This window comes from Rhineura floridana, chromosome 4, assembly GCF_030035675.1.
Source record: "Rhineura floridana isolate rRhiFlo1 chromosome 4, rRhiFlo1.hap2, whole genome shotgun sequence".
NCBI classification, from domain to species: Eukaryota; Metazoa; Chordata; class Lepidosauria; order Squamata; family Rhineuridae; genus Rhineura; species Rhineura floridana.
Genome location: NC_084483.1, coordinates 10,316,449 through 10,388,537, shown reverse-complemented (window position 1 = coordinate 10,388,537; position 72,089 = coordinate 10,316,449). Strand labels below are relative to the sequence as shown.

Here is a 72,089-nt window from a genome sequence, read left to right as displayed (position 1 = left end):
GTAAGGGAGAAGGTGTCTGCTTGGTACCTGACTTCTTGCCTGTTAATTGTTAATTGTTTTGTTTCTTTAGCATTTCCTCCCCATAATATCACTATGATTCAAGCCAGGGTATCTGTCTCTCACAACAACCCTGGTGTTAGATTGAGAGACAGTGGGCTTGACAAAGGCTAACCAAGAGATCCTTCATAACTGATCTGGATTGAACTGGGCTATCCTGCATCAAAACATGCCCTTCTGCCACTTGCAGCACAATGACTTCTCTTGGCAGCCTTGCAATTGTGTCAGTCGTAATGGCTCATGTTAACCATACCAAAATCATTTTCCTGTCTTTGTTTTTGGGTCAACTAGCATACAGATCCTCCGTGGTGCAGAGTGGTAAGCGGCGGTAACGCAGCCGAAGCTCTGCTCACGGCTGGAGTTCGATTCCAACGGAAGGAGGAAGTCGAATCTCCGGTAAAAGGGGTCGAGGTCCACTCAGCCTTCCATCCAACCGTGGTCAGTAAAATGAGTACCCGGCATATGCTGGGGAGTAAAGAAAGGCCAGGGAAGGAACTGGCAATCCCACCCCATATATATGGTCTGCCTGGTAAACATCGCAAGACGTCACCCTAAGAGTCGGAAATGACTCGCACTATAAGTGTGGGGACACCTTTACCTTTAGTATACAGAAGGATCTTTGGGGCAGGTGATCCTAGGTGCAATCTTGTGGGGCATCTCCTGTCCATAGTCCACTGTCAGAGTTTGGGTAAGGACACATGTGGAGATCTCATTAATTTACATGGGACACGTACAGGAAACAGCACAGAAAACTGTGAGAGGCCTTCCATATGGGTAGAGCCATAACAGTGAGGGAGCATCAGCTTTGCATGCAGAAGGGCCCAGATCCAATCCCTGGCATCTCTGGGTAGGGCTGGGAGAGACTCCTGACTGAAACTTGGAGAGCTGCTGCCAGTCAGTGTAGACACTTCTGAGCGAGATGGACCAATGGCCTGACTCAATATGAGGTGGCTTCATCAGATCCTGGCATGTGTGTGTGTGTGTGTGTGTGTGTGTGTGTGTGTGTGTGATAATGAGAGCTCTGTGAACAAACTGACAGGCTCCCCACGCTGTGTCATTGCCCTGCTGTCTATAGTAACATCCAGACAATCAGAAACACTTTATATCAGCAGTGTATGGCAAGATGAGAGTTTTAAAGCACGAGGAGGCAGCGGACTTTTGGGAACAACCAGATGTTTAACTGGCCTTCCGTACGAGAAGCATCTGGAGCACAAGAAGCTGTATTCAGAGAAGAAATGAAAAGCCAGGTCCAGCCTTTGATGTGTGCCATTTTATTTATTGCTAATCGTTCAGAGTGGCTTACTGATTTTTCACTGATGTGAATAAATGGATGGGATTCTCCCCCTTCCCCGCCAAAATCAGCTATGCACCTGTACGGTGGAGCAGGGTGAACCTGAGCCTAGTACTCCGCAGGTGTGTGTGAGAAAGGGCAGTTTGCTGTTTGAATTCAGAGAGGAAGAGGCAGAGAAGGGGTAGAGAGCTTTAATCTGACTGATGGAGAAGCATTGTGAGGTATAGTTGCTCCCTTTGGAGAACTGATGCAGGATTAGTAGACCTGTTGCCTGCTGCAGGGGTGCTTGTTTGATACCACTGGCTCTGATTATATATCAGCAAATAAAATATAGACACCATACATCTCCAGTGTTCTTTCATGCAAAGGAAAATAAACCCTCTAGCACTGCCTGTGAAATTTTTCACTGCTCAGGAAAGCAAGGAACATGTAATCATTCTGATAAGTCATTACAGTTGTTGGGACAGGGAAATATGTCCACCTGATGGATTTCTCTCCTCTCTGAAATGCCATATTTGTATCTGACATTTCACCACCTAAAGACTGAATCAACTGAGGGAGCAAAGAGGTTTTAAGGTTATCTAGTCTTATTTTTAAAAGCAAGGTAGGGATTTTTTGATTTATTTTTTTTATATAGGGCTGAGGGGCTATGAGCAGCTGCTGTAATCCCCCAAAACTGTACCAATTTGACTGCCCGCCAAAATCTCCAAATACTCCACATACACTTTGGCAGGGAACAAATTGTGTTGCAAAAGTGGTGTGGATATTTTTTTTGCGGGAGGGAAGGATATTCAGTTGCACTTTAGTTTTCATATCCTGCAACTGGGTTCTGTTTTTAATACTAAGGTGCCTCTTTCCCCAAATACCGGCTACCCATCATCTCCTTATTCTTCTTTCCACTGGCTAGCCATATCGAGTCTCCAGTCGTCATGATTTCAAGGCTATAGAGATAGGATTCGGTAGAGAAGAAAAGACAGAGTGGCATCAGCAGCCTAATGAAACCTTTGTCTATTCCAATCTCTATTCAGCGACATGCTGAATGAGACTGTGGATACCAATTACTTTGAATTTAGCAGCAGTAGTCACAGGCCAAAATTGTCAGGTCTCCGAGCTAGGCCTGAAGTTCCAGGTTTGTAGACTCCTTCTCAGGGTCTCCAGGGAAAAGAGGAACATCTCAGCATGAGGGAGGACACAGAATCAAAGGGCCGAACATTTTATTGAGCATGTGTTTGCAATACACTCCACCCCACTATACCTATCAGGCCTAACTCTAAAGCACTGGGTACAGCCAGGTGTCATTCACTGTCTCCACTGGACAGCACTAGGCTCTGGTTCAATCCTGCCTAGCTCAACCTCCTGATCTGCAAGACCACTGTTCTTCGGTCTTGGGTCTTTCTAATGTTCTTGGACTACAGCGTCCACCATGCTCAGTCAGCTTTGCCAATTTTCAGAGATGATGGAAGTTGTAGTCCAACAACATATGGAGACCCAAGTTTGAGGAACACTGTGTTAGACCCACCTTCAGTTCCCAAGCAATACATGCTGCATGTCAGGGTAGAAACCTCAGAAGACCTGGGGACCTAGTTCAGAAGTAGACATGGGGGAGAAATTTGATTCAGTATGCATTTAATTGTGAGCCTACCTAATTCACACTTTCCAAAACAATATGTAAACAGAAACACAGCCGTCCTTTGAAATGCCCATGTCTCTGACTTTAGAAATGTAGTTCTACAACCAAGTAATGTGTACAAAAATACATATATTAGGGTACTGTGTGCACATGTTAGGCAAAATTGAATACAAACGTGGATATTAGGAGAAATTCACACTGAGATGCTGATGAATTTCATGAGGACCTTTTTTTAAAAAAAAAATGCGAAGTGATGTGGAAATGTAGAGAACTAACTCTAAAGCTGTGAGCACACTAGTCGCCTAAGAACAAAGTGTTTCCATTGGCCGCACCTGGAGGCGGAACGGGTTGATCTGCCAATCTGGTGCAAAATCTCTTTGAAGCAATTTTTTTAAAAGATGCACTCGAACTGATCCCACCAGGTTTTATAATAAAAGGGGATGGGGTTTGGCTAGTGCTGTGTGCCCTCCTTTTCAGAAGAGAGAGGTGGAGGGGCACTGGACCCAGCAGAACAGCAAGTGTGTTTCTGTCCTAAACTAGAAAACATGAGAAAGAGAGAAATTGAAATTGACAGATTCAGCCACCCTCCTCAGACAGCTTTTGAAGAATTTGATATTTGAAAATGTTGACACAGATTTTGACCTAATCCCCACCTCCCACGCTCATACACAGATCTGAATATAACTCTCCATCGGATTTCACATTTTATCCAAATATTGCAATGTTGTTCTCAACTCAAACACACATCCAAATGTATTTTCAAATGAGTGGGTTGCAGTCAACCAAATCCCACTCAGAGGAAACCCAATGAAATTAACGAACCCAAGTTAGTCGTGTCTATTAACTTCAGTAGATCTCCTGTCAGTAGGAGTAGCATTGAATACCACTCTGTATTTGGTAAGGAAAGAATATGTTCAAAGATATGAATTTAAATACATATTTAAATGGGCATCTTTGTGCATTTTTTTTTGGCGACTTTGAAGATTAATGCAGAAAGGGAACAGAACAGACTGACGAGTGAAGATATGCAAAAGCAACATGGATGGGAAGTAGAATGATTTATACATCCCTAGCTACGGGCATCACTAATGCCAACCTTTCAGCACCACATGTTGGAGAAGGAGGATGAAATATTTTATAAATAGACAGATACACGCATGCACGTTATCTTTCTCTTGTGTTTGTACACTAGTGTATACTGGCTTTGGGTGACGTTCATGCAAGGATCTATTTTGTGACTGTGCATGTGATTTTTCCAAAGGAAAATATATTATGTGAAGCAGCTTCACTTTGAAATAAAGGAGCATAGCTCAGCAGTAGAGCATCTGCCTTGCGTGCAGAAGGTGCACGGTTCAATCCCTGGTGTCTCTAAGTAGGACTAGATAAGCTGCTGCCTGTTAGAATAGACAATACAGAGCCAGCTTGGGCTGATGCGGTGACCCAGTATATGGCAGCTTCCTATGGTTATGTGTTTACTATGTTCTAAATGGTGTTATGGATCATGGTTTCACTGTAGGCCAGCAGCCTAATCTGACTAAGCTCCTGTTCAGGAGAGGAGACATTCATTCCACAATACGCTTGACCATCAAATCCCTCTTCTCTGTCCCCCATTTATAACATCTGATTCTGGACTCTAGAATTCAGTTGTTTAAGTATCAACAGCCACAGACTAGCACCTGTTCTTTCCCAGAGCTCTTTGCGGCGTTCTGTGTATCTGACAGCCCCCAGAGTAGACCGGCGAAACAGTTAAACCCATTAATGCCTCTGACATCCCCTCCGGCAAATGAATCACGGCTGCCTTTTTGTTGTTGTTGTTTTGCTTGCTGTGGGGTTTGGTTTTGTCGTTCTTTCTCCGCATGCAGAACTAGATCAATATTTAATTTGTCAACATTCTTCACTTTGGGTTGTTTTTGCTCCCCCTCCCCTTCCTCAGAGTCAGATCACTTTCTAGTTGGGGGAAAAAAAGAATATAGCAAACAATCAAGGCACAAGCAATGCTTGAAGATATTATGCAAGGAACGGCTCAGTTGCAGATTTGCACAGGCTTGCCTGACAGCACCTATTGTCTCAAACGGCTGAAATTTCATATGCTTAGAATGCATGAATGTGGAGATAGTATCAGTGAGGAACTGTTCCCTGGGATGCAGTGTAATCAAAGCTCCTGGAAGTTCCCAGTCTACATGGCTGTAGGAAGGGCCATAGCTCAGTGGCAGAGCATTCGCTTTGGATGTACGAAGGTGCCAGGTTCAATCCCTGGCATTTCCAGGTAGGGCTGGGAAATACTCTGTGCCAGAAATCCTGGAAAGATGCTGCCAGCAAAGACCATACATGCCTATGTCCCTATGGTGGGAAAACATGGCCGTCAATTGTGCAGAGTAGTTTATGGGCAACCAACCCTTTTGACTCTAAGCAGCCGTTGAAAAATCTTTCTCCATGTGATCCCATGTGGAAGCAGGCCGGTAGCCAGCCTTCCTTGTTAGGTGGGGCAGCCCCATTTCTAGGAGGGGCATTTGTGGGGGAGAGGCGCATAGCGTCAGCCGATCGCCCCCCCCTTACTGTGGAGAGGATGTAAGGACCAGGGAAGGGAGTCACCTTCCCCCTCCCTCCCCTTCCCTCCTCCTCCCTTCAGGGAGTGTGTTAACTTACATGAATGAAGTTTAATCTGATGAATTGTCTCACCCTTTTTTTGAGAGATCCCCAGGAACACCAGACTCAAAAGCTTGATTTTGCCTATAGATATAGGCCTCTTTCACCTGTGATCTCTTCCTGTATTCTGATCCTTCATGAACTCAACTACTTTAGTAATGACAGTGAGCTCCTGAGCTTGGCTTTGATGCTGCATTAGGTATCTCAGTTTTATATTCCACCAGAAAAACAAACTTGTCCATTCTATAAGCTTAAGGAAGGGCAGAGAGAAAATAAATACTTTAAGGTGTGTTTGGTAACTCCTCCTTGGGAGTCTCTTCTTCTAGTCTTGTTTCTGACCTTTAGATTTACCTTCCTGTTGTACAATCAAGGGAAAACTTTGTAACTGGTTGCTCTATAAAGGACTAACTAAGGATTTGGAAACTAATTGTGGAAAGCAACTGGATTTTTTTTACTAGTGGCTGGGTTGATTTTTCTGTCTCGAAACCCTGAAAAGGCTTCATGCTGAGCTGCACGTACTGGGAAAATCAGAAGTTAGGCCTGAGCTACAGCCTAGGTAGCCAGCCAGCCAACTAGCTAACTGTAGTGTAAATAGCAATAGTTCTGTTCCTCTAGGGCTGTTTTCGTCTTTTGCCATCAAGTATTCAAAAAGAAAAAGAAAAAAGAGCAACCATGATACTGAGTATAGTGAGAACTTTAAAAGAGTAAAGGGTAACTTAAGGTATATATTTGTTCACTTTGAGTTATCTCTTTATTTAACTCTTTAGCAATAAGCACCCAATCCTGCTCTACTCATTATAATAACTGCAAAATAAACAAACTCTTATTTCTTACTGCAGGCAAATAAACATGCTTCTTTATCACTGGCTGGGTAGAGAACACAACTGAAATTGAAAAGCAGAGCACATTAACATCCAAGGGATGGGGTCTAACTATAGCCCATAATACAAAGTTCTAATATTTAACTCTTTGAGGGTCACTTATTCACTCTTTGCAAATTTTTTCAGAGGGTCCTATTCTTAAATTGATTCTGTTATTAAAATAAGCTGTCATTCTTTTAATGGAGGCTGTCATAGTCTGTCATGTCACAAATTAAAAATAATACAATTTCCAAAAAAATCCCAGGGGGTAATGCAAAGCACAGCTCTGGGGGACAGCACTCCTGTTCCCCCTCCCCCATAAGAACATAAGAAGAGCCTGCTGGATCAGGCCAGTGGCCCATCTAGTCCAGCATCCTGTTCTCACAGTGGCCAACCAGGTGCCTTTGAGGGCTACAAGATCTTGTTCCATGTATTTCATGCCATCTCAGCGCTGTGCCAAGATGTTGGAGTTTCCTACCAAGGGTTCATCTTACCTCCTTCTGTTGCCAGGCAAGCCCCTTTTTTACTTAGACAGGCAATTGGCCTATGAGTTTATTTGTTTTTCTCTGGTGCTGTGTTCTAATCTGTATTTTTAAATTTTAATTATTTTTTAATATACACTGAAACTGAAAAGCAGCAATTTTATGCACTTTTTATCTGCTCTTACCAGTTTTTTTACCATGAAACTGCTTTATTTTAAAAAAAAACAAATTCCATATTTTCTATTGTGGATTTGATTATTAGCAACATAGGCATTTTTTTATGAAATGAGAGGTATAAAAGTAACAAAGAAATCAATATTAATTGAAGGTAACATAAGGGAACCATTATTCCCCCATCTTCCATTAAACACACACAACACACATAGCTGTCTTCTTTATTCAATCTCCTTTAGCAGAAGAAAGAGTCTCATCAAAATGTACTCCAAATGAGGATAACAGCTAGTGAAATCACTTCAGTGGAGGCCCTGCACAGATACATAGCTGATACTATTCCCACAAGCAGTGTACCATGCAGAAACAGTGCTTATAGTTTTCCTGTGTGAACAAGATCATTAAAAAATAATTCGCTGCCATGAATACTGGGCTATCACATCTCTCCATTTTAAAGCTCGCCTAGTTACATTTGCTGCCTCCCTTTAGAGATGTTCTGTTGAGGGGGTAGAGTTTCATTTGCATATATTTAAATATGTTAGTATTAGAATTTGCAAATATAGGAAGATCAGGTTTTTTTCTGGGACAGGTAGCTACAAGACACAGGCACTTACTATATGTGCTATGCAAGACTATGGCGGCTTTAGATTTGAATGATGTTGTTACAGAACAGGCACCTTCTACATCCAGAGGAGCATCTGTCCTTCTGGAAACAAAGTCTACCATTAAGGTCATTAAGGTACCATCACTGCTCAGACAAATAGTGAAATCTGAATGGGACTCACCAGTTCAGTCTACCAAGTCAATGACGTATGCTAAGAAACTATACTTATTGGAGCCAGAGTTTATGAAGCAGCTCAAAATTCCAGACATTGATTCTCCAATTTCTGCCTTAGTTTCTAGAAACTTCCTTTTAAGAGAAGGGGATGCTCAATTGAAAGATCTTACAGAACAAAAGTTAGATATGGCACTTAAAAAGGTCCATGAAGCGTCAGCCTTGTCGGTACGTGCATCTATAGCAGCATCTGTGTTTTCAAGGGCTGCATTATTGTGGTTAGATGAAGTTTTGGAAAATCCAGATCAAGACCAAGACAGACACAGGCTCATTTCTATGTAAACCATGTCAGTTAATCTGGAAAAATTAAGCTGGACTCAGATCTCTGCTGTTTTAACCCATTCCAGCACACTAGGATATCCAGCAACAAGATTGTTCATGTAGCCAAAAAGCCAGCAACCAAATGGATCCCGCTGGCATCTGAATGTCCATTCTCACAGCCTACTAATGTCGTACTGCCAACGAATTCAAACTCTTTGTATTGCAAAACGTTGCCTACTCCTTGCTTCAGATCAAGGATGGGCTTTAGAAAACCTGAGCAGGCTGATCTTAAAGCCTCACTGCACCAGTGTTGTAATGTTTGTTTGTAGGCAGTAGCGTAGTGGCAAATTCCGAAGTGCAGTGTCTCTTCATGAAAGTCACGGCCACACCCTCTCACAGCCATGCCTCCTTCTAAGATTATACAGGCATACCCCACTTAACGTCGCTTCACTTAACGTCGCCTCGCTATAACGTACATGCTCCATACGTCCCCATACCCCGCTTAACGTTCGCGCGCTTCGCAATAACGTACGCTTTATTGGCATGACGCCGCTGCCATCTAGTGGTGATTGCGTGCAGTACAAGTGAAGACAATTGCTTCACTTAACGTTTATTTTCGCTTAAAGTATACTCTCCGGTCCCATTGCGAACGTTAAAGCGGGGTATGCCTGTACAGCCTTCTAAGATTATAGAATCATAGACAGTAGTGTAGTGGCAAGTTCAAAAGTGCAGGGTCTCTTCGTATTAGTCACAGCCATCCCCTCCCCCCCCTTTTCGCTGCTGAGTTGAGAAGAATAACCTTGTTAATGCCTTCGCCCACAACAACAGACATCCCTGAAAGGGGAGAGTGCTAGCTACTGAGAAGTCTTCTCAGTGGCTGACTCACCTCCTTTCACTCTGATTGGCTACAATCCACAGGAAAGGACAAGGAAGCATGTTAGAAGACTCTTCTCAGTGGCTAACACTACCCTTTCATGCTGATTGGCTTGCAGGATATAGGAGACATAGGGACCCCGCTGGAACCCTGCTTGAAAAAAGTAAAGGGTCTAAGACCCCCTGAGACCCCAGATGATGACACCCCTGTTCATAGAACCGTAGAGTTGGGAGGAGCCTATATGGCCATCAATGCAACCCCCTGCTCAATGCAGGAAACCAACTTAAAGGATACCCAACAGGTAGCTGTCCAGCTGCCTCTTAAATGCTTCCAGTGTTGGAGAGCCTCCCACCTCCCTAGGTAAATGGTTCCACTGCTATAACAGTTAGGACGTTTTTCCTGATGTTTCGCTGAAATCTGGCTTCCTGTAACTTGAGCCCATTATTCCATGTCCTGGATTCTGGGATCATGTAGAAGAGATCCTCGCCCTCTTCTGTGTGACAACCTTTCAAGTACTTGAAGAGTGCTATCATATCTCCCCACAATATTTTTTTCTCAGGGCTAAACACGCCCAGTTTTCAGTCTCTGCTCATAGGGCTTTGTTTCCAGTCCCCTGATCACCCTTTTTGCTCTCCTCAGAACCTGTTCCAGTTTGTCTGCAAGTGTGGTGCCCAGAACTGGATGCATTACTCAAGACAAGGCCTAAGCAATGCCGCATAGAGGGGAACTGGTACTTGATGTGATTTGGAAACTTCTGTTGACGCAGCTTAAAACAGCATTTGCCTTTTCTGCAACCATATCATGCTGTTGGCTCATATGCAGTTTGTGATCAACAACGATTCCAAGAACCTTCTCACATGTCGTATTGCTGAGCCAAGTGCATTTGGTTTCGTTGTCCTAGGTGTAGAACTTTGCACTTATCCCTGTTAAATTTCATTCTGTTGTTTTTAGCCCAGTACTCCAGCCTATCAAGATCACTTTGAATTTTGTTTCTGTCTTCCATGGTATCAGCTATCTCTCCCAATTTTGTATCATCTGCAAATTTGATAAGCATTCCCTGCACCTCCTCACCAAAGCCATTAATAAAAATGTTGAAGAGAACTGGGCCCTGTCCATTCATTACCTCCCCCCAGTTTGAGAAGGAACCATTGATAAACACTCTTGAGTATGATTCTGTAGCCAACTCACATTTAGCTAACTTGCAAATCAGAATATCGTGGGGCACTTTGTCAGAAGATTTGCTGAAGAGATATATTATGTCCACAGCATTCCCACAGTCTATGAGGGTGGTTACCTGATCAAAATATGAGATAAGATTAGTCTGGCAGGATTTGTTCTTGACAAAAGCTGTTTGGATACCAGGCACTAAGAATCCCTGGGTTCCTAAAAAGCTGCTGTTTGCTCCTCCCATTTAGTGTGCTTTTCCTGCTTCTGTCACATTTTCTGCTCCTTGGAATCTAGGTAGTGTGCTTTTCCTTTTCCCCCCAGCATCTTTTCTGTTGGTGGGTTCATCGGAGATCAACTACTCCCTATAAGTTATTATCTGCAAATACTACTATACAAGAAGTATGGGTGGGTGTTAAAGACCTCCACCCCAAATGTCAAATAATGTGAAAACTTTGCAAAGAGGCTTAAGGAGCTAAAGATCAGAATCTCATTAAGAAGGCACAGTATAGTGAACTCAAAGTACTATGGTATACATGCCTACTTAGAAGTAAGTCTCTCTTGTTCTTAATGGGACTTAATTACAAGTAAGGGTGAGGAAGGAATTTGATTCGGCTTGGATTTGTCAGCGAACGTACCTAATTTGCACATTGAGAGACCATATGCAAACCAAAACATAGCCATCCTTCCAAATTTGCACATCTCTGGATTTTGCAATGCACTTCTTGTGTACAAAAATGCATACGCTAGGGTGAAGTGTACATAAAAATGCATATATTAGTGAAAATAGCCTCACAAAAGTGTATATTAGGCAAAACTGCATACAAAAATGTATATAAGTGTGCCCTAAAATGCTGAAGAATTTTTCATGAGGACTTTTTTTTTTTAAGCAAATTGACGTGGAAATATGGGAAAGTAGAGTTCAGATTGGAAAAATTGGAAATTAAGAGAAACTGAAATCGACCAATTCACCCATCCCCTCTCCCAAGTGAGTGTGTACAGGACTGCAGCCTAGGTTTTGAATTCGGGTTGCCATTGGAGGAAACAGAGTCCTTGGGCTTTTAACAGCAGTGTAGCAGACACAAATTGAACCGGTTAAGCTTTTCGTTGTATGGAAATACGACTATGCACAAAACTTTGGGGAAAGCTTTGCCTGTTTGCATTCTGTCTTAGACACTTTATTATGTGTGCGGCCACTGATTTATTTGGGGGCCTTCCGTTCCACCAACAGAAGAGAATACAAATATGCATATGACATAATGCATATGCAAATTTAATACCAATCTGTGTCCTCTTTTGAGAACAAGTCAGAGGACCCAGTTCACAGACTGTACTGTGTGCTGCCCCCCCAAAAAAAATTCTGTTGGCACTCCTGAAGAGGGCAGCAACTGACAGGTGTAGTGAATATATTTGAGGCTCCTCTTTGTAAAAATATTAATTAATTAATTAATTTTGTAAAAGACAAGGCTGCAAAATCATAAATCACAAACAAATGAGAGACATCCCCAGAATTACAAGAAAGGTAAGTAAACATAAATAAAATATAAAACAAGAGTCAGCACTTGGTCTGATTAGCCTGACGTTCTTCACAAGTTCCATTTTGGGCAGCAGGGAGTTCCCAAGATACTGGTCGCTGATCTTCCACATCAAGTCTTTTCGCTATGAAGCGTTTCAAATCCCTGCATGCCTTGCTGGTGTATTTGGGGCCTCTGTTCTCCCACTTACCTCATAAATACAGCCGGCAACAGCATGCAATTGCAAACAAGCCTTTTGACAGTTGAAAAGCCAGAGCCGAATACGAAGGAAGGGGCGTCACTCCACTCTCAGCAGCTAGCCAGCTCCCAACCTGCTGGTGAGAAATACGTATAGAACTTATAGGCCATGATGAGCCGGCGGGAAAAGGGTTCAAGACTCGCTAAGGTATCAAGAATGCAGAGTACAGCATGGGAAAGGGTTAGAGTACAAACATTTTGGAGTAAACCATCGTTTAAGGTGCAACATGCAAAACTTGCAGACACACTACACAACAGAAAGAGAGTGGCCACATCCTCTCTATACGCTTAAGGCAGTATTATACCACTTTAAATAGTCATTGCTACCTCCAAGGAATCCTGGGACGTGTAGTTTGTGGAGGGTGCTGAGAGTTGTTAGGAGACCCCTCTTCCCCTCACAGAGCTACAATTCCTACAATCCAGCTCTGTGAGGGGAATATGTAGATATTGCTGGACTGCAGCTCCCATCATCCCATACCATTCACCATGCTTCCCGGGGCTGGTGGGAGTTGTAGTTCAATATCATCTGGAGAGTACCACGTTGGCTCTCTCAAGCCAGAGCAGTGACATATATGAGTAACCCTTATGCCAAAAGCCAGAGAAACACCCAGGGACGCATGTGCTCAGATACTTTTGCCTGAGGAAAATCAGAGATGCGGAGACATCCTGGGGCAGCCTTCAGTGTCTGGTCCTGAACAATTTGGAATGGAAAATTGTTAGTAAATGCTCCTCAATATGAGTCAAGTTTTTTTAAAAAAAATATTGAGGATTGTGTGCATATTGCTATGTTTTTATCACTTGTTTTATGACTCTGTAACAAGATCTGTTTGTTTGTTCTAGAAACTCGTAGCAGCTTACAAGCTTTAAACAAAACAAACACAAAACAAAATAAAACACAAAAAACCAACGTAATGCCTAACAACCAGAGCTTGGAAAAGTTACTTTTTTGAACTACAGCTGGGGCTGATGGGAGTTATAGTTCAAAAAAGTAACTTTTCCAAGCTCTGCTAACAACAACCATACAAAAGCATTTTTAAAAAGAAAAACAGCAGCACTAGCTTAGCTCAGGGCATATGACATCATGGATGTTAGTTTTATCTGAAGGCCTGACGTTAGCATGGCCATCAGTGCCCTAGGAAAATTACATTTCTGGCATTTGACATTCTACAGTACCAGCATTCCAGGTGCTGGCAGGGAAGATGGAAACAGAGAGAGACAGAAGGAAGATGAGAGAGAGAGAGAGAGAGAGAGACCCTGACTTTCCTGCTGCTGAAGGTACCATAGAGGAGAAAGACTGGGAGGTAAAGTGGTTTGGACACTCATGGGGAAAGAGATCTGGGCAGCTGCAGGAGGTGGCAAGTACAAGTGAATTTTAAACTCTTAGGGAAAGAAACTTTTTTCTGAATATTCTCCATTTTTGCTCATAATTGCGATGTGAATTTTCCCTGGAGGATTCTTGTATCTTGTCAGCACAGGTGCTAGAGAACTCAGCTAATTGCCCTGCATAATGTTTGATTGCTCATATATTTAATTTTATTTAGCTTGAAATGTATATTGCCTCATACAATCAGTGAAAATGATGTAATATCATCCTATATTTTTGGCCCATTCTTCTTAGCAGATTTGTTTCAGGTCGTTCAGGTTGGTTGGATGTCGCTTGTGGACCGCAATTTTCAAGGAGTGCCACAGATTCTCAATGGAATCGAGATCAGGACTTTGACTGGGCCATTGTAGGACATTCACCTTTTTGTTCTTAAGCCACTCCAATGTTCCTTTGGCCTTGTGCTTGGGATCATCGTTATGCTGAAAAGTGAATCGCCTTCCAAGCTTCAGTTTTTTAGTGGACTGAAGCAAGTTCTCTTGCAGTATTTCCCTGTATTTTGTTCCATCCATTCTTTGTTTGATTTTAACAAGATGCCCAGTCCCTGCTGATGAGAAGCATCCCCATAGCATGATGCTGCCACCACCATACTTCACTGTAGGGATGATGTGTCTTCAGGCACAGGCAATGTTAGGTTTGCACCACACATAGCACTTTGAGTTTTGGCCAAAAGTCTGGAGGCATGGGCAGTGTTAGGTTTGCGCCACACATAGCACTTTGAGCTTTGGCCAAAAAGCTCTATCTTGGTGTCATCTGACCACAAAACCTTTTCCCACATCGCAGCTAAGGCACTCTCATGCTCTCTGGCAAACTCCAGATGTGCTTTCAGATGATCTTTTTTAAGTAACAGCTTCTTTCTTGCCAGCCTCCCATACAGGCCAGTGTTATGCAGAGCTCTTGATATGGCTGACTGGTGCATCATTATTCCACTCCCAGCCACTGAACTCTGTAGCTCCTTCAACGTGATTGTTGGCCTTTCTGTGGCTTCCCTCACAAGTCTCCTCCTTGTTCGAGCGCTGAGTTTTGAGGGATAGCCTTGTCTTGGCAGTGCCTGGGTGGTGTGATGCAGCTTCCACTTCCTGGTTATTGATCTAACTGTGCTCACTGGGATATCCAAACACTTGGATATTGTTTTGTACCCTTTTCCTAATCTATGCATTTGTATTACATTATCTCTCACTTCTGTAGATGCTCTTTGGTCTTCATTTTCCTTCGGATCCACAGTCTGACCAATGATCCTTCAACAGTGGGGGTTTTATACTGACAATGTGACAGCAACTTTAATGGTTCACAGGTGGAGGCCAATGGTAAGGTAATTGTGTCCTCAATAGGGCAATTTCTTTCATCAGTGTAAACTGGGAGCTTCCTCAGCACAGGGGTTGAAAACTTATGCAAGCAACATGTTTCAGTTTTTCATGTTTCTTACAAACATTTCCCAACATAAAACTAATGTCACCTTACAATAATTGTTTCTGCGTTTCAGTGTTTCAAAATAAAATATCATACGGAACGAAATTACAATGTACCATTTGTAATTCAGTAATATGAGAACATTGGTCATGGGTCTGATTACTTTTGCAAGGCACTGTATATATAGCATTTGAAAACAGCTTTGTAGAGAATCTCTTGAGTTGGTCCAGAAAAGCCCATCATCAAACTGACTCTATCACAGTGATGATCCTCTGTGAAATGATCAGCTATAGAAATCTCTTGCATTTTCTGCAGACTTTTTATTTTTATTACCACCAGTAAACACATATGGAGCAACACTGAAACACACTGAGACAATGGACAGGATTAAAGGAGAGTCAAGCCCAGCCTGCCAGGCCAGGCAGAAAGAATAGAATAGTTCCGGGCAAACTCAGGGAGGTCCACTAAAATAATGGATGGTTGACAACACAGATTTGCAGAATCAAGGAAGGCACATGAAAGGCCTCTAGTTGCCTATACCCACAAACCACTAAGGTATATTGCGAGTCTGAGATCTCTAAAGTTATATCCAGAAGAGGCTGGGTACAATGGAAAGATCTCTCCATTACTGAGAGCAGAAGATGAAGCCATTTGATGGGTACATTTAGAAAGGTCCAAGCTTTGTTGAGGCAGATGAATGATACAGCAGTTTTGCCCAAGGTTGCGAAGGTCATAGATGATTCTCAAAAGAAAGTGGGTTTCAGAGGAGCTCCAAGGAGCCTCTTGAGAAAGTAGAGATCTCCTTTCCATGTGCACCGCAGACAAAAGCCTTGCATTAAATAAGCAACTGCAAAAGAGAGGTAGCTCGTTGTGAGCTGCCACAGCTTCCCATGGATTCACCACCTTGGCAGGATTAATTTCAGCTATACCTTAAAACAGACAAGAGAACTTTTCCTGTTTCTGCTTCATGTGAAGACCCTGATAATTAGGACGAGGAGGAGACTTCATTCTGCAATTGTGGAGAAAGATCGCATCAGCAGGAAGCAGAAAAGTCAATGCACCGAGGGGAAAAAAAGAACAAATAAATGAAGTCACAAATCTGCAGGTACCTCAATGAAACCAGCCATGCATTTACCCTGGGCACACTGGAATCCCCAATTAAAGGGCTGCTTGAATTAATGAAAGATCGGGAGAAGTGGCTTTTTAATTGATTTGACCTATATAAAAAGTTATTTCCTTTGCTTTCTGTGATGACTTTCCACTGAATGGCAGGTATAAGAAAACAGAAGTCACGCTGGTGCTTTGAAGAGGAACAGGAAGTTCATGTGCAAAGGACACTGGCACGGAACTTTCTTCTAGATATTTTTATGCAGGTCACAAGCTACATTCATTACTCATGATGCCTCAATAGCATGAGAGGCAGAGTGGGCATGTGCTCCCTGGACCTGCAGCCACCATCATGTCCCCTGCTGGCACTCCCCTCCATCATCCATGGGAGGAGGAGATCCGAAAGAGGGAGCTACTGTACGCACGTCGGCTCCCTGCACAATCAGGGCTCTAAATCACACAATGAGCCAGCATGCATAGAGCAGGCTCTCCGCTTGAGGCCTTCCCCACTGATGGAAGGTGACAGTGACAAAATGGCGGAGGGCCCCCCAGAAAGCACAGCACGTCTCTTCACGCAATTCTAATTGTGTGAAGAATTGGATTGAAGACTGAACAGGGCTACAGACTACTATGTTGAGAATAACATTTTCAGAACAAAGAAAAAGGGAGCTGTAGGTCTGGAGTCTTGTGCATGCAGAAAAGCCGAATTGATCAAATTCGCAATTTCCAAATCAATAAGAGAAACGAAACACAGCCATCTGTTGAAATTTGCACTTATCCGAATTTTGGGATGCAAATTTTTTGTTTACAAAAACGCATATAAATGCATTATATGAATGGAAAAAGGAATATATTGGTGAAAACAGAAAAATCCATTATATCAGGAGGAATTGGTTGCAAAAATGTGTACATGTCAAAACTGCAATGAAAATGTGTTTATTAGGAGAGATTCACAGTAAGAATTTTTATGAGGACTTTTTTAAACACACACACAACATGACGCATTGCAGGAAGAGTAGCCCAAAAATAATCCTTCACTACTTTGCAATGTTAAGTAACGTAAGCAACAACCCTCTCCTGAAAATTTCAGAAAAGGTTTATTTCCCCAACCATTTTTGGGGGGGAGGCTTTCATTTTGCCCCCACCCACAACAAATGGTCAATCAAGTCATTTTCAAAATTTTCAGCACAGGCCAGTTAGTAGCCTGTATTATGGGAACATAGTTCAAACTGTAATGAGAATTAATATGCCTCTGCTTATTTTCTAATTCAAGTTTACTCTGTAATTATAAATGAATCCATCAACTGATCGATTTACAAAGTTTCCCCCCCATTTTTTGGACTTGTACAGGGGTCATCAATATTTTTTGGGCCAGTGGAATTCCATTTGGAGTTTTGAGAATGTGTTGTGGCACTAGTCACAGCATAGCTGCTGTTAGGGTGTGGCACATGCAGTGGGACATAGGACAAAATGGCTGTCATGCAGCCCTGTAACCAATGTGGGGCAAATGAGTGCACCCTCCCAGAGCTCTGTGTCCCTACCCCAGATTTTTTGTGGGGGAAATGTCTTTTTAATTTGTGACATGACAGACAATGATTGCTTCCATGTATAGAATGACAGCTTGTTTTAAGAACAGGAGCAATTTCAGAATAGGACCTTATAAATTCAGTGAATAAGACAGGGTAAGTGCACAACAAATCTCGAAGAGCCCCCCAAAAGCCTGCTCACTCAAGATTTTCCCTGACACAGCACAGGTTTTTTGTGATCATAATCATCCTATCATCATTTAAGTGTTCCTGAAACGAAAAAAAAGCCTATATAGTAATATGATCCTTGATGAGTTAAAGATTAGAACTTTGTATTATGGGCTAGAGTTAGACTCCACCCCTTGGACTTTCCTTTGCTCTGCTTTTCAGTTTCAGTTTCACTTTTGTCCTCTACCCAGCCAGCAATATTTGATTGTTTGCCTACACTAAGAAGTATTTATTCTGCAGTTATTATGAAGAATAGAGCAGGATTAGATGCTTATTGCTAACGGGTTAAACAAAATGATAAAGTGATTGGAAAAAGTTACCCTTTCCTCTTTTAAAGCACTCACTATACTCACTGTCATGGTGGCTGTTTTTCTTCCTTTTCTTGAGTGCTTGATAGGGCTGTCCACTGGATTTGACCGAGGCCCAAGCCAAATCCGACAGTGTAGGTGCAAAGGAAAGCCTTTTGCAAAACCGAATTACACAGGATAAATTGACCCTGCTCTCAGTCGGAAGAGGAGGAGGAGATGCAACATCTCCTTCCCTCACCCCCTCCCTGCCATATGTTTAATTAGGGTGTTTTACCCTAATTAAACATGAGCCCCACCCCTGAACTTATTTGAGAGTGGCTCCAAGCTAGGGTGGGTGGCCCCCAGGTCATGTGGGGTGGTCAGCCTGGTGACTCTCTCTGGATTGGAGCCACAGGGCAGAGAGGGGGTCTATGCATAGCCTTAGTACTTGATGGCAAAGGATGAAAACAGTCCTAGAGAATAGAAATGGTGCTGTGCACACTGTGCACATTACAGTTGGTTGGCTGGCTGGCCACTTAGGCTGTAACTGGGGCCTATTTTCTGATTTTCCCAATATGTGCAGCTCAACATGAGGCCTTTTCAGGGTTTCTGGGCAGAAAAATCAACCTAGCGACCAGTAAAAACACCAGTAAAAAAATTCAATTGCTTTCCACAATTAGCTTCTAATTATTTAGTTAGTCCTTTATATAGCAACCAGTTAAAAGTTTGCCCTTGATTGTCAAATAGAAAAGAAAATCTAAAGGTCAGGAACAAGACTACAAGACTGGAGGCATTCAAGAGGCAGCTGGACAGCCACCTGTCGGGAATGCTTTGATTTGGATTCCTGCATTGAGCAGGGGGTTGGACTTGATGGCCTTATAGGCCCTTCCAACTCTACTATTCTATGATTCTATGACTTGGATGTGTTCACTAGATGATCTGCATAGTCCCAACTGCCTCTGTGAAGGTGGCATAACTGCACATACAACACCTTTGCATGTAGCTTGCTTTGCATGCATGCACAGCTCCTGCTCTTTGTTACCACACACACATGTGTGTGAGAAGCACATGGCCACTAGGGAAAGGGCCTGCTCTGTGGTGGCACCCCCGCTGTGGAACAGTCTCCCCAGAAAGGCTCACCTGGCGCCTTCCTTGTGGTCTTTGAACTGCAGGCTTGTATACAAAGTGCACACTTCATAACAAGTAGCAGGTGAAGACCTTTTGATTCACCCATGATTTTTAAACAGCTCGTGCTTTAAACAAACAAAAACTGGGCTCTCCTTGTGTAAGCAGAGTTTAATTTGACTGAGCTGCTAAGTGATCGCATTTCTCTCTGCCCTCCCCAAAATAATGAAAGCTTTGTGCTGCATTTTATCGTTTTTGTTGATGCCTTTCATTACTACCTTGCATTTTAATATTGTATTTCATTCCTTGCCCTGTCAGCCTCCCAAGGAACATGTGTTGATGGATGACCATATAAATATGGTAATAACTAAATAAATAACAGATTGTCTAATGTAGCTTCCCCCTACCTGGTGCCCTCCAGATATTGTTGGACTCCAAATCTCATCAGCCCCAGCCAGAAGGGTCAGTGGTTAGGGATGATGAGAGTTGGAGTCCAACAACATCTGGAGGGCACCAGGTTGGGGGAGGCTGGTTTAATGAATATGTGTCAGCTGGGGAAGATGCTTCCATTGGAAAAAGTGCTGGACAAAATGGAGGGCTCACTAATCTGATCCAACCTGCCAATTCTCGTATTCTTATGAGCCTAGTTTGTTTCAAAAATGTAATTCACCGTGCTGACATAACTGGAAAAGCGGATCTTTGTAACATTACCAGGAGTTTTCCATTTTCAGTTGCAAGGCTTCTTATCACGATTTACACAGGGCTTCCATTCGCACCACCACAGACTGAAGCCACATCTGGTGGCAAGGCAGAAATTCAACAGGTGGGGGAACTGTTCCTGTTAAATTCCTTCTTGTTATGCCATTTTTAACAAGTACAGAACCTCTGTCAGGGGGCAAGGGGGAAGGCTTCATTCCTTCTGAGAACTTCAATCATTCAGTATTCTGCCCCACTGTTACCCTAATAATCCATTCTACTTTTCATCACACACACACACACACACACACACACACACACACACCCTGCTGCGGCTGTGCAATGTTTTGATTCATTTCACCGTGTTTATTTGTTTTTTCACAAAAGCGAAGGCGTGCATAATATTTTGTGGCCAGAAAATCTGACGCATGAAAACCTGCCCTTCTATAATACAAGCGCCATTTGGAGCACTGTAACAGCATGGTGGCATAATTTATTCCACCAGGGGAACTATTCAGGACTTATTTATTATGACAAAAGGTGGCGGGTTCTGCCCTGGATGCCCTGATTGTAAGAAATGCAGGAAGGATGGAGCCCAGCAATAGGGAAGAGGGAGAAATCCCCTCCCCCTGAGGTAGGGCAACCATGCGAAATTTAGCCACACATTAATAGCGACATTTTCAACATCATAATAAAACAATCTGCAATCATGTGGATGCCTCCAAAGAATAGCACAAGGCAAGGCTCGTCATCAGGTGGACTTTACTGCATTGCTGTGTCATGGAAATAGAGTCAAATAAAGAATCCTGAGAATGGCAGCCAGTGGGGAGAGTATAGTTATCGGGAGGGGGGGACCTCCAGCCTGGGGGGCCGAATGCAGTCTTCAGGGCCTCTCCGTATGGCCTATTTGTATCTTGTTCTTCTCGTCGTTGTCCCCGCCTCATTTCTCCCCTTCACAGCTGTTTCTTGCATCAGCCATGCATGGGCGGGGAGAGAAATCTAAGGGAGGTGAGTTTTCAGCTGATGGGAGGCAAACAGCTGGGGAGTGGAGAAAAAGGGGTGTGGCTGCACAGTTCAGCTTCAGGGCTGCAAATATGTCATAGCTGATGGTGAGTTGGCCAAAGGCTTGTCTATATCCCTGTTGTGGCTCACTGGCTTAGGTAGATGCCATGGTCTGTGGCAGCCAGTTCCCACCAAGCTCCCTTCATATGTTGTGGACATCTGTGACAATGGTCAGGGATGATGGGAGTTGTAGTCCAAAACATCTGGTAGCACCCCAGGCAGGGGGAGGCTAGCCTAAAGCTTGTCTTCTATTCACCTTCTGTTGGATCAATGTAGTTTCTCACCTCTGTGTGGCGCTATCGCATAGCCTCATTTGTATCCTCTTTTTGCCTGCTGAGCATGTCACTGGGTCTCAGAGGGTGTGGAACATATTATTGGAGCATTCAGTCAACGACACTCTCATTCTAAAGCCCAGCTCCTTGCCACCAAGACTTCTCTTTTCCCATAGTCCAGGCCTCCACCTGTCATTTGGCAAGGCCAAATACACCCTGACTAGGAACAGCGGAGAAATTCAGCTTGGTTCGGATTTTAATGCAAGCCTACCTCATTCACACTTTCCGAAGCAATATATTAACTGAAAGCGAAACACAGCTATCCTTTGAAATCTGCACTTCTTCACATTTTGAGATGCAGTTCTCCATCCTAAGAAATATGTATAAAAATACATAAATTGCAAAAAGTGTGCACAAAAATGCATTGTTTTTGTTATGTTCCTTCAAGGTGATTACGACTTATGGCGACCCTATGAATCAGTGGCCTCCAAGAGCTTCTGTCATGACCACCCTGTTCAGATTTTGTAAGTTCAGGTCTGTGGCTTCCTTTATGGAATCAATCCATCTCTTCTTTGGCCTTCCTCTTTTTCTACTTCTTTCTGTTTTTCCCAGCATTATTGTCTTTTCTAGTGAATCATGTCTTCTCATGATGTGTCTAAAGTATGATAACCTCAGTTTCATCATTTTAGCTTCTAATGATAGTCCTGGTTTAATTTGTTCTAACACCCAATTATTTGTCTTTTTCGTAGTTCATGGTATACGCAAAGCTCTCCTCCAACACCCCAGTTCAAATGAGTTTATTTTTCTCTTATCTGCTTTTTTCACTGTCCAACTTTCACATCCATACATAGAGATCGGGAATATCATGGTCTGAATGATCCTGACTTTAGTGTTCAGTGATACATCTTTGCATTTGAGGACCTTTTCTAGTTCTCTCATAGCTGCCCTCCCCATAAAATGCACTATATTTGGGAGAAATACTTGGGAAAACATGTATATCAGGCAAGATCGCATACAAAATATGCATATTAGGAAAAATGCTAAAATGCTGATGAATTTTCATGACATTTTTTAAAAAAAATCACACACGTGATGCAGAAATGAGGAGATGTGAACTTAAGATTGGAAAAAGGAGAAACTGAGACAAGCTGAAATTGACCGGATCGTCCATGCCTAACCCTGCCACATATACAGACCATTGCTGTGTCCTCAAGCCTTCCCTGAAATCAGTAAGTAAAGACTGAAAGAACATGAGAAGTAATCTCAGTAAGAGAGAGAGAATTTGCAACTAATTAAAAGTCACTATTCATGCTGCCCTTATCAGAGAAAGACTGATAACGTTAATCTCTATGAACAACATTTATCAAGCGGAAGAAACACAGAGGGGCATGAATTCTAAAGTCTGAAATGGGAGCTGACACAAAAGGGGGACAAATCTAGTTGCCAGGCTCAGTTCAAGATGCTTGTTTTAACTTTAAAGCATGAAATGGCGGAGGGTGCCTTCATTTCTTCCATAGGAGCCTTTCCTCAAAAAGATGTCCAGATGATACCTTGAGTTTTCCCATTCAGGATTCTAGCCAGTCAGAGGCATGCCCTCTTCCAGGATACTCCATTCCATTTCCCCTTCCCTATGTGAGGTCTGGACCATGGGCAGCAGTTTGGGGCAAGCAAGAAGCCAAGAATCAGGACCAAAGAGCAATCAGGGATTGGGGGCCAACTAGGAGGCAGGACTGAAGAGCAAGGCAGAAACACAAGGCACGCCAGAGCTCAGGTAGACTTTAAAGCACTACTGAGGCTCAAAGTCCTCTTATCCTTCCTGTGCAGGAGGAGCCAATGTCCAACTGGCACATAGAGCCAGTCCAGATCCCAGAAGGTTCTTCATTGAGAGGTTGGAGATGTACACTTTATCACATGAGGCAGTGGTCAACAGTTCTTGACACCTCGCTAAGAGACTGCAGTTATGTGTCTCACCACATGGAGCAGTTCCTGATAACCCGCCAGGGTTTTCCATTTTATCCCCAGCAGACACTCTGCATTCTGTGCCCACAGAGCATGCTTAGTCCTCAATGAGCTGTTTCTGAGTTTTTAAGGGGGTTCCCCCTATATTTGGGGGGTATTACTTCCAAGCTAAGGTTCCCCCAAACCTGCTGATACCACCCATGTGTGCATGGATGGTTCCATTTTGGCATAAGGTTGGTCCGGAAGCTGCAGCTAGTGCAAAATGCAGCAGCAAGACTGCTCACTGGGGCAGAGTATCGCCAACATGTCACCCTGCTGCTGAAAGAACTACACCGGCTGCCCATTTGCTACAGGGCCAAGTTCAAGGTTCTAGTTTTGGTGTACAAAGCCCTATACAGTTCAGGACCAAGATACCTGAAAGACCGTCTTAACCCTTATATGCCCAGTCGATCACTGCACTCTGCAGGTGAGGGCCTCCTGCAGATACCATCTTATCAGGAGGTTAGTTCTGTACAATATAGGAAACGGACCTTTAGTGTGGCAGCACCTACCCTGTGGAATTCCCTCCCCTTAAATATTAGGCAGGCACCATCTCTGTTATCTTTTCGGCGCCTTTTGAAGACTTTCCTCTTCCAACAAGCCTTTTAAGTTGAGACCTATCCCAGTCTGCGTCTGCGTTAGAATTGCTTTTAATATGTCTTTTAATATCTTTAACCCTTTTTTTAAAGATGTTTTTAAGGTTTTTTTTTTTAATGTTTTTGTTTTGTTTTAACGTATTTTAAGGTCTTTTTATGATGTTTTAAAATGTTTTTAGTGTTTCTCTTTGCTGCCCTGGGCTCCTGCTGGAAGGAAGGGAGGGGTATAAATAAAATAATAAATAAATAAAGGATCCACTCAAAAATGAGTTTGCTGTTAGTATATAGAGTATATATGTATGTTTTACACATATTTTGGACTTGTCCTAACATTATAAACACTTGGTAAGAGTGAATTATGAAATTCTTAGTTGCAGTATAATCTGAATGCCAAGATATGTTTTATTGGGATATTTGAAAAACATAGCAAATTAGGACAATTTGGAACTTGCAGCAGCTATGATCAATACAGCCAAACTAGTCACAGCAAGAAATTAGAAACTGGATAATCCAGTTGGCATCTTGCAATGGTATAGAAGCATATGGAATATAGTATTGTTGAAAAAGTTACAGATTACAAGAGATACTGAAGGATGTGCATCAAAAAATTGATTAAAAAATTGAGCCTTCTTGTTAATTACTGGAATGTAATTAACCAGCCTTATCTATCCAACCTTATATTTTATTTTCACTCTCATAATTTGACTTTCTGCTTAAAATAATAACCAAGGACACCTAATAAGTGTATATGATGCTCCTTAAACCATAATTGATTTTTGTATATGGATACATGATATTATGAAATTATATTTATATTCCATGTTTACTTATATGAATGATTTTATTTCTTTCCTAATGATTTTATGTTTTGCAATTTCTTAAAAGAATATGCACAGCACCACCTTTGAACACTGAAATATTAAAATGAAACTTGGCAGGCATGTTCAGGACACAGTTCTTTTACTCAAGTTCAGATATCAACTCAGCCTTCATGCCAGTTTTCCAGGGAGCTAGGAAAGATGTAAAATAAACCACAGCTAGGTCTGACCTGAATTCACACACACACACACCGCAATTCATGGGCTGCTGAAATAGGGGTATTTCTTTTGGCTGATGTTGAGGTGGGATGAAATTCAAGGTTGGGGGCCAAACCCAGCATTTCCTCTGGGGGCTGCATTTTTTTCTAAGAAGCCCGCATCAGAATAACTCATCATGTGGCATCACTTCCAGGGCAGGGAAAAGGAAAGTAGCCCCCAGCCATGAGCCATCAGAAAGCCTACCAGAGGCGGGCAATGAATTCACCCTCCCCTCCCCTCAAAAAAATTGCACCCACACCCTTGAAATTTTCTGGAGAGTCTCCTCTCCTCTCTTAGCTGTGCACTAAGAAATTACAGTGAAATGTGGTGCACACATTTATGTCATTATTCCCCATTTAATATTTAGCCTCACTTGTTTTCATAGGAAGAAAAGATGTACAGCACATAGCACTGTTTTCCTTTGAGTACTAAGATATCACAACGAAATTTAGCATGTTAACTCGCAATCTCATTCTCTCTTTGAAGTTCAAACAGCAATTTGGTCCTTACACCCATTTTCAAGGGAGAAAAGAAAGATGCAAAATACACTGTAGTGAAATTTTTGAAATGAGGCTTCTTAGACATTGTACTTGACTAGTACGTTAGACGTCAGTGAAGGCATAAAGAGTTAATAAGAAGCATCTCCAGGAAGGAACAGATCGATCTGTCGATTTCTGTTTTTCTCCATTTCTAATTTTTCCAGTCTTAAATTCAGATCAACCCATTTCCACAACGGTTTTCAATTTTTTGTAATAGTCTGCATGAAAATCCGTACACATTTTTGTTCCCATTTCTCCTGATATGCACATTTTATCAATTTTCCTAAGATGTGCCATTTTTGCAATTTCCCCTAAAGTAGTGCATCCATGTGTGTTATTCATGCCTATCTTTGTGTGCCCTTTCCCCTAAGATATGCATTTCTGTATGCACGTTTTGGCCACATAACAATGTTTGGAGGAATGTGAATGTTGAGTATTAGCTTCAATTCCGTTTGTGTATTAGTTCAGGAAGTGTGAATTAGGTAGAACGAATTTCTCCCCCATCCATAACCTCAAATGGCAAGAAATCAGAGCTGCTTCCCGTGTTGCAAAATTCCGGCATAGAAAAACATTCCATGTAAGAATGTCGCAGTGGCCTTCAGTGGGCTCACCAGGGAGGAAAAACAGTCATATCCTGTTGCACAAAAGACCAGGCCAGATAGCTGGTCCCTAAAAGAGAGAGGCAACTCCTGTGTCCCCAGTTGCCATCTCCTTGGCTGGTTCTGCTGCCTGTTACAGAAGTTGCTTCATTTTCCCCCTGTTGGCCTTTGTTTCTGTTGTGAACTGAAGTGTAATTTATGTATCGAGAGAGGTTCATCTCAGATGCACCAGCTGCTTTTAAAAGAATGCTGCCTTGCCATTCCCTCTGCGTACTCTGTGCATCCAAGGAAATGCACAAGCTGCCAACTTCAGTGCCTTGAAATGAAACGAGATTTTTCTAGCCCTTTCCTGACAATCTGTGCCACTGACGTGGTTTGCATTCAACTTGATTTCCCTCTGTAGTTAGAAAGACGTTCACTGGGAGATTATTAGGAACATACTGCCAGGCCTACTTAATTCACAAGAGTAGGACAAATTCCAGAGAGGTAGGTGGCCGTGATGGTCTGTTGCAGTAAAAACAAGACAGAGTTGTGTGGCACCTTGAAGAACCACAAGTATATTGTGGTGTGAGCTTGTGTGATCCAAAGCACACTTCATCAGATCCATGAACTGGTCACCTCAGTAGGTGGTTATGCATGCCTTGAGTATAAAGAAAGGATTTTTAAAAAGAAAAATGAAGCCAAAACGTCAAACAAGAAACAGCTGTAGGTACATGCAGAGCACAACTTTAAAAATCAATAAATCACAGGAGTACAAGATGCAATCAGTGGAGGGTGTGTGAGTGACCTATTTCTGACAACAAGTGGCACCTGATGCTGACTAACAATGCAAGGAAACACCTTTTTACAAGGACACTAACAGTGCAACTTGAAGCATGTCTACTCAGAAGGAAGACCCACTCAGTTCAATGGGACTTCCTCCCAGATAAGTGTGTGCGGGATTGCAGCCAGCAGAGGCTGATGCATTAGGGCAAATGGGGCACTGCCCCGTCAACTTCAGTCAGACCTCAGCTAGACCCCTCCTGCCTGCCTTCTTACTTATAACCAGTCCAGGGGTTGGTTCTGCCTGTCATTGGCTCTGGCTTCACCTCCTGTTGGTCTCCCTGCCTTCCGCCCCACCAGTCCTAGTGGGCAGAAGTCATCACTGATCGCAGCCTTACTTTGGTAGTGATCTACAGCCACTCCCAGGATTCATTTGGACCAAATTCCACAGTGTCACACTTTCTAATGAATTCCAATATGCCAGCTAGAAAATCAGCACTTGTGGGACATTTGTAACCCACACAGTTGTCATGTGCAGTCCCTGACAAGGCTTCTGAACCCTTACCTGGCATACAAGGGAGAACGTATGGGTTACCATACAAAGAATCACAGAATTCCCACGGGAAGTCCCTGCGGCCACTGCAAATAAAATCTTTTTATTAAGCATTTCAGAATTGCAATGGAAAGGGGGGGAAAGTTTGATTTTCAAGCAACAATAACAAACCAAGACATTTTAATAAGTATCAAAAGAGAGCTATACATAAAAGCATAGCGATTAACGCGATTCTCTCAAACGTGAAGGGAATGTCATGGGAAACTGAGCAAAACATTAGCATACAATATGAATGGGAACCAACACTCCATAAAGTGATCATTCCGTGTTATTCCATAAAGTACATGAAACTGCTGAGAACGTTTGCCCATGAAAGCAAGCCTCCACATTCTTTGATACCACTGAGAAAGAGATTGTGATTCCATTTTTTTCTCCCAGTGTTTAAGGGATTTATTTATTTATTATTATTTATTTATTAACGATATTTATTAGTCGCTTTTTCCCCAAAATGGAACTCAAAGCGACTTACACCAAAAAAAACTGTGCTCAGAGTGGCTTACAACACAAGCAAACAACAATTGCAAAAACAATTTCATAATAAAATAGCACAACACCAGTAATGAAACAATAACAAATGTCACAGCAAACACAAAACCCTTTTCAATACTGTAAGTATAACATTACATTCTTTGGCAGGCGACATTAAACCTTGTGGCAATATGGCAAAAATAAAAGAAAATTAAGGATTTCTTAGCTAGTTGCTAATAGGCAATAGATTACCAAGTCTTTATAACAATAGCAATCCTTTATAACATGGGGGGGTAAACTTATATGGGCCTGGGGGTTGCATCACCCTGTTTCAATCCCTCAAAGGGTCTTGTTGCAGCAGCGGGTGTCATCAAAAGTGGGGTTTGGCCATCCACCACTGGCCTACAGACAAACACACACAGCCAGAGCGTATGCACATATACCAGATCAGAGAGAGAGAGAGAGAGAGATTGAATTCGCTTTTCTCAGTTATTTGACATTACTAACTGCAGGGCAGAATTGCTTGTACAAATAGTTTCAGAAGAGGAAGATAGGGGAATGAACGATTGCGGTACAGAGAATGGCTGTAGCTCAGTGGTAGCGCATCAGCTTTGCACGAAGAAGGTCCCAAGTTCAATCTCCAGCATCTCCAGGTAGGGCTGGGAGAGACCCTTATTTGAAACCCTGGAGACCGTACTGAGCTAGATGGACCAATGGTCTGACTCAGTATAAACCATTGTCAGGAGATGATAGGCCAGCTATAACCAGGTGAGCAATGAAGGCAGTGACTAGGCCACGGCAATTAATGGGTTGCAACAGCTACAATAGGGTTGTGAAATCTCCCTCCTGACCTCATTTTAGCCTACTGCAAATGTCAAGCCTAGAACTGAAATGAATTGTAGGTCCCATTGTAAAAACATGTCCATGTGTTTACAGTGGGTTAGATCCAATGACGTTGTCCTGTTTGTGCTTGCGCTTGCACGATGGAACAATGGGTGGGGTGGTAAGTCCAGAGGGTTGGGGGGGAATCCAGAACAGATTGGGGGGGGCACACAGGGGGAGGAGAAGTTAGGGCCGTTTCATTGCACAAGCAGAAGTCCTTGCATGAATGGGATGACTTCACTGGATACAGATCCAAATAGTCACAGGTATATGCTGCGCCTGATTTGATTTTTCTTGCCAATTCATGGCTGCTAGAGTAAGGGATTTTAAAAGAAACAGGATATGGAAACCATCTGACAGGACTACAGCACTGCTTCTAACACATTCATCATCATCTGTAAAAACAAAAAAAACCTTTGAAATGTGACATTTAAAAACAAAACGTAAAATATTACACTTCAACAAACAGAGCTCTGAAATGATTGCTGCATACATTTCAAATCCGAGTGGGGGGTTGTTTCAACTCTAACCCAATCTCTTTGTCTACCCCAGAATTTGGTTTCCAGAAACCAGTTCCCCAAATAGCATCCTGGCAATATAACGTCTCTCTGCTGAATACTTCACAGAGGAAAGATCTTTTTCCCAATCTTTTTTAATTACCTTGTACATCGCACTTTTGACTGAAAAGCCATTTGGCAGTCTACTTCATCCATACCATCTCTCCTGTATACTTTCCTTCTGCATCACAGCAGAATAATAAAAAATCATATTTTATATTTGCTGGGATATATTTGTTTGCAGCTGACAAAATGGGAAGCTGTGACATCTGCTCTGTGAGCCTTGATCCTTAAGAGCGTGGAGACATGTGGGAATTGCTTAACGGAGAGGGGAATAGACAGAAGCACTCCTCTGTATTAAAGCTCCACATATTTTTAGAGGCCCAGCTCTGGCTCTGCCCTGGTAAGCGAGAAAAAAATAAGCAGAATCATAGAATAGTAGAGATGGAAGGGGCCTATAAAGCCCAACCCCCTCAATGCAGGAATCCAACTTAAAGCATATCCGACAGGTAGCTGTCCATCTGGCTCCTGAATGCCTCCAGTGATGGAGAGCCCACCACCTTCCTAGGTAATTAGTTCCATTGTCATAGTTCTCTAACAGTTAAGAAGTTTTTCCTGATGTTCAATTGAAATCTGGCTTCCTGTAACTTGAGCCCATTATCACGTTTTGAGAAGAGATCCTGGCCCTTCTGTGTGTGACAATCTTTCAAGTACTGGAAGAGTGCTATCATATCTCCATTCATTCTCAAGGCTAAACATGACCAATTCTTTCAGTCTCTCCTCATAGGACTTTATTTCCAATCCGCTGATCATCCTGCTGCCCTCCTCTGAACCTGCCAAACTAATCTTATCTCGATTTTTGTTCGGGTAACCTCCCTTGTAGACTGTGGGAATGCTGTGGACATAATATATCTCGACTTCAGCAAAGCTTTTGACAAAGTGCCCCATGATATTCTGATTAGCAAGCTAGATAAATGTGGGCTGGATGGAACAACTATCAGATGGATCCACAGTTGGCACCAGAATCGTACTCAAATAGTGCTTATCAATGGTTCCTTCTCAAACTGGGTGGAAGTAACGAATGGGGTACCACAGGGCTCGGTCCTGAGCCCAGTGCTCTTCAACATTTTTATTAACGACTTGGATGAGGAGGTACAGAGCATGCTTATCAAATTTGCAGATGATACAAAATTGGAGAGCACAGCTAATACTGTGGAAGACAGAAACAAAATTCAAAGGGACCTTGATATGCTGGAGCATTAGACTGAAAACAACAGAATGAAATTCAACAGGGATAAATGCAAAGTTCTACACTTAGGAAAAAGAAACCAAATGCACAGTTATAAGATGGGGGATACTTGGCTGAGTAATACGACATGTGAGAAGGATTTTGGAATTGTCGTTGAACACAAGCTGAATATGAGCCAACAGTGTAATTTGGCTGCAAAAAAGGCAAATGCTATATTAGGCTGCATTGACAGAAGTATAGTTTCCAAATCGTGTGAAGTATTAGTTCCCCTCTATTCAGCACTGGTTAGGCCTCATCTTGAATACTGCATCCAGTTCTGGTCTCCGCACTTCAAGAAGGATGCAGACAAACTGAAACAGTTTCAGAGGAAGGCAACAAGGATTATCAGAGGACTGGAAACAAAGCCCTATGAGGAGAGACTGAAAGAACTGGGCATGTTTAGCCTGGAGAAGAGAAGAATGAATGGAGATATGATAGCACTCTTCAAGTACATGAAAGGTTGTCACACAGAGGAGGGCCAGGATCTTTTCTCGATCATCCCAGAGTGCAGGACACGGAATAATGGGCTCAAGTTGCAGGAAGCCAGATTTTGACTGGACATCAGTAAAAACTTCCTAACTGTTAGAGCCATACGACAATGAAACCAATTACCTAGAGAGGTAGTGGGCTCTCCGACACTGGAGACATTCAAGAGGCAGCTGGACAGCCATCTGTCTGCATTGAGCAGGGGGTTGGACTTGATGGCCTTATAGGCCCCTTCCAACTCTACTATTCTATGATGCTAAGGTGCTTACAGATTGACCGCTTTATAATCTGCTCCAGAATTTTCCTAGGGATCAATGTCATGCTGACTGGTCTGTAGTCCGAGGCTTCTCCTTTTTGCCCTTTTTGAAGATAAGGACAGCTTTAGCTCTCCTCCAGTCATCCAGCACTTCACCCATCCTCCACAGTTTCGCAAACATAACAGACAATGCTTCCGAGAGTTCTTCAGCCAGTTCCTTCAATACTCTAGGATACAGTCCATCAGGCCCTGGAGATTTGGATTTATTCAACGTGATTAGGCATTCCTCAATCTCAAGCTGCAATCCTGCCCCTTCAGCTTGTAGATCACATTTGCCTAGAGGGTCATAGACCCTCTTTTGGGAGAAGACTGAGCCAAAGCAGGAACTGAGCACTTCTGCCTTTTCTTTGTCATATCTTATCATTTTGCCATCCTCATTGAGTAGCTGTGCCCCCATTTCTTTCCTCTGTTTTGTACTATGGATGTAAGCCCTCTATGTCTCCTTATCCAGCATAAATTTAAACAAGGGGCAGGAAAACCTTTTTTGTTTCTCCAGGGCCGGCACCAGCCTGCCCTGGGCCCTAGCACCCACACACATGCATGCACGCCCCTCCTACCTACCTACCAGGCGGGCAGAGAAACGGGAGGTCAGGCAGGCAGGCGAGCACGTGAGGGGGCAGGAGGAGGGGGGATGGCGGGCTAGCGAGTGAGCAAGCAAGCAGGGGGCAGGGGGAGGGGGAGCAAGTGGGGGAGAGGGGGAGCGAGTGAGAGGGCAAGCAGGCAGGGGGAGGGGGAGCGAGCAGGCACAGGCAGGATGGCGAGCGGGCGGGCAGCTCCCTGTGATCCGCAGCAGGGAGCTTGCTGCAGAAGGGGAACGCTACTCCTTCCCATAACGAGGGGCCCTTCAGGGGCCCTTTGGAGCCAGCCCTGTGTTTTTCAGACCAAGGGCCACATTCTCTTCTGGACAACTTCCCAAAAGCCACGTTCCTGTGGTGAGCAGAGCCAGAAGTGGGTGGAGCAATGAATTTGAATTTTACCTTTGCTACTGTAGGCTAGTTTTTATGCACCCTTGCAGACAAGAGGCTTTATCAGAGTTCAAGGGCCCATTCCAGCCAGACAAAAACACTTGGGGGGCAGAGAGTGAAGCAGGGCCAATGCTGAGTGAGGCCTGGGCCGGAGTTTCCCCAGCCCTATTTTATGGGATTGATGTGTACCCCAACTAAAAACATTTCATTCCACATTCCTTTTCACTCTACCCCTTTCAACACACTTTAGGACCAACATATTGTCAGCCCCTCCTCTCTCGTATGTTCACAGGCACACACAACACACTGACAGTCACATGCACACATCCTTACGTCACTGGGGCATTTATTTATTACATCACCACCACAGAGAACAGGATACGGGGCAATGCAACATCCAATCGCACCGCACCACAAGTATATAAACCCCACCTAGAGATGGGGAATAAATTTAATTCTGTTCACATTTGAAGCTGAATCTATCAAATTCGTCCTTTCCAAAATACTATGGGAACCAAACCACAGCCATCCTTTGAAGTTTGCACTCATTCAAATTTAGCAATGCAGGTCACCAATCAAACAATGTTTTAAAAATGTATATATTAGGGGAAAGTGTGCATAAAAATATATGGGTGAAAATAACATACAGAAATGCATTATATCACAAGAAACTACTTGCAAAAATGTACATCAATCAAAACTGCCTACAAAACTGTTTATTATGACAAATGTGCACTAAAATGCTGGAATTTTTATGAGGATTTTTTTTAAAAAAAGGAAATTGCTGCAGAAATGACTGAATTTAAGACTAGAAAAAATGAGAAACTGAGAGAGGCAAAATTGACAAAACTTCCATCCTAAGACCCTCCGTGGCGCAGAGTGGTAAGCGGCAGTAACGCAGCCGAAGCTCTGCTCACGGCCGGAGTTCGATTCCAACGAAAGGAGGAAGTCGAATCTCCGGTAAAAGGGGTCGAGGTCCACTCAGCCTTCCATCCATCCGTGGTTGGTAAAATGAGTACCCGGCATATGCTGGGGGGTACAGAAAGGCCGGGGAAGGAACTGGCAATCCCACCCCATATATATGGTCTGCCTAGTAAACGTCGCAAGACGTCACCCTGAGAGTCGGAAACGACTCGCACTACAAGTGCGGGGACACCTTTACCTTTTTTTCCATCCTAAAGCCCATACAGGGAAACCAGAGCTCAGGTGTTAAGGTGCATGGTATGGGTTTATAACTTGTTGGCCTCCTGTCATATACACTTAGAGCACTTAAGAACATATGAAGAGGCCTGCTGGATCAAAGGCCCATTTAATTAACTTCGCTCAGCATCTAAGGCCCTCCTCCGGGTACCAACCCATCAGGAAGCCCGGAGGACAGTTACTCGATCTAGGGCCTTTTCTGTAGTGGCCCCCGAACTGTGGAACAGCCTCCCTGAAGAAGTACACCTGGCGCCGACACTTCTATCTTTTCGGCGCCAGGTTAAGACCTGGCTATGCTCCCAGGCATTTTAATGCATTTAATGTAACAATTTTAAATCTCTTTGTTTACTGTTTATTTATTGTGATATTTTGTATTTCTGTATTTTAATCTTTTGTACACCGCCCAGAGAGCTACTCGCTATGGGCAGTTTAAAAATGAAACAAATAAATAAATAAAATAAATAAGTAATTCAGCATCCTGTTCTCACAATGGCCAGTTGCCTATGGGAAGCCCACAAGCAGGACCTGAGTGCAAGAGCACTCTTCCCTCCTGCGGCTTCTGGCAACTGGCATTCAGAAACATGCTGCCTCTGACTATGGAGGCAGAATAGGGTTGCCAGGCTCAGAGCCTGAGAATGATCCTGTATCTTTAAGAGAAAATTCAGCCAAGTGCAGGTTTTCTTTCAACACTGTACAGTAGGGCCCTGCTTTACAGCGCTTCGCTTTACAGCGTTCCGCTAATACAGCGGTTGTGAATCGTAGAAAGGCCCCGCTTTACAGCGCTTGTTCCGCTTTTACGGGGGTTTTTGCCGCTGGGCACCATTTTGGTCAATGTAAGTCAATGGGATCCGCTTTACAGCAGTTTTCGCTTTACAGCGGGGGTCCGGAACGTAACCCGCTGTATGAGCGGGACCCTACTGTAATGGGAAAAACCACAAGGTGGACTTCTCCCTTCCCCCTGCACAACTTGTAAAGATACAGAAGACCTCTTGGAGGCCAGGCTTGGCAACCAAGAGATCTTCTGTATTTTTAAAAGTTGTGCAGGGGGAAGGGAGAAGTCCACCTTGTGGTTTTTCCCATTACAGTGTTGCAAGAACACCTGCACTTGGCTGACTTTCTCTTCTCCTAAAGATACAGGATCTGAGCCTGGCAACCCTAAGGCAGAACATAGCTATCATGGCTAGTAGCCACTGATAGTCTTATCCTCCATGAATTTGTCTAAATCCTTTTTAAAGCCATCCAAGTTGGTGGCCATTATTGCCTCTTATAGGAGTGGATTCCATAGTTTAATTATGCTTTGTGTGAAGTACTTTCTTTTGTCTGTCCTGAATCTTCCAACATTCAGCTTCATTGGCTGTCCGCAAGTTCTAGTGTTATGAGAAAGGGAGAAAAACTCCTCTCTATCCACTTTCCCTATGCCATGCATAGTTTTATATATTTATATCATGTCACCTCTTCCTCATCTTTTCTCTACGCTAAAAGCCCCAAATGCTGCAATCTTTCCTCATAGGGGAGTCACTCCATCCAGACTGTTGCTAATTTCAAATGGGATTTAACTGCATTCTTGCACATTCAGGTCATGTAATTAAAGCTCTTGCACAATCAACTCACTTCCCCCAAAGACTGGAATTTTCAACAAGCCTTTTAAGTTGAGATCTATCCCAGTCTGCGTCTGTGTTAGAATTGCACGTTAATATGTTAACCCGTTTTTTAAAAAAGATTTTTTTAAGCTTTTTAAAAAAATGTTTTTAACGTTGTTTTGTTTTAATGTATTTTAAGGTCTGTTTTTACGATGTTTTAAAGTGTTTTTAGCACTGCTGTTTGCCACCCTGGGCTCCTGCTGGAAGGACGGGATATAAATAAATAAATGTGCTTTGAATGTGTGGTGTGGATGTGACCTAAGTCAGTAAGAATGAGTTTAAAAATTCATCTACTGTGTAGTGGTGCCCCAAATCTGCCCCTTTTCACAGAATATTGCCAAAACCTCACAGAGCCATAGTCAAGAAAGATGAGGCTGGGTTTGTTTTATTCAAATTTGCAAAACAATGTGTATAAGAAGTGAAATCGTCCCTCATCTCCGGGCTTCTGTTTAGGAACAAAGGGTTGCCTTCAACTTAGTGCTAAATAGATCATTCCATCAGCAAAAGCATTACTTCTTACCTGACGGAATAATCACTCCTCTCCATCCCTGTGCGCTGTTCTGCGGGGTCTCCCAACCTTCCAGAGCAGATTTGGGGAAGCCAAAAGGGGGAAAGTCCCATTGCACTAGTGAGAATCCTTGTGCTAGCTTCTGCTAGCGCAACGAGTGAGTTAAATACAGCCATCGGAAAGTTGTCTTATACCAAGTCAAACCATTGGTTAGGGATGTGGGAGGAATTTGATTCAGTTCACAAGCTACCCGATTCACACTTTCAGAAACAATATGTATTTATCCAAAATTTTGCAATGCAGTTCTCCAGCCAAGTAACACATTCGATAATGTGTGGTAAACTGTGCATAAAAATGCATATATTCATGAGAATAACATACAGAAATGCATTATACATATGGGGAAATTACTTTGCAAAAATGTGTATATTGGGCAAAACTGCATAGGGAAATATGTATATTAGGAGAAATTTACACTACAATGCTGGTGAATTTTCATGAGGACTATTTTAAAAACATAACAAACTGATGTGGAGAACTGAATTTAAGGTTCAGACAGGGACTCTCTCCCAGCCCTAAGTGGAGACACCAGGGATTGAACCTAGGACCTTCCATACGCTAAGCATCTACCATTGAGCTATAGCAGTTTCCCTCAAAAATGGAGAACACAGGAAACTGCCTTATGTTGGGTCAGACCATGGGTCCATCTCATTCAGTATTGCCCATGCCGTCTGGAACAGCTCACCAGGGTTTCACACAGGGATCTTTTCTAACTCTACCTGGAGATACCTGGGACTGAACCTGGGACCTTTTGCATGCAAAGTGGATGCTCTACCCTTGAGCCACAATCCTCAATGGCATGCTACTGAAAACATGTTCACACAGTAGGGTTGGAGTCCACTTGCTGGCCTGGATCCACAAGCGTTCCATTGAACTGGGATGTACATTTGAGCTGCCTTCATTTTTTCCAAATAGCTTCAGGTTTGATCCAGCTCGAATGAAGGAAGCCTGTAGAAAAGGCATCTAATGGGTTAATACTATAGCTACCAACAGGGGAGCCTAGAGAGGCTTGCCTTGCCATGAGAAAGCCTCTCTAAAGGTAAAGGTAAAGATGTCCCCACACTTATAGTGCGAGTCATTTCCGACTCTCAGGGTGACATCTTGCAACGTTTACTAGGCAGACCATATATATGGGGTGGGATTGCCAGTTCCTTCCCCGGCCTTTCTTTACCCCCCAGCATATGCCAGGTACTCATTTTACCGACCACGGATGGATGGAAGGCTGAGTGGACCTCGACCCCTTTTACCGGAGATTTGACTTCCTCCTTCAGTTGGAATCGAACTCCGGCCATGAGCAGAGCTTCGGCTGCATTACCGCCGCTTACCACTCTGCGCCACGGAGGGTCCTAAGCCTCTCTAGACTTTCCTTTTATTCTCTTTAATTAACTTTTTAAATGCTGTACTTCCCTTTTGCCAGGAGGGGAAAGAGGAGGCAGGGTGTGCTGAAAAGAAAGAGTGGTGCCTGCGGCTCCTCTGAGCTGGACTATACCCCAGACCCCCATCAGTGAGGTAGGAGTGGGCCCAAGCAAGGGGAGGGAAACGTGCCAGGCAGAAGGGGGGGCAGCAGCAAATCTGGTGTCGCAGAAAAGCCACTGAGTTCGTTGCAAGCACACTCGCTCCCACCCGCAGAGCGAACATACCGAACTCCTTCAAATTCCGGGTTTAGATCCTAAGTGGAGGGAATTCTCTTCCATCCCTATCCCATAGGCACTTCTTCCCAGAGCTTGGAAAAGTTACTTTTTTGAACTACAACTCCCATCAGCCCAATCCAGTGGCCATGCTGGCTGGGGCTGATGGGAGTCGTAGTTCAAAAAAGTAACTTTTCCAAGCTCTGCTTCTTCCACATATAGTGGTGGAGGAGGAGGAGGTGAGGGCTCTGCATGCATATCCAATATCCCTGGACGATTATGCTAAAAACACCTTTGAAGCCAACTCAATGCCATTTCACATTATTTACTCAATAAAATTCCAGGCAACAGCAAAATGGACATGCTGTCATGCACGAAGACCCTTCCAACTGATTCAGTGGCTTGGACCCTCCCTACTCTTTCGCAGCCAGCAATGATTACCTAGAATGATTAGGTATCGGAGAATTGATCAGGAATCAAGGTGGCCTAATTTGTTGTTCAACCCAAGGGATTCACAGTTCTTGTAAGGGCAGTTAGTATGTCATGGTCAACATAATGGAAAGAATTAATCAACACTTTTTTTCAGATGCTTTTAAGGAACCGTTGGGTTATGTAGCCAAAGTGGAGGCTAGAAGTAGGATCTGTGAATGTGAAACTGCAGATTGATTTGGCTGCAACATGGGATTCAATCTTCTCCTGGCTTCTTTGTCACAAAAAGACCAGGGATATTTTTTGGGGAATGATCTTATGGACCCAGTTCAGTAGAGCCTTTCCAGTAGTACAGTGAAATGCTGACCCTGAAGCGACAACTATGGCATCAAAAAAATTTTTTTTTAAGTTTATTATTTTGATTTCATCTCTTCTCTAATTAAAGCACAACAAACAAGGCAGGAATATCAAGTTCCCAAAATGATTAGAAACGCATATTAAAAAGTAAATCATCATTGAACCGATCAATAAACAAATGATATTAATAATTAACCAATCATCTTGATTTTCTAAGTTCATTCACAGAACAACTCAGAATGAGCTCACCAAACCTTCACAAACTATTGCCTTGATAAAGGAGGAACTCTGCCTGCATAGTAGGGATGGGGTTCACTGCCTAGATCCGATCCACTTGTATTCCGTCATTCGATCCTGATCCACCCTTTTTTTGTTCCCTCTTGCTTTTGCTCTTGCTGATTCAATCTACTATTTTGTTTTGGTGGCTAAAAAACTTACATAATTTTTAAAGTAAATGCTTATGTAAATCCGTGCGGTATCCATGAAGTTAATGGATGTTAATGGTGATCGTTATCACACCTACACACTGTTAAGAATGCATCAGCTTAGAGGAAATTACAAAGATAATTACGTAAAATCAGGGGGGAAATCTGTGTCAGTTACAGCCGCAACCTGCTGCAAGACACCAGTGCCAGTCCAAAAAGACAGAGGAGTGTTGGATTCAGTTGAAATCTGGAGCTGATTTAGCAGATATTCTCACCCATCCATACTGCACAGACTTTTAAGAAAGAAAACAAATATTTTTAACACCTCCCACCCCCCGCCCCGTTATGATTTCCTACTGGGTCTTTGCCAAAGCCTCTCACCAACAGGCCATTCTGAGCAGCCCACCAGTGTGAGTTGTGATGTGGTGAGTGATCACCAGGCAGTCACACCAGTAACAGACACACACGTGTGCATATATACTTTTAAAAAAAGTTTTGCTGGTTTTATCTGTTTTTTATTGATAATTTTATTTTAGCTATGTTTTATTGATAACTTTCTGGTTAAGCCGTCAAATTTTTCTAAATAAGTTTTTTGAACATAGTAGCAGGGAAGGGGTGTTTGTTTTTAAACGTTCCCCTTGAATGTTGGAATAGATTAAAGTAGATGTAATGTTTTTTTAAAAAGCAAGATTGGCTGCCTGCATGAAGTATGAGGAGCAGAAAAAGGCTAGTGACTGATGGAGCTGCTGGTACGAAGCAAAAATGGGAGGAGGCAAGACTCATCCCATAGGATGAAAAACATCACAACAGCTGCTTCAAAGTTTATACCTACCCTAAGATGGCATGTTAGCATTCACAAGGGTTTTTAAAAATCACTAACCTGCTAACTTAATAAAAATTATAAATAAATGTTCTGCAATGACCAACTATTTTTTACAATAAACTATTATATGGAGTGTATGCATTTTACATCTCGAGTGTGTGTGTATATGGAGTCTTTCCAACAACCCTGTGAGGTAGGATTGCCAATTGGAAACCAAGGGAGCTCACAATAAGTAATAAATCCATTTAAAATCCAGTAATCATAAAAACTATAAAACATTTCCAAAACAGCTTAAAGTGGCATGATTCTGAATTTTGGGTTGGGTAAATGAAGTTCCTTATCACCTGAGGTTGCAGTCCTGTGCACACTTCCCTGTTTAAGCCCCATTATATATATTGGGACTTGCTTCTGAGTAAACATGCATAGGATTGCATTGTAAATATTTTTACAGGTTATGTAAATAAAAAACATTTTTGACAGTCATGTTTATATAAACATTTCTTCATACCATATCCCAATAAGTATCTGATTTCACACTGTGGTTGTACATTATTATTTTTTCTACATTTTAAGTCTGCCCTTCTTCCTGTGGGTGGTCATGGTTCCTCTCTGTTGTTTTCAACCTGAGGGCAGATTAGGCTGGAAGATGGTATAGCCCATGGTCACCCAGGAAACTTTATAGCTGATTTCCATTTTTTAAAACAAATTAAAACAATTTACATGCAGGCAAAGTTTATGAAATAGATCCACACAATACATTTAAAGAGCATGATTTCCCCTAAAGAATCCTGGGAAATATAGTTTCCCCCTCACAGCTATCATTCCCATCACCCTTAACAAACTACAGTTCCCATGATTCTGTGGTGGGAATTATGTGCTTCAAATGTGTGTTGAATGTGCTTTAAATGAATGGTGTGGATCTGCCCTAGATGTGCTATGCATTCATCATTAAAGTGAAAAGAACAATTTTAAAAGACACTTTTTTAAAACAGGGGAATGGTTGTAGCTCATTGGTAGGGCATATGCTTAGCATGCAAAGGTCCAAAGTTCAATTTCTGGAAAAGACTATTGCCTTGAATCCTGGAGAAATGCTAGTCCATGTCATCCATACTGAGCTAGGTGGTATCAAATAGCCTGAGTTGGTATAAGTTAGATTCCTTTGTTCCTAAAAGTGGAAAGAGACCCATGGGCCACAGTGACTCCCCAAATATATTTTTGTATTTTATTTACAACATTTATATACCGCTTTATTGTGAAAAACCTCAAAGCAGTTTATAGAAGTACAGTACAGCCCCGCTTACCGGCGTTCCGTTTTGCGGTGTTCCTCTCAATCAATCAATTGCTTTATTTGCTTTTAGCCATAAGCCATTGCACAACAAAAAATAAACACTAAAACAATAAAATACATTATATAAGAATAAAATACATTATATAACCAAATATCCTATGATTTACAGACGTGCCAAAATTTATTAATTTAGCTCTTTAGCGTAATTTGCTCTAATCTTTTTTGCTGCAAGAGCAAAATTGGCCACCGCAATTGTAATCGAGTTTTGTATATCCGCCAAGAGATCTATTATTAAAATGTCAGGTGAGCACTCCTCCCTAGAGCTGAACGGCGTTCCTCTCATGCGGTGGTTTTCAATTCGGGGAAATTCCCTGTTTTAAAGCCGATTTTGACTTTTATGGCGTTTTGCAACATTTTCGCTTCATCTTCGCGTGACGCAGCCCATCATAGTCTATGGGTTCCACTTTACGGCGATTTCCGCTTTACGGCGGGGTCCTGGTCCCTAACCCACCATATTAGCAGGGCCCTACTGTAATTAAAACAATAAAATTATTGGCAAAAAAAGTTAGACAGGTATTTAAAAACATTCAAAATAATAAAACCAACAATGAGTTAAATACAGATAAAAATCATAATAGCTTCTACATGCCTGGGTAGGCTTGCCTGAACAAAAATGTTTTTAGCAGGTACCAAAAAGAGTTCAGTGAAGGCACCTGCCTAATGTCAATAGGCAGGGAGTTCCAAAGTGTAGGTGCTGACATGCTAAAGGATTGATTTCTTACAAGAACAGAACAAGTACTATGTAGCACCCATAACATGGAAAGCACACTTTAAACTAGATCTGGTAGGAAATCGGCAAACACTACAGATTTAAGAGCAGAGGTATTACATGCTGAGAGGGTGTCACTCATGTCAGCAATCGTGCCACAGCATTCTGTGCTAACTGCAGCACCCAGGTCAGGTTGTGTTGCATGGGGATTTCTGTGACCTTGGCTGACTGGCTGCCAGGGATTTTTAAGTTTTTGTTTTTTGCTAGGAATCCCGACTGGTTGTGGGATACTGAGTTTTCTGCCTTACTCATAAGAATCTTGTTGTGGTTGGTATGGTATTGCATTTAGGAAACCATCACTGCCTTTTGTTGTTCTTTTTGTATTGCATTTCACTTCCCTTTGACCTCACTCCTTTACATCCGTAGAAGCAGCAACAGTGGTTCCATGCACTCAGCTCAACCCCCTTAAACTCACTGATGATGCACCTTGCTGGTTGCACTATAATTTATTTCTTTCCCAATAGTGGTAAAAGAGAATTCACATATTGGGAAGTTTGGCTTCAACTGCTGTTGTTCCCAAGCTACTGCCTATGAAGGTAGACCAAACCATGTGTTTTCTCTCTGTCAATTATTATTCACTGGAATTGGGTTGGCTGTCAACATGAGTATATAGCAGCCCACAGGGTAGGCAGAAAAGGGTAGAGAATCTTCTGACGCTTACTCATTTCTCAAACCTCTTTCTGAAGTGAATGGTCAAATCTGTAAAGAAGTTTGGAGCAGCCACATTAAAAGGCAGAGGCAGGGCATTCCCAGCAGGGGGTTGCCAACCATGCTTGGATATGGATATCTTTACAGAGGATCCCTAGTCAAACCTTACCAACAGGGCTGGCACCAGAGGCCAACCAGGTTAGACTTTGGAAAAGGGCCCCGATACCCCAGGGGAGCACCTGAAGGGTCCCACCTTAGGGTGGGAAGGTGGCACTCCTGTTCCATGGTCAGCAGCAGTGTCTGGTCCTGCAACCTGTCCCTGCCATGGACCATGGAGAGGGAGCTCCCAGGCACCCCCCAATACAGACAGGGTGAGATGTAATAAGCCCGCAAGCATCCCCCACCTACATCTCCTGTCAGTGTGAATGCCGTGTGCACTTTGCACGTACTATTACCCAAGATGGCAGCATAAGCTTCCCTAAGTGGCTGACGCACCCCACCACCATCTTGGTTAATGGCAGGCATGTGCACTGTGTGCGCATGTCATTCATATGACACAACAGAGAGGTAGGGCACGCTGGCACACCACTTGTATGGAGGGGGTGTTGGGCTACAGTACCACGGGCCCGGGACAGGCTGGTGCCCAAGGGCCCAGTCATGCCGGGAGCCAGGGCTGCTTGCCAACAGCACAATCATTTCGTAACCATATTCACTCATAAGTTCTATGGGGCTTAGTCCTTTAGTAAGTGTGTTTAGAATTGCAGCCTTCAGGGGCATCCATCTTTACTCCTGAGTGCTCCCATAACACTAAGCTCCCTTCTCCTTACAAAGGTGACTGGCCTGGCCTGAGGGCACTTAAGCCCTTCTTGCCAGAAGCAACTAGGCTAGATTAAATGTTCCCTACCCAGGCTCCCTAAGTAGGTGAGAAGGAATGATCCCATCACTTCAGCGGGACCTGGGAACACCCTCTTTTAGCTAAGATTTCTATCTTAATTTACAATCAGAGAAATATTTTTGTCTGAGGTATGCTCCAAGCAACTGTCGTTGATGCTTAATGTATCATGCTTAATGACATCACTAGGGACCCACCTCGTGACATCACTAGGGCCCCACCCCTGAAATAGCAGGATTTGGGGTGCTTCTGACTTAGCAACCCTAACTCCACTGATATATTTGTACATTGCTGTCATGTTATGCCCTCTCGTCCCCCTTTTTTTCTAAATCCAAGAGGCCAACTCCTTTCAGCTCAGTTTGCACCTTAAATTCTCCGTTGCTGCAATCATTCTCGCCTGAATGAATTCATCCATCTTGAGCATGAATAGGAGAAACTGGATTACCAGAAGTGCCTCACTTAATTCACTGGAGAATTGCATTTGACCCCTTTGCAGATGCATCACATTGTCAGCTCATATTCATCTTGTTCTCTGCAAATGTCCTGTGATACTTCTTGTTCTCTTTTTTCCAGCTGTTGAATCCCCAGTTGATTTTTTTCAAAAATGCATATTTGTCATCAGATGTGTGGCCTTATGCTGCTGAATCTCATTCAATTTCTAATTAATCCACACCTTCTGATAATCCTATTCATCCTGCCTCTATACCCCATCCTTCTTTATATGGCAATGCTTCCCATCTTGCCATTACTTTTTATTTATTAAGTTGCTTTTTATTTATTATTGTTATGGGCCCCGCTTGGGGGAGGGGCACATTGTATGGCCCATAATCCATGGGGGATATGGCCAAACATGAACCCCAGTTGCCAAAAAGATAGACACAGTTGTAGCAACTCCAGTTTTATTGGGGTGTTCCCCAGGTAATCCATCCCACCCAAATCCACACCAGATGCCAAAATGATAGCAAGTCATTACTGCCTTCTGCTTTGCTTTTCTCCAGGTTGGGCCCCTCTTCCGAGGCACCTGCTGGCCACACCCAGAGTTTAGTTTAGTCCCAGTGTGCTGGGGGTTTGATGACAGGGTCTCCCTCTCTTCTGTGCCCTGCAGTACTCCAGTAGCTCCTTTCTCAGGGTTTTGGGGCTTGGGAAATGACACATTCAGGGGATCCTCTTTCTGGTCCCTTTGCAAGACACCCTAGATTCACCCACCATAGGCTGGTCCCACTGTATCCTCACCTGAGAGGGTTGGGGTGGCCAGGGAAGCCTCTTGTCTGAGCCCCCCCCCCCAGTTCACAGGGGAAGAAGTTAAATGTAAATGTTCTGCCTTCAAGTCGATTCCGACTTAGGGTTTTCATGAGGCTGAGAGGCAGTGACTGGCCCAAGGTCACCCAGTGAGCTTCATGGCTGTGTGGGGATTCGAACCCTGGTCTCCCAGCTCGTAGTCCAACACTCTAACCACTACACCACACTGGCTAAGAGATAACAGTTCTTCAGGTCTCTGTTCCCTCTCCACAAAAAACCTCCTCCCTGACTACTAACTCTGGGCTAATTAAGCTCAGCAGCTCCAGGAGACCTTCGTGAGTCTTAGGCAGAGCTTGGGAAAGTTACTTTTTTGAACTACAACTCCCATCGGCTCCAGCCAGCATGGTCACTGGATTGGGCTGATGGGAGTTGTAGTTCAAAAAAGTAACTTTTCCAAGCTTTGGTCTTAGGTGGTAGCAGCTGCTCCCTGCCCCACTCCTCTCTTGGCCTGGGTGATTGAGAGGCTGCCTTGGTCCCTCTAGAGGTGGATTGAGGCCTTCTCAAAAGGGCAGTGATGGTAGGAGCTGTCTGGCCCAAAGCCATCCACTGCTGATCTCCACATTTATATGCCACTTTTCCTCTAGGACCTCAAGGTGGCATACAAGGGTTTTTTTCCTCCCTCTCCCCATTTTATCCTCACAGCAATCCTGTGAGGCAGGCTTAGGTAAGACAGGGGATGGAGAACCTTTTCAAGCCCAAGGACCACATTCCCTCATGAGCAACCTTCTGAGAACCACATGCCAGTGCTGGGCAGGGCCACAGGCAAAGTTGGATGAAGCGAAGGCCATTATGACAGTTCAAGGAGACATTTCAGGCAGTCAAAAGCACTCAAGGAGGATGCAGAGCCGAGCCATTGAGGGTTGTAGCCTGGGGATGAGGGGTGTGGCCTGGGGAAAGTCCCAACAGAGAAGCGAGGAAGGCCACATACAGTCCTAAGGACTGAGGTACTCCACTCCTGGACTAAGAGATCACTTCAAGTCACCCAGTGAGCTTCATGGCTGTGTGGGATTTGAACCCTGGCCTCCCAGATCCTAGTCCAACACTCTAAGCCAGCCTTTCCCAACCAGTGTGCCTCCAGATGTTGTTGGACCACAACTCCCATCTTTCCTGACCATTGGCAACGCTGGCTGAGGCTGATGGGAGTTGTGGTCCAACAACATCTGGAGGCACACTGGTTGGGAAAGGCTGCTCTAACCACTACATCACACTGGCCCTCCCAGCATGCTCTTGTCACCCTATCAGCTCACTTGTGAAATTAGCGAAGAATCAGGCCCCAGGGTTCTGCCATTCAGAAAGGATGCCATTCAACAAAGCCAATGCTTTTGGGGCTCTCTCCGTCTGTCTCTCTTGTCCACACTGTATGATAAATAGGTTGATGTCCATCTTTTCCGGGCTGAGCAAAGTGTCTTTATATGGCAGAGTATCCGATGCTTTACTGCTTGCGGAGCTGTCGCAAAAACAAAAGGAGAACTGTTAGAATCCCCCAAAATGAAATAAGGGCAAGCACAGAGCTTAGCGCAAGTTCCAAAGTCAAAAGCACTGAGGGGGGGGGGAAGCATCTGAATATAATCCTACATGATGTGTGACTGACAGCCAAAAAAACTGAAATAAAATAAAGGCAACTGTGTCCCCACAGAGATGGCTGATATTCTCTTAGAAGCGAAGAAAGCATACCCTAGAGGAGTTGGCTTAAAGACAGATGTGAGCACTCAGCCAAAGTATTGACCTTCATCCAGTACCTTTGGATAGAATGTGGAGCACATCTTTAGCTGCTGGCTGGCAGGCAGTTGAGCCCTGCACCACCATGCTGCAGCCCCCAGTACAATAATTCTCTTCCCCCACCACCACCACCCACCACTCCCCTTATTCCAGAAGAAGCCAAGGAATGGTGTGGATATGGCATGGTAACTTCACTCAGAAAGGTGTCATGGGTGTAATGAACAATAAGGATACACGGTGTTTTAGTGAGGCCAAGACAATGCTGCTTAAAATGTACCACTATCGGTTGTTATACTTCGATGTGCTACACTTGGCTCTGTCGGACGCAATGTGCCACTGAATACCCGTTGCTGGGAATTGTGTCCTGTTTGTGGGCTTCCCATAGGCATCTGGATGGCCACTGAGAGAATAGAGTGCTGAGCTAATCCAGCAGAGCTCTTCTTAACAGCCATGGAGAACCTCCAGCTCATAGGCATACCTAGGCTCACAAGGCCATTTCCCCCAAACCATGCCAGCCTGCCCCACACCTGAAGTAGCTCCAGAAGAACAAGTGGGAGCCTGAAGTATGCTCCCGATTGTTCTTTGGCGAGCAGAGCCCACTGATTCAGAAGATCCGCTCCGAGCTTAGGAGTCATTCTGCTACAAAGGTCCAGTGGCAAGGCACGCTAGGTAGAGACCTGCAGGGCTGCTCAGAGTAATTCTGTCTCTACAGTGGGTGGGTGATTAAAGGGAGACAGGAATGGAAAACACCTCCGTGATGAACCGTTTCCAACACTTTTTATATACATAGAATATACAGGGTTGTTGTTGTTGGTGGTGGTAATTTTACGTTCTAGAGAAGCAATGGCATGACCTGAAGTCTGAGCACGATTATGCATGCAGCTTCAGACAGGAGCCGCATGTGCTGCTGGATAAGATCTACAGATCAGAAGTCCTGAAGCTGCTCACAAGGCAAGTTTGGAGCTTTCAAGCATGGTATTTGGCAGGCATTGCACCAGCAAGAAAGAGCTGTGCTAACTCTCAGTGCCTAACCATGGCTACAGTTGAGGTGCCCTGACAGATGGCAATGATGGTAGCCCATTCCTGTCTGGGGACAGAATTAATATACTGCTTACTTCTAGGCAGAACACTTTTACTTTATATCATCTTTTGTTTCCTGACATGTATATTTCCTTAGCTTTCTGCCTTTCAGGGATGCTGTGCCTGGCACCTTGCATTTGTGAAGCCTCAACAAATATTTTATTTTTTTCCACTCAAGAGACAAAGGATGCTATCCTAACCCCACTTACCTGGGAGTAAGATCCATTGAGTTCAAGAGGACTTTCTTCTAAGTAGACGTGGTTAGGAATGTGCTGCAAGCTCTAAGCGGAAGGCTTTCCTTTCTGTACATAGGTGCGCTTTGCCTCTTGCTTTCTTCCCCCATCATGTTATACCTCATTCATACTTTCTCATGCACATCCGACACTCCCAACCCTCACCCCTCCAATGAGGGCGTCCCACTTTTTAAATTTCTCACATTCAGTACACCAGACTCCAGGGAGGCAACCATGTTCTTCATAGGAGCAAAAGAGAACCTAAGAAGAATCTTACTGCATCAGACCAAAGGTCTGTCTCAGGGGTGAGGAACCTGTGGCCTTCCAGATGTTGCTAGACCACAACTCCCATTTTCCTAACCATTGGCCATGCTGGCTGGGCCTGATGGGAGCTGAACTCCAACAACATATGGGGACCCAAGGTTAAATAATACTGATCTAGAGGGCCAGAGTTTCCCCATTCTTGGCCTATCCACTCTACTCTCCTGTTTCCTACAGTTGCCAACCATATGGCTCTGGAAAGCCCCAAGGTAGGGTATGACATCAATAGCCCTTTTCCACTGTTGCTCTCCAGGCTGCACTCTTGCTTTCTTCTACTTCCTTGTGACAGCTTCAGCAGTGAGGCTTGGAACACTTCTAAAACCTGTTATATATGCATAAGGAGGTCCTGGTCCTCTACAGTCCCCACTTCTGTTCACTAGAGGTCAGTGATGCCCCAGAGAGCATTGAGGGTCAGTGATGCCCCAGAGAGAAATCCAGTGGGGATCTGCACTAGCCACAAATGATTTTCAATTTTTCATGTAGGAGGGAAATGTGTCTTCTTGCATGAAGGCATTTCTGTGCCTCTGATTAAATGCTACTGGATTAAGCCAATGCTGCGACATGAAGTTGTCCTTAAAAAAAAAAAAACTGTCAAACTCTTCAACAGACAGCAGCAATAATTTGGGGTATGGAAGCTCAGGACATAGCATAAAGGTAAAGGTGTCCCTGCACTTGTAGTGCGAGTCATTTCCGACTCTTAGGGTGACGTCTTGTGACGTTTACTAGGCAGACCGTATATATGGGGTGGGCTTGCCAGTTCCTTCCCCAGCCTATCTTTACTCCCCAGCATATGCCGGGTACTCATTTTACCGACCACGGATGGACGGAAGGCTGAGTGGACCTTGACCCCTTTTACCGGAGATTCGACTTCCTCCTTCCGTTGGAATCGAACTCTGGCCGTGAGCAGGGCTTCGGCTGCATTACCGCCGCTTACCACTCTGCGCCACGGAGGGTCATCTGGACATAGCATACAATCTGTAAAAAAAAATGCTGCCTCCCTGAAGGCATAGTCTGGGCAATGTGATGAAGACAAGTTCATTTAGAAAACATACACAAGGTGAGCCTTGCCTTATGTTGGGATTATATGTCAAAGAAACTAAAGGTCACATAGATCCAAGCAGAGCTTGGAAAAGTTACTTTTTTTGAACTACAACTCCCATCAGCCCCAGCCAGCATGGCCACTGGATTGGGCTGATGGGAGTTGTAGTTCAAAAAAGTAACTTTTCCAAGCTCTGGATTCAAGGCACACAAATATTCCTGCAGAAGAGGGATGGGGGGAGGGGGACTGCTGAGCTTTCAGATGCTGTTGGATTCCAACTCCCATCCACCCCAGCCAGCATGGCCAACAGTCAGAGATGATGGGAGCTGTACTATAGCAACATTTGGAAAGTTACAGGTCCCCTGTCCCTGTGACACATGGGAGAAACACACAACACAGGCCCTCCCTATGCATTGGAACAGAATGTCTGTCCCAGTGGCACCATTTTAGAATTCCTGTTTTTCTTGCTCGACGGGTGTTAGTAGCTCCTTTTGGAGCAAGCAGAAGAGACACTCTAAAGTAAAAGTGCCCATTAGGAGGTCATTGTTGAAATGCATCACGAAGGCCTGTGTTCTGTGGTTCATCAAAGTATTGATCTCTCTCTCTCATTTTGAGAAGAAAATAACATTAGCCTCTCTTTCCCCTTTACCACCTCCTGTCACTACTACAGATTGCATTAGGAGTCGGAGTCCATTTGTCTGTTCAAAGTAGTCATCATGTTTCAGCCATGCAAACCTGAAGGTGGTCCACCATAACATTTAACCAATAGTTTACATATTAAATAGCAGAATAGCAAATACAGTCACTAAAAGTGACTCTAGACTAGAGACATGCAAGTTAGTAGCAGGAAAGAAAAAGGCCAGTTCAGCTAAGATCCCTCCTGTTGAAGCAGGGTCACTGTAGGGGCTTTCAGACTGTTCCTATTTTCGGATGGGATCCTATCAGATACCAGCAAACTGAGGTTGCACAATTATGGTTGAGTGGGTAATCTTGTGCAACAAGCCAACTTCCCCCAAATATCGGACTTTTTGTGTAAGGAAAGTGACAGGAAAATGCACGGGAAAGTGGGCTTTCCCTTCCTTTGATGCAACATTATCTAACCAGCCTGCAAACCAATCAGAATGAATGCTCGTTTAATGAACTGGATGCCTCTACACGACGGGTTAAATTATCTTTAGTAAGTACCCCTTGGTTGGTACCATTGAAGACACTAAGGGAGGTAGAAGGGGCTTGAACGACACACATTCTCCACCTGGAAAAGAAATGCCTTGGAATGCAGTGATAGCATATTTCAGCCTTCCGCAATGTGGTGCCGTCCAGAAAATGAAGGAATACAACTCCCATCTGCGCCAGTTAGCACACACTGACTGGGGCAGATGGGAGTTGTAGTCCAAAACATCTGGAGGGCACCAGGTTGCAGAAGGTATTAAAACCATTTTTGCTACATTTTGATTGTCTTCACCCTACATTTCTTCTCTGAAAGCATACATACCCAGAGCTTGGAAATGGGCTGTTCTTCCTCTCTTCTGCAGGATGATTAACACCAAATGCTTCATAGATTCAGTTCCTGGAATAGAACTCCAAGGATGGAGAGTGGTGAACAATAGTCTTTTCTATGTTATGTAACTAGTAAAAGAAAAAAAGGTTGCTTGTGACTGAAGTCAACCCCAAGACAGGAACCAAGGGTCATCTCAGGGCAAATTTTGTATCTCACAAATCCATCAGATGGCTGGAGGAAAATATCTAAAATGTGCTTTGGATATTTTGGTGGTAATATTGGTAATATCTCCAATCATCTGTAGGGCCAATTTAGCTCTCAATTTACTGAGTAACTAGATCTTTCAGCAACCCTCCATCATCTCCCTGAACTCCACTCATTCAGCAATGGCCCTCTCATAGCTCTGGCTATGCTCCTAGGGGAAGTGGGAATGACAACATCGGCCAATTTAACTCCAGGCTACAATTTTTATTAATTTCACGAAGGGCATTGTCAGCATCACTGGCAGTGGCTTCAGTTTGTTTTGAACTAGAGGGGCCAGGAGTGTAGGCAGGGAGGAAGAGGTAAGCAGGAGGGAGAGGAAACAGAGGGTCAGAGCTGCCTTTTCGGCTGGGATACAAAGGCCACAGTGTGCTGGGAGGAGGGAAGTGGATGACCAAGAGTACCATCAGTCAGAGGAAAACAAAAGGGGGAGCAAACACACATCCTCTTGCACAGCCGGCATATCCAATTCTGCACTGAATATCCCAGAAGCAAAGTGGAGCTGGCTGGCAGTGCATGCTAATTTCTACATGCCCATCCTCTGCCTCTTGATTCCTGGGATTTCTGTTTTAATGGGATTGTTTTATTGTGTCTTTTAATTATGCATGTTTATATCTTAACTTTTCTCTAACTGCTTAGAAGCCTATTTTGGCTAGGGATGGGATCCACATTTTGGTGCCGGTTCGATTTTTGCCCCGTTAAACTTCCTTCCAGTACCGCTTCATGGGGATCAGTGTTCGCTATTTGCAATAAATACAGATTCAGTTTTTTTCCACAAAAATATAAATATTAATATGTTTGTAAATATATACTTTACTAGATTTTTAAAAATATCAATATTTTCCTCAAAAATATCAATATTAATATCAATATTTCTGAGGTGAATTTTTTTAAAAAAATCCACTTCAGCACAGAAAACCACTAGAAGAAAACCCAATCTGTGAGGAAAAAACAAAAAGGGAATCTGGTGTCAAATTTGAATTTTGTGAAATTCAAGCACATCCCTAATTTGGGAACAAGAACAGCAACAACAACAATACTAAATAAAAACATAAAAATACCACCACAGGTCTGTGCATGAACACCAGGCCAGTTAAAAATGGCAGCAACTGTCATATTGAGATGTCGGAGTAGGTTCATAAGATTGAACACAAACCACATCCACAGAGACTGGGTTAAAATTCAGTCCCTCTTCCAAGGGAACTCTGGGAATTGTAGCTCTGTGAGGGGAATAGGAGTCTCTTAACTTTCAGTGCCCTTAAGAAACTACAGTTCCCAGGATCCTTTGGGGGAAGCCATGACTGTTTAATGTGGGATGATACTGCTTTATGATACAGATGGGGCCCTAATTATTTGTAATGGCAGCACATATGTGCCTGTGCCATTGTGATTCAGTGAATACCTGTACACTGTGAAAGCGCATGCATGCACAGAACAAGAGCAACAAAAAATATCTTGTCAGTGTCGGTGAGCATTCTGGGGTGCCCAAGCGGACCAGACACCATCACCTAATCAGCACTTTTCTGTTCACAATGAACATCAAAGTGCCACTGGGCTAAACTTTTAATTTTGCTGGGTGAAAGTACTCTGAAGTTCACAACTTCAAAAGCAGTAACTAAGAACAAACACAAGTAGACAGATCAGCTGGTGGAATTTAGAGCCAGGAGCTGGGAAATCAAGGAAAGCATGGTCACATTAGCCTAGATCTTGATGAGCAAGGGGAAAACCAAAACCCAAAGACTTGTAAATAGATACAGGTTGAGCCACTGTCCTTTCCCTGCCATCAATAAGAAAAGAGGGGACCACATCACCTAAAGTGTCAGAGGCAGGTTCGTACCTTGCCTCCAGACCCATGTGAGTTCCATAGAATCACTAAGCAGGAAAATGTGGTCAGACAATTGCTTGCTCCTCTCGGGGCAACTCTTCACACCTCCTTTGGGAAACCACATTTTGAAAACTGTCTCCCAGGTTCTACTGTTTCCCATCAGCAACCAAAGGCTTATCTTTATTTCATGCTTCAAACAGTCTAGCTAGTCGTCCTCTTGTCCATATGCGGATTTCTGTCATTCTACACTGGACCTTACTGATCTCATGGAAGAATCTGATGGAAGAATGGGCCATTCTTATGAAATTCTCATAGGTTTTTTCCATTATTTCCTTAGCAGAAAAAAAGCTGCTATTATTGAAAGGGATTCTGCAGAACAAATGATAAATATTGCTCAACAAAGCCTGGTGGACAACATCTCTCAGAGACACAGACCTGATATGAATATGTTGTTTCTAAATGTGAAAGTGAGAAAAATGATTCACTGGATGAGCTGACAAGGAAAAGAACATATCTGAAAAAGAAATTGAAAAATTGGAAGCTATATTTGTAGGAGAAGCTGGTCTTGACATGAGTGGCCTAACAAAAGAATGGCTTTTTCTTCTAATTTGACAGATTTTTCATCCAGACTGTTGCATTTTTACATATCACAAGGACTTCAGCTGTCATTGGTTTAGGAGCTTGAACTGTAGTGATTACTCTGAATTCCAGTTGGTTGGTGCTCTAATGGGACTAGCTGTCTATATCAGCAGATTGCTGGAAGTTGAATTTCCACCATGCTGCTAGAAAAAGCTACTAAGGCTACATGCACACTAGTTGTTTCAAAAGCAGCAAGACCATTTTGTCTGGCTGCGATTTGAACCTTATTTGCCCATAGCTGGACACATCTCCCTTCCCCACTGTTGATGTCAGACCTTTTAGGACCTCCCACAGCAAAGTGTTGGGCCAGTCACTGTCTCTGCCTGAGCCTACACTACAGCGAAGTGTTTCCATGGGAAACACCCAGAGTTGCAACGAGGTTGATGGCCAATTGCTTTTGAAGTCTATGTGAGGCTGACTTCAGTCGATCTCCAAATTCCCAGGTTTTGGAGTAAAAAGGGGACTTACATCATGCGCTCCTGGTTTCAGAAAGCAGGTGAAGACACCAGTACAACCTCAAGTGTGTCTCCAGTCTTAGTCTTCCCATTGTACCATGTGGCCAGAATGCCCCTGTAGGAATTCGGTATTGTTACTATTGATGAACTATGCCAAGTTATGCTGGAACTGGTTCACGGACTAAAGGAGCTTCTGTCCTAGGAAAGGAATGTTGAAGAAAATTTTCATTCAGCCTTCAAGGTTTTCCAAGAAGAATTTGGAGTAATAAAATATTACAACCAAAAGGTGATGATAAAATCCTAGTTATAAATCAGGATCTGAACATCCAAATTCCACAGAATGAAATAGTTAGTTATTATACAGCCATAAGAGTGGCTGTATACTATAGCCAGTGTGGATTTTTCACATTCTGCAATGTTAAATTGAAAATAACCCCCATGCCATTCTGATCCTTCCCATAAGCTCATTTCAAAACAAAACCTTACAAAACTTAGTCCTGAACTCAGAACCTAGTCCTGAACTCAGAAGCACTTGCTTAACAACCCTTTATGTTTTCATGGCAATACAGAAAACAGACAGAGAGAATCGAGAGTTCAAAGTGTAAAAAGAGAGAGAGAGAAACCCAGACCCCTTTTGGACTTTTTTCCATCAGAGTTCTCATGATTTGTTGAAATTAATTAAAAATCACCCATGTTCACTGAGTACTTGCAATCCTGTTACTGATCTTGCTCCATATGCTGATCTTCATCTTCTGCAGTTTAAAAGTTTCAAAAATGCCTGGCCGATTTTTAATTAATTTAAGAAATTTTACATTGAACAGAATGATAGTATTGGGCATGCTCAGTAAGAACCAACTGTCAGTGTTCTAAAAGCCAGACTAACACCTGCTTGGCTTGGCAAATCAGTGGGCCACACCCACACCAGACCTTTATTTCACTTGAGACAGTCATGGCTTCCCCCAAAGAATCCTAGGAAGTGTAGTTTGTGAAGGGTGCTGAGAGGAGACTCCTATTCCCCTGACAGAGCTCCAGTGGCCAGAGTAGTTTAACAGTCAGCCACTTTGATTGAAGGTCTATGAGGGGAACAGGGTGTCTCCTAGCAACTCTCAGCACCCTCCACTAACTACATTTCCCAGGATTCTTTGGGAGAAGCCGTGACTGTCTAAAGTGTCTGGTGTGGATGTGGCCAGGAACAGTTTTGGTTTATGTTTGGGTGGGAGGCTACATGTGCCTGCTGTAGAATAAAAAGGTGGGGGAAATGATGAAAAAATGATACTGTTCACAATGTTTTCCTTTTGGGAAGGAAAGGTGCTTCCCCTCTGCCCAGTTCCCCCCCCCATCCAATCTCCTCCCCTTGCCCTCCCCTCCCTGCCCCTCCCCCAGGTCAGTTTCACCTATCCTAAACATGATTGCACAGAAATAAATCCCATTGAACTAAAAAAGTATGTAAATGATCAAACCCACCCTCCTACCTCCTATCCCCTCCCTCTTGCTCCTTCCCTCCCCCTTCCTTTGCCCCTCCCCCTCCCAGTACTCTCCGCCCCTCCTGCTCCTCCTCCCCATGGTTTTTTACCTATCTTAAACATGATTGCACAGGAGTAAATCCCACTGAACTCAATAAGCATGCAAATGATCAAACCTGCCCTCCCCTCCTTCTTCCTCCCATCACCTCCCTTTTGCCCCTTCCCTCCCCCTTCCTTTGCCCTTCCCTTTCCAATCCCCTCCTTCCCCCTCCTTCTTCTTCCCCTCCTTCCGCTCCCCTCTCCTTCTTCTTCCCTCTCATCCCCGCTCCCCCTCCTCCTCCCCCACGGTCAGTTTCACATATCCTAAGCATAATTGCATGGGAGTAAATCCCATTGAACTCAATAAGCATGCAAATGATCAGACCTGCCCTCCCCTCCTTCCCCTCTCCTCTCCCCTCCCATCTTCCTTCTTCCTCCTCCCCTGCCCACTCCAGCCCTCCCTCCTTCCCCCCTGGTTTTACCTATCCTAAGCACAATTGCACAGGAGTAAATCCCACTGAACTCAATAAACATGCAAATGATCAAAGCTGCCCTTCTCCCCTCTCCCTCCTGCCTACTCCTATCCCCCTCCTCCCATCTGCCCTTCCTCCCTTTCCTCGTCCCCTCCCCATCCCCCATGGTCAGTTTCACCTATCCTAAGCATGATTGCAGGGGCGTAAATCCCACTGAACTCAATAAGCATGCAAATTATCAGTCCATTCTCAGCAAACTTGCACAGGATCCCATTTCTTACCTCCCGGATTAAAAAGCAGAGAATTTCACTAACAGGCAAAAACCTTGCGGTTTAAGAACATACCTATAGCCCACAGATATTTCTATCAAACTTTAAAAAGCAGAGAAATTGGGCAGCTATAGTGAATGCACCAGGGGAGCAGGAGACCTGACCTCCTCTCTGAGATATTGGACTGCCCTACAAATTTGTCAAAATGCAAACACAATGTGGGTTGGTCTTTCACAGTCCAATCCACTTCCTGTGTAGCTTGGAAGAATTTGGTAACATGAGCTTCTGAGCATATGGTGAGTGGTGGCAACACCTGTAATCAGCCCAACTAATAGAAACAAGACATGTGCTGTGCTGGTCTTGTTTTAGCAGGAAGCAACATTTAGATACAGCTGATATAGTTCAGAGTGTCACTTTAAATATGTTTGATTTACTTTACAATTTTAGTGAAGTTTCCTATAGTAAATCATTTTCTTTTGCTTCTGTGAATATGTGAAGCACTGCAACACTTTGCAAAATATACACTAAAAAACTCCAAAATCAATTGTGGAATAATGGCACTCACTATTCTGCAGAACAGTCTCCAGGGGACATTAGGAGTATCTCAATTTGCACAACATAAAATAGTGGGAGATGAAATATATTCTAGCAAACTTCTAGGTGTGCTCTATGTTTTAGATTGGCCATGGCCACCTTTCCTTGAATGAAGTGGTTTAAACATAGCAGGCAGAAAACATGCATCCTGGGCAGGCCAAGTTTGTTTTGTCCAACAGCTAGAGTCTTTGCGTAAGTGGCAACATATTGTAATCCATCTGATTTTATATCAAACTGCAGCTTCCGATTCAACTGTTAATGCACCCAAAATAGAAATAGAACATAACCTCCAATTTGAAACACAAAAGACTATCTTCCCCTTCATATTACAGTGATCAATAAAAAGGCTTTGAAATTAATAAAAATAAATTTGACGCAGGTTTTTAGGATGAATAACAAGGGAAATAAAATTTTCTATATTAGATTCTCTGTAGAAACAACAGTAACACAGGAAAGAAGCAAAGTAAGAAGAACACCAACAAATATACAAAAATGTAATTCTCCATCTTTGGAGATGGCAGGTGTTGCCACCACTCACCATATGCTCAGAGACACATGTTACCAAATTCTTCCAAGCTACACAGCAAGTGGATTGGACTATGAAAGACCAACCCAAATTGTGCTTGCATTTTGATAAATTTGTAGGGCTGTCCAATATCTCAGAGAAGAGGTCAGGTCTCCTGCTCCCCTGGTGCATTCACTATAGCTGCCCAATTTCCCTGCTTTTTAAATATTAATAGAAATATTTGTTGGCTGTAGGTACATTCTTAAACCAAAAGGTTTTCTTGTCTGTTAGTGAATATAAAACAACTTTATACACAAATATGAACAAATGAAAACTGGTATAACCTGGAGATACTCATCTGAAAAAAGTAAGATCAACCAAAATATAACTAAACCAAACCATAGGTCTTCTGCAGTGGTCACAAATTTATTTAAAGGTTATGTCAGTGTTTATTTGTTCATATTTGTTGCATAAAGTCATTTTATATAAATAGTTTATACTATTTTATTTTGTGGAATTTGGATGATCCATTTCCTCTTTGTATAGTTTGATAAAATACCAGTGACCAATCAGAATAGAAAATCCTATGTGCAGCTTTATATAGCCACACCACCTGTGCTCTGCCTCCATAGTCGGAGGAAATAAGCTTCAAAATACCATTTCTGGAGGGGAAAGTGCTCTTGTCCTGTGGGTTTCCCATAGGCGTCTGGTTGGCCACTGTGAGAACAGGATGCTGGACTAGATGGGCCCCTGGCCTGATCCAGCAGGGCTCTTCTCAGGTTCTTATGACTTCCTTCTCAACAAATCAATGTACAGTTTGCAGCATTTTATTGTGGATTTCAAAGTGTTTGTGCTTCATATACATCACTGCTGCTTCATCCTGAAGAAGCTGAAATTCCAGTTTGTGGAAGTCCTGAACTGGACATGCATGCTCTCAAAAGGCACACACAATGTAATGGCTACCAGAAAATTGATCTTACTGTCTTGTATTTCTGGCAAGTAGTGCTTGCATTTCCTCTTGAGCTTCAAAAAGAAGCTCCTACAGGAAGTGACTGAGTCCATGTAGGAGGAATGGCTGACCTGAATTTAAAGATTTCAACCTGCATCCACAAAGCATTCACAAATTGGTAATTTTTGTTTCCATCCTCATTATGCTGACTTTAAATACTTTGGCAGGTACTTGGGAGGGAGCACCTTCTTGGTGGTGGCCCTGCACTTCTGGATCTTTGGCTTGTACCCAACAAAGTCCTTCCACTGGTGCAAGGAATTCTCCTTACACAATGGAACTTCCTCTCCCTCTCCTCCCCCCATGTACCTCACAAATCTGTTCCAGGGGTCCCTCCCACAACCCTTTAGAGCAGATTTGAGGGGGGCACACCAGAAGAGGAGAGAGAGGGGGAAGTTCCATTGTTCAAGCAGAAGTACCTGTGAGAATGAGAGAACTGTGTTGGGTACAACCCTGTATTCCAACAGAAGCCAACCCTATGGCTCTTTATGGGCCATGAAGAGATTTGTTCCTGCTGTTTTGGAATTATTTTAAGGTGTTTTTTTTGTAAACTGCTTAGAGGGTTTTTTGTACCATCAAGCATTGTAAAATTTTGTTAAATAAAAAGATAATACAATAAAGTGGATCTGTGGTGTTGCTTTTATCCTGATTACATTGGGTTATATGGCTGCACTGGGCTGAGGGTTGTGCTGGCTATTTTAATGTTATTGATTGTTTTAAATTTTGTATTTAGGTATTGCTATTGTTTGCTTAGTTTACATATTTTTGTTTGCCACATTCTGAGGAAATCCTTCTGCAAAAGCGGGATATGCATCTCTTAAAGAAAAGAAAATATGTTGCAGCCCTGGTTTTCTAGCTTGAATCTGTTGTCCAATCAACAGATTAAGAGGAAAATATGGACAGCAGAAATTAGCACAGGCCATTTTACCAGCAGTGCACTTCCCAAAAGGTACAAAAGCACATTGGGATGGATCCAGGCTCAGTTAGTTGCACTTCAGTCCCATGTAAAAAGTTAATGGCTAGATTTCAATGGGAAGTTAAGTGTGATGCAGAACCTCAGGCCCCGGGGCCAAACACAGCCCTCCCTAGATCACACCCCTTCCTCAGCCACACACCCTCACCAGAATGTCTCCTTGAAGTCTGATAATGCCTCTTGGTTACCTGGATGGAGAGGGTTGTGTGTGTGCTGAAACTAGCCTAGTTGTACAAAGATAAGATTTGTATTAATTGCTTCACTCACTTTTGCCTCTGGCCCCTCCTACCTGTGACATATAGCCCCAGAAGGTTGCCCAGCTGGGAATGGTCTGAAAAAGTTTAACGTCTAAATTCTGTTAACATCTGCTCCAGGAAATTGAGTTTTAGACCATTTGAAGCCCATTGTGATTATTTGCAAGGCATTTTGATAGTAAAGTGGCTGCTTCTGTAGCAGTCTTAATACCACATCCACACTCAATGTAGCCCCAGTGAGGCGTCCAGTGCAACGTCTGCTGCAGCTTCTTGGGATCGGTTTCAGCTGATGTGGCCTGATGATGTGCTTGCGATGATGTGTCCAGCAACATGTTTTCTCAACCCTTGCCCTTCTTGGCTTATTAAAGTTTGCCGAGGGGGTATGACCAAATGGATCCAGGGTGTGGTCATCATGTCTTTGTGGCTGGGAATGGCCCCAGCAGACCTGAAAGAGGCAGTGATCCAACCGCTCCTGAAAAAGACCACCTTGGACCCATTGGTTTGTTACAACTATCTCCAATTTCCCAGGTTTTGGAGTAGAAAGGGGCAGAGCATGACTAACATCATGTGTTCCCGGTTTCAGAAAACAGGTGGAGACACCAGTACAACTGCAGTACACTGGTCGCAAATATCTCCTGTTTAGGGAAGGTGATCGAAAGGGTTGTGACTAGGGATGGGCAAACATTTCACTAAAATCAAATGTAGTGCTGGACTTTTCAATAGTCCACAAGTTTGTTATCTTCGTAGACCCATCCTGAATGCTGCAAGTTTCCCCAGCTTTTCCAACACCGGATTTAAAAAAAAACAAAACCCACCAAACTTTGCTTTGCTAACATTAAACTAACTAGCCTGTGACCAACAAGTGGATCCCGTCCCTAGTTGTGGCACAATAATTGCAAGCACTCTTAGATGAAATAGATTATCTTGACTCATTTCAATCTGGGGTCAGGTCTAGTTATAGGACAGAATCCGCCTTGGTCGCCCTGATGAATGACCTTTATCAGGAGAAGGATAGGGGGAGTGTGATCCTGTTGTTTTTACTTGATCTCTCAGAGGGTTTTGTTACCATTGACCGTGGTAGCCAAATTGGTGAGATGGGTATCGGAGGTACTGTTTTACAGTGGTTCTGATTCTATCTCTAGGGTCGGTTTCAGAAAATAGCATTGGAATGATTGTCTTTTAGCCTCCTGGCAGTTGTGCTGTGGGGTTCCACAGTTATCATCTTGTCTCCAATGCTGTTTAACATCTATATGAAGCTGTTGGGAGTGGTCATCAGGAGATTTGGGGCAAGGTGTCAGCTGTACACTGATGATACCTAGCTCTATTTCTCTGTAACATCTGAACTGGGAGAGGCTGTGCAAGCCCTGGACCAGTGCCTGGATGAGGGCCAACAAACTGACTCCTACTGAATCCTAGCAAGATGGAGGCACTTTGGGTAGGTGTTTCCCAAGTCCAGATAATTGGTTAATTGCCTGCTTTGGATGGGATCATACTCCCTCTGAAAGAGCAGGTTCATAGTCTGGGTGTGCTCCTGTATCCATCTTTGTCACTAGAGGCCCAGGTGACCTCAGTGGCTAGGGGTGCCTTTTACCAGCTTTGGCTGGTAAAATAGCTGGCCTAGGATAGCCTGGCCACTGTTGTCCATGAACTGGTAACCTCTAGGCTGGATTACTGTAATGCGCCCTACGTGGAGCTGCTTTTGAAGTTGGTTCGCAACCTGAAGCTGGTGCAAAATGTGGCAGTGTCACTGCTCACTGGGGCAGGATGTCACCAACGTGTTACCCTGCTGCTGAAACATTTGCACTGGCTTTCAATTAGCTACCAGACTAAGTTCAAGATGCTGGTTTTGGTGTATAAGCCTTATACAGCTTGAGACCAAGATACTGTTAATCAGGTCATTGATGGACCCCTGTACGTTTACATATGACAGTCAGGTTAGAAGTGGATGCATAGAGTAGAGCAGGCAGAGTGAAGCTATGATGAACCTAGACAGAAGACAATTCTGTGCTGTGTGTATCATTTCTGGATGAAGGCTACTAGTGCTTCTGTGAGCATTGCATCTTCTGCTGCCAGAGATAAGGAGCTGGCACAGAGATGCTAGACAGCCAAAACAAAGTTGAAGGGAAAAATACAAATGCGGTTTTGAAACTCTGTCAAAGGTGCCAGTGGAAAATCACTGATGCAAGGGTCTTAGGTACTTACTTTATTCCCCTCCCAGACAAATTATGGAAATTCATGGTCTGTGTATTTTGGTCCACCCTCAGTTATGATTAAAATCCATGTAATATTAATGGAAAATTCCAACCCCTGATCTAGTTTTGCTGGTCAGTATGAAAGATGTATTCAAATGTTGGTGAGTAATCTGTTCTTCCTGGGCGGGGGGGGGGATTGCCTCTGGATTACTTTTGCTTCTTTTCTTGGTGCTGTCTGTTCTGTTCTGCTTGGCTTTCACATTCTTTGCCAAGCCAAAGGCTTCAGGCCTACCGGCTTGTAGGTAACTATATCTTTCTTTAATCTAATATTCGAGGAAACTTATAATAAAATACACAAGTAGTGGGCTGGAGATAGGAGGAAAATACATTATTTATTCTGTTTACATTTGTATTGTTTTAATCAATTAGCTCCTGCAAATATATATGTATCACATCACTTTGAGATATTTTCTAAGTTATTTTAAGTTGCTGTAGTTTCAAATGTTATCTGTGTTTTATTTTCTGTCAGTGCTGTAACACCGCTATGCCTTGTACATTAATAAACTGTTTCGGTTATAGTAGTTTGTGATTTTTAGTAACAGATTGTGTTTTAGTAATAGATTGTGTTTTCTTCCTTGTTCCTCCAAGCTGCTGCCGAGCAAATAGATGAATCCAATGAGGGTTGACGCATAGGCCAGAGTTTAGCAGTGTATGCATGGGCCTTGATTGGATACATTAATTTAGAACCTAATTTTCAGATACCTGAAAGATCGTCTACCACATATATCCCTAGACATTCACTGTGGTCTGAAGGTGAAGGCTTCCAGCAGATACCATCTCATCAGGAGATCCGTTCTGCACAACATAGGAAGACCTTTAATGTTGCGGCACCTACACTTTGGAATTAATTTGGAATCCCCTTAGATATTAGACAGGCACCATCTGTTTTCTTTTCAGCACCTATTGAAGACTTTCCTCTTTCAACAGGCCTTTTAAATAGAGGTCTTATCCCAGTCTGCATTGATGTTGGATTTGTTTTTAATATTTTTTTAAAAAAATTAAAATGTTTTAAAGATGTTTTGCTTTTAATATGTTTATAAAGATGTTTTGGTTTAAGTTTTTTTTTCAAATAGTGTTTTATCACTTGATTGCCACCTGGGCCCCCTTTGAGAGATAGGGCAGGATATAAATGTAATTAATTAATTAATTAATTAATTAATTAATTAATTAATTAAAAGTTTCCCCAACTCTGCTATCAACCCAAGAATAACACCATGTCTTCCATGCATCCCTATTTTTGGGGCCCTGACCATGGTTTGTGTTGTTTTCAAGTCTGTTTTTAGTGCAATAACCCATTCAATTAAAGTCCCCTGTTAGCACTCTTCTCCATCTTCAAAGACTCCTAGGGGAAGACTTTTCATGAGGAATTTATCCAATTATTGGTTACAGCAGGAATGGAAATTGCCAAAAACTGGAAAAAAATAGTCACAGGATATACTACTCCTGGTTAGTTCTCAAGGCTTTGGCAGATTGCTCTTGCAGAGAAATTGACACATCACTGTAGATTACTAAGAGGTGTTAGTAAACAAGATTTCTTTTCAAAAATAGGGCTCCTATTTATACTGCATATAAATAAAGGATTCCCTGGGCAGAGTTCACCATGTGCTCACTTATTCTGGACAGCTGACACCCCTGGTCCCCCTGGTTTTTCCTAGTGCAGATATAGTTTTGTTATTGTGAGTTCACTGTTAGGGTTGTATCTAAATCATCCCTTGCACAACAGAACTTTTCCCCTTGCTCTCCTATGCCCCCGCCAAAACCCTGTTCTTGGGTTTCCCCTAACCCTCTGGTTCCCACGGGAAGAGGGAAGGGAATCTCTGCTGCACAAGCTCAAGCCCAAACCCTTGCAAAAATGGGACAACTCCACCGGATACAACCCTATGTTTATAATTTTTGTAGAACTTCATTTAAAAGTATCCTCAGTCCCTATTTTTGCTATTTGCAGACATATTGGAACAGAGGAGATACTCCTTTGTGCTCACAGATGTGCTGGAGTTCTACAAGTTTCAACAGCTCCCCAAATCTCTAGAAGTTGTATGTTGATTCTAGCATGTGGAGCATGAACACATCATGTACTGCTTCTTCCTTTCCTCCCGCTCTGGCTATTGCAGAGCAAATGATCAGCAGGCAGGAAAGAGCTTTCTGCAATATGTAATAACAATGGGAGGGTATAGATAAAGGGCAGTGGTCTTTGGCAGTGAAAACAGTGGGTTACAACAGTATACCAGAGCCAGTATACCAGACATTTTTGACTTAGATGCTTCATCATGATCTCAAACCTCAGTATGCTCACGATCTCCACACATACACATACACACACGCCCTAATATGCTTAGACAGCTGGTATAGCACAGTGGGGAGGAGAGCCTGGCTGGGTGTCCAGAGTCTGTGAGTTCAAATCCCCGCTCGTGTCTCCTGAGCATCAGGGGGTAGCTAAAGATCCCCCCCACAGTGAGTGGCTCAGGCGTTACGTGCCCTGCCACCTGTGCAGCCGTGGGCAAGCTGCATAGTCCCAAGGAGCCCAGTTGCCCCCAGAAGGCAGTTGCAGACAAGGAAGGGGTTGGCTTGTGCAGCTGTGGCAAGCTGAGCAGGCCCTAGCCAGCTGGGGAGGACTAGCCTCAGAGGGAGGCAATGGTAAACCCCTTCTGAATACCGCTTACCATGAACACCCTATTCATAGGGTCGCCCATAAGTCGGGATCGACTTGAAGGCAGTCCATTTACATTTTTACTAATATGCTTTCCTTAGCAATTGGCAACTATCAAACCACCATATTCAACAGGCATATGTTCTTCACTTTATCTTTGACTCCTCTTACTCTCCTGTAGTACCCACCTCTTAAGCAGAGGTACAAACAAAGGGCATGTTCCTTGGAGTGCATGTATTGATTGGAGAATGTACGTACTGCCCAGAGAATGTACAACATGCAGTTGAGAGGCATACATTCCCTGAGGCCTGTCAGAGAGTATATATATATTGACCAGGAAATAAGCAGAACTCCAGGCTTATCCACATGGAAGCATTACTTCGTACTAAAGATGCCGTTTTTACCTCTGTTTTCTATTTGCACTGTCCACAGTAAGGGTTCAATGCCAGCTGCAAACACGGTGTTTTCTATTCACACTGAGGGGAAGGATCAATCACACAGTTTTCTAAAGCATGCCCTCTAATTTAACGTTTCCATTCCCTTTGATTACCTGGCAACAGAATATGGTCCATTTGTTCTACCAGTTGCTTCCATTCTTTAAAAACAACAACAACCCGAAAGTGCAATTATTTGTATTTTCATTGGTACAATACAGCTGAAATACAAATCTTTGTTTGAGCAGTGTAATGCTTTTGCGCACACGTCAGGGGGAAAAGAAAAATAAGGCACCTTTTGCAGCAACATAAAAAGGCTTGCAGAATGGGGGGAGAACAGCTAGAAGTTGCTCTTCAGCCCACAGGAAATAAAATGAAGGAAGGGGGGAGGAGGGAGTGGGCATGGAGAGGGGAATTGACACACCCACCTAAAAGCATTGGAGCAAAGTGTTTGTAAGCACTAGAGATATGGAGTGAAGATGTTTTTCCTTCCCTTTTCATATTATCAGAGGATTGGGTTAGTACGGATTTACAGAGGGGAAACTGCATGATAGCTTCTGTTTGCCAGTAATATCCTGTGAACCATGCAAATTAAAAGGGGATGTGAGTAGCACCAAACACACTCCCAAACCACTGTGCAGATGACCCCCCCCCTTCACGGACAGACTATGTGCACATTCTCCATGGGTTGAGGTGAATGCACACAATGACTGGTATTTATGCACATTAGCGTCTCAACTCACATTACCTCTAACATACATGTGCAGAGCATTTCACAATCTCAGTCCCTTTTCACAATAACTCTATGAAGTAGCTCCCTATCCTTCCCATTTTATAGATGTAGAACTGCGCCTCCGTGGTGCAGAGTGGTAAGCGGCGGTAACGCAGCCGAAGCTCTGCTCACGGCCGGAGTTCGATTCCAACAGAAGGAGGAAGTCGAATCTCCGGTAAAAGGGGTCAAGGTCCACTCAGCCTTCCATCCATCCGTGGTCGGTAAAATGAGTACCCGGCATATGCTGGGGGGTACAGAAAGGCAGGGGAAGGAACAGGCAATCCCACCCCATATATACGGTCTGCCTAGTAAATGTCGCAAGACGTCACCCTGAGAGTCGGAAACGACTCGCACTACAAGTGCAGGGACACCTTTACCTTTAGAACTGAGGCTGAGAAATAGTTGTTTGCACAAGGTCCCACAAAGAACTCGTGATGCAGCTGTGATTCAGATCCAAGTCACCCAGGTCCAATATTCTGATCACTGGACATACACCACCTCCTTTATGAGCTACCATATAATCCTTCACAGTTTGACACCTGATACTGAAATGAAAGTTGTCTTGGCAAAAACAAGCACAGCTTTTATTAGCCGAAGATAATGTGATCCACAAAACAGCATCCTTCTACTTATGCCACAGTGATATGTGACTAACAGCTCTATAGCCATCGGGAGGGGACACAAATTCCAAACCCTACTGACAAAGCACACAAATGACAGATGATTAAATCATCGTTAGTGCCTTCAAACTTCATCATGAATCTCTCTCTCTCTCTCTCTCTCTCTCTCTCGAACACACATTTGGTATCCCCAGATCTGGATTTTGCACTTACAATCTAGATTTCACAGATTCCACGTCAAAGTGAATTTCCATTCAAAAGTGACAGTTTTTATATAAGACAAATTTGCTGAAGTTTTAATTTTAGTTTTAAAAAATGTTTCAGTGCTATTTTTTATGCAGGTTGCTTCACGATCCAGTTCTAGTTTCATTTCTATTATATGCTATATTCCTTGAAGCTTCATTGGTTAATAATGCATCATATTTACATAACATTTTAAAGAACATTCAAAGCACTTCACCTACATTATCTTGTTGCAATCTTTACGAAAACACTTTCAGGCAAGTCACTGTTATTGTCCCAAAACTGCCTATGGGCGACTGAGGGCCAGAGACATTAGTTTAACCCAGGGTTTGTGACAGCAAGGTGAGATTTGAACCAGGGGTTTCCAGATTCATAATTCAGTCATATCATCTATGCCAGAGATGAGCAACCCGCAGGATCTCTAACAGCTTCGCCCCTTCAGGCCCAAGTTGTTCCTGGTAAGAGATGGAGATAGCATGGAAAAGGTACCCCTGGGGAATAAGAGCTGAGCACTTCGAAAGAATCAGTCCAGATGGATCTACTCTTTCAAAAGGCATCCCTGGGTGGGTAGGGTAGGGGTGTGTGTGTGTGTGCGTGTGTGTGTGTGTGTGTGAGAGAGAGAGAGAGGGGGGGGATGAGTATGCACTCCCTTGTCTCATAATACTAGAGCTCAGGGCCATCTAATAAAGCTGAATATTGGGAGATTCAGCACAAACAAAAGAAACAGCTTCTTCTTCACCCAGCAGAAAGTTAAACTATGGAATTCGCTCTCCCAAGATGTAGTGATGGCCAGCAGCTCAGATTACTTTAGAAGAGGATTCTACAAATTCACAGAGGATAAGGCTACTAGCTACGAATTTCCTCCACTGTTAGAAGTGGTATGTCTCTGAATACCAGTTGCTGGGAATCCCAAGTTGTGGACGAGCACTGTAGCACTCAGGTTCTGTTCGCAGGTTTCCCATGAGCATCTGGTTGGCCATTGTGAGAACATTGGGACTGGTAGGACAGAAGGCAGGGAGGCCAACAGTAGGTGGAGCCAGAGACGATGACAGGCAAAGCCAACTAATTCTAACATTGTCCCCATCCTCCTCCCTGCTGGGTTTTATAAGGGGCAGCACTGAAATTAAGGCGAAGGAAGCTGATAGGCTGTACTATCCCCTGGAGTGGCTGTAAATAAGAAGACAGGGGGCTGGCAAAGGGCAGACTGTGATTGTTGGCCATAATGGACCAAACTCCAGGCTGTTGGACTAGATAGGCCGTTGGTCTGATCTAGCGGGGCTTTTCTTCAGTTCTTATGCATGTATGAGAGATCTAGAAAGAGTATGGGGTGAAAATCTAAAGAAGGAGAAAGTGTGAGTTGGCTCTGACCTTGCCCACTACTGAGTCTGGCCCCACCCATTGCTGTCATGAAGCTCCTGACAAATTTACTCCTAAGGAATGCAACCCTCAGCAGTAAAAGGACTTCTGCTTTATGCTACATAAACTCTTTACTCTGGCACATGGCAAAGTAAATTCCCAGCCTGTCCCTCACATACAACTTGCCAGTGCCAAACAACTGAAATCCTCACATTGCTTAATGCCATCTGCCCTGGATGCATCACTTCAGGGCAATGTCTTAGAGTTTTTTAAAACCTCTTTCCCACTTTGCAGAGTTTTCTGGCAAAAAAAACTGTTTCGCCAATCCCCGTGACACAAAAATCCATTGTAGCGGAGAAAAGAGTGGTGATGATAGCCATTTCCAGTCTCAGTCACAAAAGAGATGTCTATCCATCTAGTGCCAATCAGTTTGCTGTGGAACAACCCACAGGGAGAAGTTGTTGTTCATTCTCCAGTAAGGAAAAAGTTGCTTATCCAGAGCTCCATCATTCCTAAAGATATGGATCCAGTTTAGTTACATGTAGTTAGAATAACAACATCGGAGGAGCCTGCTGGAAGAGGCCAAACGTCCATCTAGTCCACCACTCTACTCTCTTTTTTTAATCATATTTTTATTAATTTTACTCATTTCAAATATGAAATAAATCACAAAATAAATGCATAATACCAATATAATAAAACAAAATTATCATTTCAGCACTTTCATGTACATTTCAATTTCCAGGTAAAATATTATACTAAATTATTTCTTTTACAATATTTATTCAACTAATTACTTCCTTTCTTTTCCTCTTATTCTATTTTGCAGGTACCTGTCAGAGACTAATGCTAATCATGAATTATCACAGGGCGGAATAATTCTTCATGAATGCCAAATACGCTGTTGGAGGCGCCGTGCCATTTTCTTGTATACTTACATAATTAATAAAATCAAACCAAATTGAAATAAATGTTTCTCCTTTCCCTATACTGTTAGCTGTCCTTATCTTATCTGTCAGTTTTTCTAAGAGGGCTGTCTCCCATACTATACGATACCAATATTCTTTAGTCGCACCTTCCAACTCTTTCCAGAACCGTGCTATGGACAACCGTGCTGCCAATAACAGAAAACTGATCAGAGGTTTATTGCATGGAACTGAATCCTCATTCAAAAATAAATTCAATACTGCTAAGTGTGGTGACGGATTAACTTGTTGGTCCAATTTCCTCAAAATAGAAATCCAGAATTTTTGACATCCCCACCACATGTGTATGAATGTGCCTGTCTCCTGACATAGAATCGTAGAATCATAGAGTTGGAAGGGAACTATAAGGCCATCAAGTCAACCCCCCTGCTCAATGCAGGAATCCAAAATAAAGCATTCCTGACAGATGGCTGTCTAGTTGCCTCTTGAATGCTTCCAGTGCCAGAGAGCCCACCACCTCCCTAGGTAATGGGTTCCACAGTTCGGACGTTTTTCCTGATGTTCAGCTGAAATCTGGCTTCCTCTAATTTGAGTCCATTATTTCATGTCCTGCACTCCGGGATGAGAAGAGATCCTGGCCCTCCTCTGTGTACCTTGCAAGTACTTGAACAGTGAAATCATATCTCCCCTCAGTCTTCTCTTCTCAAGGCTAAACATGCCCAGTTCTTTCAGTCTCTCCTCATACGGCTTAGTTTCCAGTTCCCTGATAATCCTCATTGCCCTTCTTGAACCTGTTCCAGTTTGTATGCATCCTTTTAAAGTGTGGTGTCCAGAACTGGATGCAGTACTCAAGATGAGGCCTAACCAGTGCCGAATAGAGGGAAACCAATACTTCATTTGATTTGGAAGTTATACTTCTGTTAATGCAGCCTAAAATAGCATTTACCTTTTTTGCAGCCACATCACACTGTTAGCTCATATTCAGCCTGTGATCAACAACAATTCCAAGATCCTTCTTGCATGTAGCATTGCTGAGCCAAGTATTCCCCTTCTTATAACTGTGCTTTTGGTTTCTTTTTCCTTTGCACTTATCCCTGTTAAATTTCATTTTGTTGTTTTCAGCCCAATGCTCCAGCCAATCAAGATCACTTTGAATTTTGTTTTTGAGTTCCAAGGTATTGGCTATCCCTCCCAATTTTCTATCATCTGCAAATCTGATAAGCATTCCCTGCACCTCTTCATCCAAGTCATTAATAAAAATGTTGAACAGCACTGGGCCCTGCGTAACTCCACCCATTACTGCCCCCCAGTTTGAGAAACAGCCATTGATAAACAATCTTTAAGTATGATTCTGTAGCCAACTGTGGATCCACCTGATAGTTGTTTCATCTAGCCCACATTTAGGTAGCTTGCTAACCAGAATATCATGGGGCACTTTGTCAAAAGCTTTGCTGAAGTCGAGATATATTATGTTCACAGCATTCCCACAGTCTATGAAGACCTCTATAAAAGAGATGCAAGGATGACAGATTCATTCATGGAGGAACCACATGATGAAGAACCAGACATTTTAGAATGTGAGGTGAAAGCTGCTCTTAAAATACTTGGAAGAAACAAATCAGCAGTAACAGATGGCATACCAAGAGTTGCTACAAGCTACGGAGACTGAATCTGTCCAAATTTTGACAAAAATTTGTCAACAAATATGGAAAACTAAACAATGGCCCACAGACTGGAAATGTTCCATATACATCCCAATTACAAAGAAAGGGGATCCCAGGGAATGCAGTAATTATCAAACTATTGCCTTAATATCCCATGCAAGTAAAGTAATGCCCAAGATTCTACAACAAAGGCACTTACCATATATGGAGCGAGAAATGCCAGATGTCCAAGCTGGATTTAGAAAGGGAAGAGGCACCAGAGATCATATCGCAAACATACGTTGGATAATGGAACGGACCAAGGAATTTCAGAAGGAAATCACCCTGTGCTTTATAGTTTACAGGAAAGCCTTTGATTGTGTAGATCATGAAAAACTATGGAATGCTTTAAAACATACAGGGGTGCCACAGCATCTGACTGTCCTAATGCGCAACCTATACTCTGGACAAGAGGCTACCGTAAGGACAGAGTATGGAGAAACCGACTGGTTCCTAATTGGAAAGGGTGTGAGACGGGTGTATTTTATCACCCTACTTGTTTAATCTATATGCAGAACATATCATATGGAAAGGGGGTTTGGACCAAGATGGAGGTGTGAAAATTGGAGGGAGAAATATCAATAATTTAAGATATGCAGACGATACCATACTACTAGCAGAAACCAGTAATTATTTGAAAAGAATGCTGATGAAAGTTAGAGAGCACAAATGCAAGACTACAGCTGAACGTCAAGCAGACTAAAGTAATGACAACAGAAGATTTATGTAACTTTCAAGTTGACAACGAGGACACTGAGCTTGTCAAGGATTATCAATACCTTGGCACAGTCATTAACCAAAATGGAGACAATAGTCAAGAAATCAGAAAAAGACTAGGAGTGGGGAGGGCAGCTATGACAGAACTAGAAAAGGTCCTCAAATGCAAAGATGTATCACTGAACACTAAAGTCAGGATCATTCAGACCATGGTATTCCCGATCTCTATGTATATGTGTGAAAGTTGGACAGTGACAAAAGTGGATAAGAGAAAAATCAACTCATTTGAAATGTGGTGTTGGAGGAGAGCTTTGTGCATACCATGGATTGTGAAAAAGACAAATAACTGGGTGTTAGAACAAATTAAACCAGAACTGGTGCTAGAAGCTAAAATGATGAAACTGAGGTTATCATACTTTAGACACATAATGAGAAGACATATTTCACTAGAAAAGACAATGATGCTGGGAAAAACAGAAGGAAGTAGAAAAAGGGGAAGGCCAAACAAGAGATGGATTGATTCCATAAAGGAAGCCACAGACCTGAATTTACAAGATCTGAACAGGGTGGTTCACGATAGATGCTCTTGGAGATGGCTGATTCATAGGGTTGCCATGTCATAATCGACTTGAAGGCACATAACAACAACAACAACCAGGGAGATTACCCAATCAAAAAACAAGATTAGTCTGGCAGGATTTGTTCTTGATAAATCCATGTTGACTTCTAGTAACCACTGCATTGTTCCCAAGGTGCTTACAGATTGACTGTTTTATAATCTGCTCCAGAATTTTACCAGGGATTGATGTCAGGCTGACTGGTCTGTAGTTCCCAGGTTCCTCCTTTTTGCCCTTTTTGAAGATATGGACAACATTAGCCCTCCTCCAATCATCCAGCACTTCACCCATCTTTCACAATTTCACAAAGATAATAGACAGTGCTTCCGAGAGTTTTTCAGCCAGTTCCTTCAATACTCGAGGATGCAGTTTGTTGGGCCCTGCCGATTTGAACTCATTCAAAGTGATTAGGTATTCCTTGACTGTTTCTCTATCAATCTCAAGCTCCAATTCCCAGGAGGGTCATAGACCCTCTTTTGGGAGAAGACTGAGCCAAAGTAGGAATTGCGCATATCTGCCTTTTCTTTGTCATTTGTTATCATTTTACCATCCTCTTTGAGTATCTGTACCACTATTTCTTTTCTCTGTCTTTTACTATGGAGTACCTGAAGAAAGCTTTTTTGTTGCTTTTGGCATCTCCCACTAACTTCAGCTCATTCTCGGCTTTGGCCTTCCTGACGCCAACCCTGTAATGCCGTGCTACCTGTCTGTACTCTTCCTTTGTGGCCTGGCCTTCCTTCCGCTTTCTGTATGTGCCCTTTTTTGTTTTCAGGTCATCTCTAAGCTTTCTGTGAAGCCACACTGGCTTCTTCTATTGTCTTCTCCCTTTTTTCCTTCATGGTCATGTT

At 43.2% G+C, this 72,089-nt stretch overlaps 1 pseudogene; it reads left to right on the top strand.

Annotated features, from left to right (window-relative positions):
• The first annotated feature begins 51,581 nt into the window (after window positions 1–51,581).
• On the top strand, window positions 51,582–57,852 carry LOC133384114 (probable E3 ubiquitin-protein ligase HECTD2; annotated as a pseudogene).
• Window positions 57,853–72,089: the final 14,237 nt, after the last annotated feature.